Below are 68,427 nucleotides of genomic sequence, written 5' to 3' on the forward strand. Positions count from 1 at the left end.
ATAAACGGCTTATGACCTGGAGCAGCACAGCCTCGTGAAGATATAATGTGAGCCATGCAGGTAATTTAAAATTTTCTAGTAGTCACATTTAAAAAAAGTAAAAAGAGATGGGTAAAATGAATTTTAGTAAGGTTTTTTGTTTAACCCAATATATCCAAAGTATTATCATTTCAACACGTGACACCAGCCACATTTCAAGAGCTCTGTAGTCTGGAGACAGGGCAGGGAGCCTGGGGCACAGGTCAGGAGGGTCAGTCTTGGGGGAGGCTGGTACTACTTGGGGGACTCTGCATGGCCAGGGGAGGAAACGTGTCAAAAGCAAGCAATTTAGGGAAGAAGTGAAGGGTTGTGAGACCTGACTTTTATCCTGGCATGTGGAGGGCGAATTGTGTATTCCTGGGCGCCATTCCACTATGGGCCTCAGTTTCCTCAACCACAAAAATGAGATTGTATTATCTCAGAGCCATTCCGGCTCTGGTGTTCTCTAATTTCTGCGAGAGAGAAAGGCATGGAAAGCACATTTAGCCACTTCCTAAGTTTGAAGTGGGTGGAGATGGGGCTTGGAGAGAAAGTCTGGGCAACAGAGAAACCTGCTGGGCACCACGTTTTAAAGCATCTCATTGGAAAGTTCTGCCTGGACAGTTTAGAGAGACATACACGCCTCCCTAAGCCTCTCCAAGAATGGACAATATCCAGTCACTGCCATTAAGTTACATTTATTTAAAAGTATGTTTTGGGGATGCAGGGGGGCCTCCGTTAACTATTATTTTTAAAAAGTGACATGTTTTCATTGTCTTTAAATCCTGAAGCTGCCTGTTGTTCCTGGTCATCCCAGATGGCTGTGAATGGCAGCCATAAAAGAGGGGAGGGGCCCTGCAGGAAATATTAGAATAAAAAAGGAAATATTTCAGCTCTGTCATAAATGGGCACTTGGCCTGTCCAGAGAGGATGTGGGAAGAGAGAGGAAAAAAGCAGCAGGTGTGTTTGGAGGGCAGGGTGTGTCTGCAAATGTATTTTAAGCTCCTGAAGTCAGAGGCACTGGTTTCATTGCACTCTGGTGAGGAGGATTTGAGGTTTTTATCTCCCTGCCACAGACTTCTATGGGGGGAAGGAAACTCTCTCTCCTTTCTAAGGAGTGTTTCTTCTTTTTAAATTAGGTTGTCACTAAGTAACTAGCTGTGTCTACCTGGGGATCCCCTGTTCCCACACAGGAAAGGGCCTATGTGCTCTAACAGCTGGTCCAAACACTCCATTCACGGAGGAGGAAACTGAGGGTCAGAGAGGCCCCGCCACTCTCTGAGGTCCCCCAGGAAGGCAGGGAGGAGCCCAGGCCAGTGCCAGCGGCTGCCACGTGTCCTTTCAGCCACACAAGGGTGCCTCCTGGGTTTTTGCTTTCTGCGCAGTTAACAGATGACTCAACCAGGCTGCCCTGAATCATTTTTAAATGAGGATTTCTCTTTTATGTTTTCCTAAACTAGATTTTTTATTACTTTTCCACGCATTGTTTGCTTTGAATTTCTAATTTAATTTTTTTGAATAGGTCAATACTTACATGGTTTAAAATTCAAAAGGTACAAAAGGGTATCAAGTAAACTGGCTTTCTCTCACCTCATCTCTTAGCTCCCTTATCCCTAGGCAACCACTGCTCCTGGTCTCTTCAGTTTAAAGATACTGATGCACAAACTGGAAAATATGTATATGTGTGTGTGTGTATACATACATGTGCATGGGTATTTAAAAATTTTTTTACCCAAATGGAAGCATACCATACACATTACATTTCACTTTACATTTTCCACTGAACAGTAAGTCTTGACTATAAAGAACTTCTTTGTTCTTTTTTTGCTTGTTTGTTTTGACTGCGTAAATTCCATTGTATGGCTATACCTTGGCTTATTTAACCAGGCCCTTATAGATGGGTATTTTGGTTGTTTCCAGTCTTTTGCTTATCCAATACTCTTGGTTTTTACCCAATGATTTTTTTAAAGGGAACGCTATTTATTTATTTATTTATTTTGGCTGTGTTGGGTCTTCATTTCTGTGCATGGGCTTTCTCTAGTTGTGGCGAGCGGGGGCCACTCTTCATCACGGCGTGCGGGACTCTCACTATCGCGGCCTCTCTTGTTGCGGAGCACAAGCTCCAGACACGCAGACTCAGTAGTTGTGGCTCACGGGCCTAGTTGCTCCGCGGCATGTGGGATCCTCCCAGACCAGGGCTCGAACCCGTGTCCCATGCATTAGCAGGCAGATTCTCAACCACTGCGCCACCAGGGAAGCCATACCCAATGATTTTTTTTTTTTTTTTTTTTTAATGAAAGCAAACCTTGAGTTTTCTGAATACAAACTGATAGCCTTCTAAGCTTGCTGATTTATTGTTCACGAGGTGCTTCAAAGAATAAAATTGCTTAATTGTTTAAAGATTAAGAGCAGAATAAACAATTTTTTGCATTGAACTTCCTGGAAAACAAACCCTATGGTCAACATTATTAAACCAATGTTTCTTGAGTTCCTACTGTGTGCTGTGCCAGGCAATGGGTGCAGGTGGGGAAGCAAAGAAGAAGGAGGCTTATAGGTCAGCGCTCCTGTTCTCGGCCTGGAGTCGGGGGCGGGGGTGACTTTGATGGAGGAAGAGAACAGTTAAAGCAGCACTGGGGGCGGCCTAGATGAAGGGAAATAAAAGCCACAGAGGGGATGCTAGGGCCTTTGACTGGGGGTGGGGTGCAGGGTGTCAGGGAGGGGCTCTGGGCTGACTGGCTGGATGTGAGCAGTGAGGTTTCCTGCCCGCAGCTCATGGCACCATGTCCTTGGTCCCCCTCACCTGCCTCTCTCGGTCACTGTCCATCTGCAGAGTCCTCCATAGGGCTGGGTCTGGGGCCCCGGCTCAGCCAGGTAGACTCTGTGTCCTTGCTGTGCTCCTTCTGAGCTTGAGGGGCTTTGAAACCGCTCTTTATCCCAGGAAGACAGAGCTGTCTTCAGTCTGGAGAGCAAGGCTGTCCCTCAGGCCAATACCTTCTCAGCAAATGGGCAGTGATGGCAGTGCAGCCCCATGGACAGACAGGATTGGGGTCAGTGGAGAGAAATCAGTCCTACTATGTTGAAGGAGGCACCCTCAACCCGCTTGAACTGGAGTCGCCTGGGCCGTCCCTGTGTGTATGCAGCTCCATGTTCCCCTCCCGGATTGAGGGGCATCTCCTTTCAGGAACACTGGCCCCAGTCCTTTCAGCCTGCCCTCTTGGAGGCTCAGAAAGCTTTCCAGAAGCAGCCCACAGCCTGAGTGTAGGCCTTTATCAGTGGGGTTGAAGGCAACCAACTAGAGTAGCTGAAGAGTTCCAGACTGGCCCTAGAAACTGCCCATCACAAAGAATTTTTGCTTGCGTGTGGGGGGTGGGGGAGGGAAGCTGGGGTCCCACCGAGAATACAAGATGCATTGGAGCTCCCCCTGTGTCTCCAGCCTGGGCTAAGTTCTGCAGAGCATCAGAAGAAGCCCAAGACATGGTCTTGGCCTCAAGATCCGAAAACCTGGCTGGGAAAATGGTGATGTATATAAGCTATACATATACATAAGGATAAGATATACTTATACATATAAGATATACAAGCCTAATGCTGAAGAGCTAAATGATGCAGTATATCTTGTAAGAGCTGTAAGACTTTAAGGAAAAGAGAGGTTGTATGCCTGGGGTCGTCAGGGTGTGAGACTTCAGACGGACCTCAGAAAGGGAGTGTGGTAGGAGGATGGGCACTGACATCAATTTAGCGACTGCTACATGTCAGGCACTGCCCGGGTGTGATACGCCCATTCAATCCCACAGCAGCTTTTAGTTAGACGTTATTATTCCCATTTAACAGAGCTCAGATTTCAGAGCCCCACTGCACCTAAATTGACACTGAGGTTCCTAGAGATTATTCAGGGAGAGAGGAACAGCTTGTGCAAAGGAATGGCGGGATGAGTGTGCCCTGTGTCACGCTCCACCAAGAAGTCACCTCTTAGCAGAAAAGCGTGTGTAGGAAGTAGGAGGAAGTACATTTGATTAAGCGGGTCAGGCTTGGAGGATTAATTGCAGTAAATCTTTTATTTATTTTTGAATTTTACTTTATTTTTTTATACAGCAGGTTCTTACTAGTTATCCATTTTATACATATTAGTGTATATATGTCAATCCCAATCTCCCAATTCATCACATTCCACGCCCCCCGCCCTGTCACTTTCCCCCCTTGATGTCCATACGTTTATTCTCTACATGTGTGTCTCTATTTCTGCCCTGCAAACCAGTTCATCTATACCATTTTTCTAGGTTCCACATATGTGTGTTAATATATTTGTTTTTCTCTTTCTGACTTCACTCTGTATGACAGTCTCTAGATCCATCCACATCTCTACAAATGACCCAATTTCGTTCCTTTTTTATGGCTGAGTAATATTCCATTGTATATACGTACCATATCTTCTTTATCCATTCATCTGTTGACGGGCATTTAGGTTGCTTCCATGACCTGGCTATTGTAAATACTGCTGTAATGAACATTGGGGTGCATGTGTCTTTCTGAATTGTGGTTTTCCCTGGGTATATGCCCAGTAGTGGGATTGCTGGGTCATACATGGTAATTCTGTTTATAGTTTTTTAAAGAACCTCCATACTGTTCTCCATAGAGGCTGTATCAGTTTACATTCCCACCAACAGTGCAAAAGGATTCCCTTTTCTTCAAACCCTCTCTAGCATTTGTTTTTTGTAGATTTTCTGATGAAGCCCATTCTAACTGGTGTGAGGTGATACCTCATTGTAGTTTTGACTTGCATTTCTCTAATAATTAGTGATGTTGAGCATCCTTTCATGTGTTTGTTGGCAATCTCTATATCTTCTTTGGAGAAATATCTATTTAGGTCTTCTGCCCATTTTTGGATTGGGTTGTTTGTTTTTTTTGATATTGAGCTGCATGAGCTGCTTGTAAATTTTGAAGATTAGTTCTTTGTCAGTTGCTTCATTTGCAAATATTTTCGCCCATTCTTAGGGTTGTCTTTTCCTCTTGTTTGTAGTTTCCTTTGCTTTGCAAAAGGTAGGTCCCATTTGTTTGTTTTTGTTTTTATTTCCATTACTCTAGGAGGTGGATCAAAAAAGATCTTGCTGTGATTTATGTCAAAGAGTGTCCTTCCTATGTTTTCCTCTAAGAGTTTTATGTTGTCCAGTCTTACATTTAGTTCTCTAATCCATTTTGAGTTTATTTTTGTGTATGGTGTTAGGGAGTGTTCTAAGTTCATTCTTTTCCATGTAGCTGTCCAGTTTTCCCAGCACCACTCATTGAAGAGACTGTCTTTTCTCCATTCTATATCCTTGCCTCCTTTGTCAAAGATTAGTTGACCATAGGTGTGTGGGTTTATCTCTGGGCTTTCTATCCTGTTCCATTGATCTATATTTCTGTTTTTGTGCCAGTACCATATTGTCTTGATTACTGTAGCCTTGTAATATAGTCTGAAGTCAGGGAGTCTGATTCCTCCAGCTCCATTTTTTTTTCCCTCCAGACTACTTTGGCTGTTCGGGGTCTTTTGTGTCTCCATACAAATTTTAAGATTTTTTGCTCTGGTTCTGTAAAAAATGCCATTGGTAGTTTGATAGGGATTGCACTGAATCTGTAGATTGCTTTGGGTAGTATAGTCATTTTCACAATGTTGATTCTTCCAATCAAAGAACATGGTATATCTCTCCATCTGTTTCTATCATCATTCATCAGTGTCTTATAGTTTTCTGCATACAGGTCTTTTGTCTCCCTAGGTAGGTTTATTCCTAGTTATTTTATTCTTTTTGTTGCAATGGTAAATGGGAGTGTTTCCGTAATTCCTCTTTCAGATTTTTCATCATTAGTGTATAGGAATGCAAGAGATTTCTGTGCATTAATTTTGTATCCTGCAACTTTACCAAATTCATTGATTAGCTCTAGTAGTTTTCTGGTGGTATCTTTAGGATTCTCTATGTGTAGTATCATGCCATCTGAAAACAGTGACAGTTTTACTTCTTCTTTTCCAATTTATACTCTTTTTACTTCTTTTTCTTCTCTGATTGCCGAGGCTAGGACTTCCAAAGCTATGTTGAATAATAGCGATGAGAGTGGACATCCTTGTCTTGTTCCTGATGTTAGAGGAAATGCTTTCAGTTTTTCACCATTGAGAATGATGTTGGCTGTGGGTTTGTTGTATATGGCCTTTATTTTGTTGAGGTAGGTTCCCTCTGTGCCCACTTTCTGGAAAGTTTTTATCATAAATGGGTGTTGAATTTTATCAAAAGCTTTTCTGCATCTATTGAGATGATCATATGGTTTTTCTTCTTCAATTTGTTAATATGGTGTATCACGTTGATTGATTTGCATATATTGAAGAATCCTTGCATGCCTAGGATAAACCCCACTTGATCATGGTGTATATCCTTTTAATGTGTTGTTGGATTCTGTTTGCTAGTATTTTGTTGAGGATTTTTGCATCTATATTCATCAGTGATATTGGTTTGTAATTTTCTTTTTTTGTAGTATCTTTGTCTGGTTTTGGTATCAGGGTGATGGTGGCCTCATAGAATGAGTTTGGTAGTGTTCCTTCCTCAAATTGCAGTAAGTGTTAACTCCCAGGCTGTTTACCCCTCTGTCCAGTTCACTTCTGATTTTTACCTGGTTTAGCTCAAAACTTGTATGCTTCAGGGAATGCCATAATGTCGATTTTCGCATTACACCGTAAGAATTTAGGAAGATATAATCCACTTGATACCAAGTATTAAAACCATGCATTTCAGTCCAAAACCAAACCGGGGTAATTTTTATCCATTGACCAGTAACTCTTATGACATTTTGGAAAATTGTTTTTGGAGCTACTTAAGGCGCTGTTGTAAAAATGCAACTACCAGCACAAAGGAATATCAGGTCATTGGACTCAGGTGTTAAGACATCCCAGAGGTGTGTGTTTATCAGTGTTTTCTAATCCTGTAGATGGATGGTTCTATATTTCAACATCTATGAGAGCCACGTGACTTGTTAATGACCTTGTGGCTCACAGTCAAGGATGAGAATTCCTCATTCATTACACTCTCTCTGTGTGCTGTGGGCCAAGTAGTATGTGTTGTTAAGGGTGGTGAATGGACAGGAACAGAGGAAAGTATGGGAAGGCTAGTAAATCTGGGTAATGGTTAGGTTGTGAGATGTGCTGGAGAGATTCAACGATCCCATTCCAAATCCCAAGTTTGCATAAGTGTCCTCCAGTAGGTTTCTATCCATCTTTGTAATCTCAGGGTTCCTCCTACCTGGTACTAACTTACAAATAAATATAAACCACTTGAATGAAAAAAGCCTGCCTGCTGTTTTTCTGACTGCGTTTTTTTTTTTTTAACATCTTTATTGGAGTATAATTGCTTTACAATGGTGTGTTAGTTTCTGCTTTATAACAAAGTGAATCAGTTATACATATACATATGTTCCCATATCTCTTCCCTCTTGCGTCTCCCTCCCTCCCACCCTCCCTATCCCACCCCTCTAGGTGGTCACAAAGCACTGAGTTGATCTCCCTGTGCTATGCGGCTGCTTCCCACTAGCTATCTGTTTCACGTTTGGTAGTGTATATATGTCCATGCCACTCTCTCATTTTGTCACAGCTTACCCTTCCCCCCCCATATCCTCAAGTCCCTTTTCTAGTAGGTCTGTGTCTTTATTCCTGTCTTACCCCTAGGTTCTTCGTGACATTTTTTTTTCTCAGATTCCGTATATATGTGTTAGCATACGGTATTTGTCTTTCTCTTTCTGACTTACTTCACTCTGTATGACAGACTCTAGATCCATCCACCTCACTACAAATAACTCAATTTCGTTTCTTTTTATGGCTGAGTAATATTCCATTGTATATATGTGCCACATCTTGTTTATCCATTCATCCTATGATGGACACTTAGATTGTTTCCATCTCCTGGCTATTGTAAATAGAGCTGCAATGAACATTTTGGTACATGACTCTTTTTGAATTATGGTTTTCTCAGGGTATATGCCCAGTAGTGGGATTGCTGGGTCATATGGTAGTTCTATTTTCAGTTTTTTAAGGAACCTCCATATTGTTCTCCATAGTGGCTGTACCAATTCACATTCCCACCAGCAGTGCAAGAGGGTTCCCTTTTCTCCACACCCTCTCCAGCATTTATTGTTTCTAGATTTTTTGATGATGGCCATTCTGACTGGTGTGAGATGATATCGTATTGTAGTTTTGATTTGCATTTCTCTAATGATTAATGATGTTGAGCATTCTTTCATGTGTTTGTTGGCAATCTGTATATCTTCTTTGGAGAAATGTCTGTTTAGGTCTTCTGCCCATTTTTGGATTGGGTTGTTTGTTTTTTTTGTTATTGAGCTGCATGAGCTGCTTGTAAATTTTGGAGATTAATCCTTTGTCAGTTGCTTCATTTGCAAATATTTTCTCCCATTCTGAGGGCCGTCTTTTCATCTTGTTTATGGTTTCCTTTGCTGTGCAAAAGCTTTTAAGTTTCATTAGGTCCCATTTGTTTATTTTTGTTTTTATTTCCATTTCTCTAGGAGGTGGGTCAAAAAAGATCTTGCTGTGATTTATGTCATAGAGTGTTCTGCCTATGTTTTCCTCTAAGAGTTTGATAGTGTCTGGCCTTACATTTAGGTCTTTAATCCATTTTGAGCTTATTTTTGTGTATGGTGTTAGGAAGTGTTCTAATCTCATACTTTTAAATGTAGCTGTCCAGTTTTCCCAGCACCACTTATTGAAGAGGCTGTCCTTTCTCCACTGTACATTCCTGCCTCCTTTATCAAAGATAAGGTGACTATATGTGCATGGGTTTATCTCTGGGCTTTCTATCCTGTTCCATTGATCTATATTTCTGTTTTTGTGCCAGTACCATACTGTCTTGATTACTGTAGCTTTGTAGTATAGTCTGAAGTCAGGGAGCCTGATTCCTCCAACTCCGTTTTTCATTCTCAACATTGCTTTGGCTATTCGGGGTCTTCTGTGTTTCAATAGAAATTGTGAAATTTTTTGTTCTAGTTCTGTGAAAAATGCCAGTGGTAGTTTGATAGGGATTGCATTGAATCTGTAGATTGCTTTGGGTAGTAGAGTCATTTTCACAATGTTGATTCTTCCAATACAAGAACATGGTATATCTCTCCATCTATTTGTTTCATCTTTAATTTCTTTCATCAGTGTCTTATAATTTTCTGTATACAGGTCTTTTGTCTCCTTAGGTAGGTTTATTCCTATTTTATTCTTTGTGTTGCAATGGTAAATGGGAGTGTTTTCTTGATTTCACTTTCTGATTTTTCATCTTTAGTTTATAGGAATGCCAGAGATTTCTGTGCATTAATTTTGTATCCTGCTACTTTACCAAATTCATTGATTAGCTCTAGTAGTTTTCTGGTAGCATCTTTAGGATTCTCTATGTATAGTATCATGTCATCTGCAAACAGTGACAGCTTTACTTCTTCTTTTCCGATTTGGATTCCTTTTATTTCCTTTTCTTCTCTGATTGCTGCAGATAAAACTTCCAAAACTATGTTGAATAAGAGTAGTGAGTGTGGGCAACCTTGTCTTGTTCCGTATCTTAGTGGAAATGCTTTCAGTTTTTCACCATTGAGAACGATGTTGGCTGTGGTTTTGTCATATATGGCCTTTATTATGTTGAGGAAAGTTCCCTCTATGCCTACTTTCTGGAGGGTTTTTATCATAAATGGGTGTTGAATTTTGTTGAAAGCTTTCTATGCATCTGTTGAAATGGCCATATGATTTTTATCGTTCAGGTTGTTAATATGGTGTATCACATTGATTGATTTTTGTATATTGAAGAATCCTTGCATTCCTGGAATAAAACCCACTTGATCATGGTGTATGATCCTCTTAATGTGCTGTTGGATTCTGTTTGCTAGTATTTTGTTAAGGATTTTTGCATCTATGTTCATCAGTGATATTGGCCTGTAGTTTTCTTTCTTTGTGACATTTTTGTCTGGTTTTTGGTATCAGGGTGATGGTGGCCTCGTAGAATGAGCCTGGGCGTGTTCCTCCCTCTGCTATATTTTAGAAGAGTTTGAGAAGGATAGGTGTTAGCTCTTCTCTAAATGTTTGATAGAATTCGCCTGTGAAGCCATCTGGTCCTGGGCTTTTGTTTGTTGGAAGATTTTTAATCACAGTTTCAATTTCAGTGCTTGTGACTGGTCTGTTCATATTTTCTATTTCTTCCTGATTCAGTCTTGGCAGGTTGTGCATTTCTAAGAATTTGTCCATTTCTTCCAGGTTGTCCATTTTATTGGCATAGAGTTGCTTGTAGTAATCTCTCATGACTTTTGTATATCTGCAGTGTCAGTTGTTACTTCTCCTTTTTCATTTCTAATTCTATTGATTTGAGTCTTCTACCTTTTTTTCTTGATGAATCTGGCTAATGGTTTATCAATTTTGTTTATCTTCTCAAAGAACCAGCTTTTAGTTTTATTGATCTTTGCTGTCGCTTCCTTCATTTCTTTTTCATTTATTTCTGATCTGATCTTTATGATTTCTTTCCCTCTGCTAACTTTGGGGTTTTTTTGTTCTTCTTTCTCTAATTGCTTTAGGTACAAGTTTAGGTTGTTTATTCGAGATGTTTCCTGTTTCTTAAGGTAGGATTGTGTTGCTATAAACTCCCCTCTTAGAACTGCTTTTGCTGCATCCCATAGGTTTTGGGTCGTCGTGTCTCCATTGTTATTTATTTCTAGGTATTTTTTGATTTCCTCTTTGATTTCTTCAGTGATCACTTCGTTATTAAGTAGTGTATTGTTTAGCCTCCATGTGTTTGTACTTTTTACAGATCTTTTCCTGTAATTGACATCTAGTCTCATAGCGTTGTGGTCGGAAAAGATACTTGATACATTTTCAATTTCCTTAAATTTATCAAGGCTTGATTTGTGACCCAAGATATGATCTATCCTGGAGAATGTTTCATAAGCACTTGAGAAAAATGTGTATTCTGTTGTTTTTGGATGGAGTGTCCTATAAATATCAATTAAGTCCATCTTGTTTAATGTATCATTTAAAGCTTGTGTTTCCTTATTTATTTTCATTTTGGATGATCTGTCCATTGGTGAAAGTGGGGTGTTAAAGTCCCCTACTATGAATGTGTTACTGTCGATTTCCCCTTTTATGGCTGTTAGTATTTGCCTTATGTATTGAGGTGCTCCTATGTTGGGTGCATAAATATTTACAATTGTTATATCTTCTTCTTGGATCCATCCCTTGATCATTATGTAGTGTCCTTCTTTGTCTCTTCTAATAGTCTTTATTTTAAAGTCTATTTTATCTGATATGAGAATTGCTACTGCAGCTTTCTTTTGGTTTCCATTTGCATGGAATAGCTTTTTCCATCCCGTCACTTTCAGTCTGTATGTGTCTCTAGGTCTCAAGTGGGTCTCTTGTAGACAGCATATATATGGGTCTTGTTTTTGTATCCATTCAGCCAATCTGTGTCTTTTGGTGGGAGCATTTAATCCATTTACATTTAAGGTATTATCGATATGTATGTTCCTATTCCCATTTTGTTAATTGTTTTGGGTTTGTTATTGTAGGTCTTTTCCTTCTCTTGTGTTTCTTGCCTAGAGAAGATCCTTTAGCGTTTGTTGTAAAGCTGGTTTTGTGGTGCTGAACTCTCTCAGCTTTTGCTTGTCTGTAAAGGTTTTAATTTCTCCATCAAATCTGAATGAGATCCTTGCTGGGTAGAGTAACCTTGGTTGTAGGTTTTTCTCCTTCATCACTTTAAATATGTCCTGCCAGTCCCTTCTGGCTTGCAGAGTTTCTGCTGAAAGATCAGCTGTTAACCTTTTGGGGATTCCCTTGTGTGTTATTTTTCCCTTGCTGCTTTTAATATGTTTTCTTTGTATTTAACTTTTGACAGTTTGATTAATATGTGTCTTGGCGTGTTTCTCCTTGGATTTATCCTGTATGGGACTCTGTGCTTCCTGGTCTTGATTAACTATTTCCTTTCCCATGTTAGGGAGGTTTTCAACTGTAATCTCTTCAAATATTTTCTAAGTCCCTTTCTTTTTTTCTTCTTCTTCTGGAACCCTTATAATTTGAATGTTGGTGTGTTTAATGTTGTCCCAGAGGTCTCTGAGACTTTCCTCAGTTCTTTTCATTCCTTTTTCTTTATTCTGCTCTGCAGTAGTTATTTCCACTATTTTATCTTCCAGGTCACTTATCCGTTCTTCTGCCTCAGTTATTCTGCTATTGATCCCATCTAGAGTATTTTTAATTTCATTTATTGTGTTGTTCATCATTGCTTGTTTCATCTTTAGTTCTTCTAGGTCCTGTTAAATGTTTCTTGCATTGTCTCTATTCTATTTCCAAGATTTTGGATCATCTTAACTATCATTATTCTGAATTCTTTTTCAGGTAGACTGCCTATTTCCTCTTCATTTGTTAGGCGTGTTGGGTTTTTATCTTGCTCCTTCATCTGCTGTGTGTTTCTCTGTCTTCTCATTTTGCTTATCTTACTGTGTTTGGGGTCTCCTTTTTGCAGGCTGCAGGTTCGTAGTTCACGTTGTTTTTGGTGTCTGTCCCCAGTGGCTAAAGTTGGTTCAGTGGGTGTGTAGGCTTCCTGGTGGAGGGGACTAGTGCCTGTGTTCTGGTGGATGAGGCTGGATCTTGTCTTTCTGGTGGGCAGGTCCACGTCTGGTGGTGTGTTTTGGGGTGTCTGTGGACTTATTATGATTTTAGGCAGCCTCTCTGCTAATGGGTGGGGTTGTGTTCCTGTCTTGCTAGTTGTTTGGCATAGGGTGTCCAGCACTGTAGCTTGCTGGTCGTTGAGTGAAGCTGGGTGCTGGTGTTGAGATGGAGATCTCTGGGAGATATTCACCATTTGATATTATGTGGAGCTGGCAGGTCTCTTGTGGACCAGTGTCTTGAAGTTGGCTCTTCCACCTCAGAGGCACAGCATTGACTCCTGGCTGCAGCACCAAGAGCCTTTCATCCACACGGCTCAGAATAAAAGGGAGAAAAAGTAGAAAGAAAGAAAGAAAGAGAATAGAAGAAAATAAAATAAGATAAAATAAAAAGTTATTAAAATAAAATATAATTACTAAGAAAAAAATATTTTTAAAGTAAAAAACAACAAAAAAAAACGGACGGATAGCACCCTAGGACAAATGGTGAAAGCAGAGCTATACAGACAAAATCTCACACAGAAGCATACACATACACACTCACAAAAAGAGGAAAAGGGGAAAAAATAATAAATCTTGCTCTCAAAGTCCACCTCCTCAATTTGGGATGATTCGTTGTCTATTCAGGTATTCCACAGGTGCAGGTACATCAAGTTGATTGTGGAGATTTAATCCGCTGCTCCCGAGGCTGCTGGGAGAGATTTCCCTTTCTCTTCTTTGTTAGCACAGCTCCCAGGGGTTCACCTTTGGATTTGGCCCTGCCTCTGCGTGTAGGTCGCCGGAGGGCGTCTGTTCTTCGCTCAGACAGGACGGGGTTAAAGGAGCAGCTGATTCGGGGGCTCTGGCTCACTCAGGCTGGGGGGAGGGAGGGGTACGGAGTGCGGGGCGAGCCTGCGGTGGCAGAGGCCGGCGTGACGTTGCACCAGACTGAGGCGCGCCGTGCGTTCTCCTGGGGCAGTTGTCCCTGGATCCCGGGACCCTGGCAGTGGTGGGCTGCACAGGCTCCCCGGAAGGGGGGTGCGGAGAGTGACCTGTGTTCACACACAGGCTTCTTGGTGGCGGCAGCAGCAGCCTTAGCGTCTCATGCCCGTCTCTGGGGTCCGCACTTTTAGCCGCGGCTCGCGCCCGTCTCTGGAGCTCCTTTAAGCAGCGCTCTTAATCCCCGCTCCTCGCGCACCAGGAAACAAAGAGGGAAGAAAAAGTCTCTTGCCTCTTCGGCAGGTCCAGACATTTCCCGGACTCCCTCCCGGCTAGCCGTGGTGCACTAATGCCCTGCAGGCTGTGTTCATGCCGCCAACCCCGGTCCTCCCCCTGCTCTCCGACAGAAGCCCGAGCCTCAGCTCCCAGACCCACCTGCCCCGGCGGGTGAGCAGACGAGCCTCTCGGGCTGGTGAGTGCCGGTCGGCACCGATCATCTGTGCTGGAATCTCTCCGCTTTGCCCTCTGCACCCATGTTGCTAAGCTCTCCTCCATGGATCCAAAGCTCCCCCCTTCGCCACCCGCAGTCTCCGCCCGTGAGGGGCCTTCCTAGTGTGTGGAAACCTTTCCTCCTTTACAGCTCCCTCCCACTGGTGCAGGTCCCGTCCCTATTCTTTTGTCTCTGTTTATTCTTTTTTCTTTTGCCCTACCCAGGTACGTGGGGAGTTTCTTGCCTTTTGGGAGGTCTGAGGTCTTCTGCCAGCGTTCAGTAGGTGTTCTGTAGGAGATGTTCCACGCGTAGATGTATTTCTGATATATCTGTGGGGAGGAAGGTGATCTCCGCGTCTTACTCTTACGCCATCTTCCCCCTCTCTCTCCTGACTGCCTTTAGCATTGGGAATTAATGAAGTCTTAGTAGATCAGAACCTCACCTGAAGAGGTTATGGCCATCTTATTAGGCTTCTTGCCTTGATTCTTATAGAATGTAGAAAACTCCCCGAGGGTAGGAAAATGTTTCCTGTCTCTGGTTTAGCTCTGATGTTAGATGTGCTTGTGCAAATCATCTCCTAACTCAGATTTCAGCTAGTTTCTGAGAACCTGGAAATTGGGCTCACAAGCTGGGCAGTACTGATGAGAAAGCAGAGGGCAAGATCCCAGTCATTCTCCTTGCCAGCCATGGAAAAGCTGTTGAGTGTGTGCTTGCCTTTGTCTACCTGGAGCCCTGGGATGTTTTCCTAAGATGCTTTGGAGAGGAGAGTGGGGCTGGCGGGAAAGGTTGTAAAAGTGAATTATTTGATAAACTAATATCTCTGCTTACTTTCTGGAAAACTAAATTACGCTATGTTTTATCTCCATTGCTTTGCCAGAAATTCCTCATGACAGATTCTGACGCACCAGACTGAGCCATCTCGCTGAGCCGCACCTATTTGCAGAAGTCATTAGAAGCCATTGTTTAACCAGAGGCTTTTCTGTTCCTTCCTTGCAATTTTCAAGACCCTGCATTTGTACAGACCTGACTCGGCAACATTCTATTTTGGGAATTGGTTATCTCTTCTCAGATTCTGGACTGTGGTTCCCTAGTTTTCTGCTCTTTGTTCAGGAATGGCTATTGCATAGCTCTTGAGTCCAGGTCTGAAGTAGTCTTGCCACGTCTTTGTACCAGGACTCTGCCCAGCTCCTGGGTACGGGAGTGACTCCTCCTGCCTGCCTCATGGACAAACTAACGTTTTCACCATTGTAAATTGTTACATTCCCCGGGAAAGTAGCCATTTGCCACAGTGGTAAAGCATTTCCATAGAGCATACATGCCCCCATCTCTCTCTCTCTCTCTCCCCCTGCCCCCCTACCTCCCTCTCTCCTCCCCTCCTTCCCTCTCCCTTTCTCCTTCCCTTCTTAAATGGGATCCTAGATGGAAAGCACGCAGCATAGTGGCTGTCACAGAGCCCAGAACTCAATAAATATTATTGATTACTACTAATATTATAATTATCATGTTCAAAAGGAAACCGTAGCCCCCAGTCCCTTTGTGGTCATGCTTGAGAGTCAGAAAGCTCTCATAGCCTGGTGACCCATTCTGTTGTTTTTTAATACTCCATCCTTCATACACACACAGCATATTAAGAGTCTGTTCATTCTTGGGATGTGTGCGAAATTCCAATTCCTGTCAGGAGAATTTATGTGTGGTTTTAGAGGGGATAATCGACCAGTTAGTACGTGCGCACTGATTTTATACACATACGCGTCGGCGTTTACAGCACACGTTATAACATCTTCAGTCTCTGCCAAGAATGTGTATTTCTTAGCCCCGTGCATTTGCATATCATGGGTTCATAATTTCAAATAGCTGTAAAGATCTCTACAGGAAAATGTAGTCACTGTAGTCTGATGTTCTAAATCTCAATGTAGTAGTAGAACCGGGCTAATTTTTGCCCCTGCTAATGTACCAGCCCTGAAATTTTCACACACACACACACACTCACACACACACACACACACATACACACACACACACCCCTGTGACTTTACTTCTAAGCAAGGATTTAATAGCTGGGAGCTGACTTACGCTGCCTATTCCCTAGACTTCATTACCTTTCCAAAATATATCGTACACTTGGCACAATGTACTGTGGTCTTATTACAGATGATTAAAAAGAAAAGATTTGTCAGAATAAATGAACCCACTGTGTCTGATCTTCCCCTGGTTTGGGTCCCTCGCTTTCCACCCCTCACCCCACCATGCAGCTTTAGTCATCTGCCGTGCTTCTCGCTTAGCTGTGCTCCCTGACACGGCAGAGAGCTCTTCACAAATTGCCCTTTCAAGCTAACATCACCAGAGAATCCAGCCACCCACACCTCACCCTCTAATCAGTCATTAGAGAACCTGCCATTGGCAGCACTTGATTTGACCAAACAAAACAGAGCAGCGGGAACGAAAGAAACTTAGACGTTTTTAAGGTCTTGCAGGTACCAGACACCTGAATTTTAAAAACAGTCACGTGGAGATTTTCTTTTTGGAGTTCAGAAAAAAAAGGATGCCAAGTTGAAGTCTATTCTATCCCATTTCAGTGTAGGGAGAATTAAATAGCTGAGCCATAGGAGTCTTCCAATGTAGTGGTTGCAATGGAAATGCTGCAGAAGTTCACTGTCCCGGGGCTGACCTGGGCCACGGAATCGGCCAGGGCTGGGAAGGGGGTGCAGTGGCTTTCTTCACTGACTGGTCTGCTTTGCTCTTTTGTTGTTCAGTCATAAAGTAAATGCTGCCCTGAAGACTGGGAACTGCATGCCCTTTGGAGTATCTGGGAGGGTTCCGGCTTCCTTGAGGCAGTGGGACATCATTTTCCGGCTGCTGAAGTGGCAGCTGTCTGTGACTCAGATGCCGAGGTTGCTGACCTCAGGGTGCTTATGATTACCTTGCTGCCTCTTGGGTTGTGCCCCTTGTGGCTTATTTTTACTTAGGAACATTTGCTTTATTCCTGTGTGTGTGTGTGTGTGTGTACACGTGTGTTCATCTTGAAATGTCCTGATTGAAACTTCCTTTAGTTTTCATTCGGAGCTTAATTGCAGAAGAATCAAATGAAAACTTTACATTATAAAAATTCTCTTTTTAAAACATTTTTAACAGCTTTATTGAGGTATAATTTATATGTCATAGAATTCACTTTGTTTTAGATTTACCATGCAATGATTAATTTTTAATGACATAGCATACATATATATATATATGTATAGATATATATGTATGTCAGAGACTGCGGAAGGGGGAGTAAAAGAAGGAATCTTTTGTCCTCCACTTGCATTCTCTCCCTTCACCTTCCCTGCAGAAGGAGCCACGTGGGCAGGAAGTGTGGAGGGCAGAGGAGGCCCTCAGGGAGGGGAATACGCTCTGGGCAGGTGCCTCCTGCTTCTGCTTGGTCCCACCCAGGCAGTTGGGGCTCTTCAGTGCTTGGACAACAACTGCTCCTCCCTGGTCATTAGCAGTTTGCAAATGCCAAGGTATTGTCACATCAGATGCATATTCATTAGCACATTTGGCTAAAACCGTGTTCTGTCCTCACTCATAGACCGTGTTGCAGTGGATTTCAGGGTCGTCCAGGCCACTTCCGCTGTATACACACAGCCCGGTGTTGTCTCTGGGGCTCAAGTAAGTGGTCCAGGGACACTCACCGGTCAGCAGTAGAGCTGGGGCCAGATCCTGGTCTCCAAACTGTCCAGGACAGTGGCATGCCCTTCTCACTGCACTGCCCTGTCGGAATGGCCTAACGTGGGCATGGGAAGGTGGGCAGGAAGGCAACGTGGAAGTTACCAAAGACCCATTTATCTCCTCACAGGCATCTCGTGTCCCAGCTCCCTAGCCCTGCTCCAGAGCTATCTTTTGCTGCTTTAGAGCATCTCAGTAAGGACTCTGCGCTGTCCCAGTCTGATTTTTCAGCACTTCACATCATCTAACAACCCTGAAAGGAGCAGAGGTCAAGTGGAGAACCCTCTCCCTCAGACCTTTATTCCAGAAGCAGCAACCCTTTGATTATACCTGAGAAGTCCAAGCAAGAAATTAGGCAAAACAGAGAAACAGCAATAGCTTGTACTTGGACTTCTGTGTAGAAACCGCTGTTTTAAATCCTGGTTGCATTTTGTTGGCGTGTGTGTATTTGTGTGTGTGTGTGTGTGTTTTAAAAGAAAGTTCTGAGAAAATGATGTTTTGGGGGTAAAAAGTCATTTCATCTTGAAGAATTCAAAGCTGTGAACAAAAAGTGAGTGAAGAAACCAATTGTATGTAGATGCAGGTAGTTATTAGATAACCAATGTGTGGTGGAAAGGGAAGATCTTATGCTCTGGAAGGCGAACAGTCCTTCCCTCTGATTCAAGGCACCATCACAGGGAATTCGCCCTGCTGGGATGCTTACTTAGAAGGCTTTTCTCTTTCAGCTTTTGCCAGCTGGTGTGGAGCCGAAAGCCAACTAGTGGGGCAGAAAGCCAAGCTTTCCCTTGTGCTGAGAGCCAGAGGGGGAGAAGTAGGTAGACAGCAAACCCAAATAGAGGAGCAAAGTCATGACAGTTAAACAGTGGCAGTTATAGCCGGACAGTTCAATGCTTGAGCCTGTAGCAACTAGTTGAGCCAAGAAGACAGGAGTATCCTAGAGCAGTGATTCTCTAAAGGGGGTCCCCGGACCAGCAACAGCAGCATCTCCTGGGAGCTTGTGAGAAATGCAGATTATCAGTCCCCACCCCACTGAGACCAACTGAATCAGAAATTCTACACGTGAGCCCAGTGTTCTGTAGTTTAACCAGCTTTCCTGGAGGTTCTGATGACCTCTGCAGTTTGAGAACCACAGCTGTAGAAAGAGTGAGCCAAGTTAAGCCGTGATCGATCGATAGCCGCTGAGGGTCAGAGTACTGATTCTGCATTGTTTAGTGAAGGTCACAATTTGTTGTCATGTCTGGTTAATTTATCAATAATAAAGAGTTTTATTACCCTATAGAATATATAGTTGACTGAATTGCATGTCAAGAGTCCAGTGAATTGGACATTATACTTTGCCTTATAACATGTTAAGCCTAAAATTATTTCCAATAAAATTTTATTACAGGTGCTTCAAAAACAACCCCCAAATCCAATGAACTTCACTCAGAAAGAGCATAAAAGAGATCTTGAGAATGAGATCGACTGGCTTTAACTCTTGGTTCTGCCACTTACCGGTGATGGGAAGTAGAATGTTACTTAAGATTTCTGAGCCTCTTTTATCTTGTTGAGTCAAATCGGGGTGAAAATTACCTACTTTATGGAGTTCTTGAGAGTAAAGGAGGCTGAGAGACACCAAGTAGGCAGAGTCTAGCTCAGCGCCTCTGCCACACAGAGCACTTCATTTCCTGGGCAGGTGCATTTTGAAGGCATTGCCATCACTTGGTGGCAGTCACCCAGATGACCGTGGCTTTGCTTCTCAGGAATTGAGCACTAGTATTGGAAGGGATTTGGGTGATACAGTCCACTCACTTCTTTTTATAGTTGAGGAAATGGAAGCTTGGAGACTTTAAGCCACAAAGCTAGTTATTAGCAGAAGGAAGCCCGAAGCCCCTGTCTGCTGCAGCCCAGCTCAGTGGCGTTCTTGCCCAGGCCATTTGTCCTCACACGCTGACCCTGTATCACATGAAGGTGAGTGCAAGGGCCAGAGAAAGTGTCCTTGGTCAACTGCAAGGACCTCCGGGCTGAGGAGAAGGAGCCTGAGGGCTGCCAGCTCGCAGTTGGGTTGCTCCTCTTACTTGCCTCTCAATGCTTCGGTTTTCCTGGCGTGGAGAGCACAGTATGGATGCAGAGCCATGGCGGGTGAGGGCCTCCATGCCTTGGAGATGGTGGACTGTGGGTCTCGTTCTATTCCTGGAGAAGTGGAGGCCCAGAAAGGGCAGGTCTCGGGGTGGGCTTGGAACTTACTCTGACTATGAAGCTGTTGGAAGGTTTTAAGCAGGTGGGTGATATGCTGTGATTATAATTTTTAAACAAGCACCAGCAGTTATTGAAAATTGGCCTCTAAGTATTACTCTTGGATTGTGACTGGGCATGATAGTGGGAGGGGCTTTTACTTTGCATTTTATTTATTACTCTGGATTTTTTTGACCATGTCTTACTTTTATAATATGTGTATGCATTCAAAAAACTAACTTAAAAAATGAAGCTCTTTTCTAGACCAAGGGAAAATAAATTCTGTGGCAAATATGTAGTGCTTTGGAAAAAATGACTGAAATAAATTGCTTAGCCAAAAAAAAGGCACTATTTTTTGGTATGATTCCACTTTGACAAGAAAAATGTATTTATGTGTAGAAAAAGTCTGCAATAATGAATATTAAAATATTATTAAGATTAAAAATGTTTTTGTTTTAGCCTATCTGTGTTTCCTAATTTTTCTAGTATGAACATACATTACTTTTGTAGTTAGAAAAAATGATTGATTTTAATGAAAACACCAAAGAGTGCTGGTGTCTTTGGTCAACCCAGTGGACTTTCCTTTAGTAAGCATTCCCAGGGCAGCCCTGCCCTTCCTGTGGATGTCCATAGTTTCATGTGACGTCAGTGATGGGGTCTTTAAATACACCAGCAATGCTTTTCTGTTGGAAATCTTCTGACTCGAGCTCAGTAAGCGTAGGGCATCTTCCAATGTGGAGAAGGGATTCTAGAGAAACCTACATATAGAGAATTCAGAGAGCTTTCGCTCATTCATTTAGCGGTTCATTCAGAAATGCGTGTCAAGTGCCTTCTGTGCGTCAGGCCCTGGGCTGGGCTCTGCAGATTCAGTAGCGCATGAAGGAGCATGCTTACTTGCTTTCCGCCCAGCTCTCTCTTTTTCTGTATTGATCCAGTGCTTTGTTTTTTATCAGGAGAGCATCTCCCTGCACATGAATGCAGCTCCGACAGGCCTCTTCAGGCTGGGGTTTTGCCCTGGGTGGTCTGGATGACAGGCTGTGAGGCCACCTGGGGGAATACCTGGTGGGGGGGGCAGTCCTGACATCACTACCATTTATTAATGTTTTCTCTGTGCTAAATGCTCACACATATTTTCAATCTTTACAACAACCCTTTAGATGCAAGAAAACCAAGGGTCAGGGAAGTGAAGGGCCTGGAACTGCCTAATCAGGATTTGAATCCACACCTTTCCATCTGTCTCTTAGTCCCACTGTCTCCACCCTGCTCTTTTATGACCTAATCTGTAGCGGTGGTGCAGGCCCCCAGGCATTCACAAGGTCAACAGGCAGGCCCACCACACACACACACACACCACACACCACACACACACACACACACACACCACACACACACACACACAGCACTGAACATCACTCTGTGAATACGTAAATGACAAAATGTAGTTTTGCTACGTGCTAAGTTAACCTGCTACTTCTAGCCTTAAGCCTCCACATTAATTCAGATGGCAGGGCAATCATTTAGAAAGTGTGATGATTCAGACAGGGTTGGGCTGCAGTGTAACTTGGTCCAAATAAAGACTGGAGGCAGGCGAAGGCCAAATGAATCCTGTAAACAAGATGAGAGGGGACAGCATGTGAACTCTGGGAGAACATCATTTGTGAATACTGATGTGCTCTTCTAACAGTCCTTTTGTCCCTACTGGTTCTAGATCAGTTATACCAATTGCTTCCATGTGAGATGGGCCAAGTTGTCCAAATGTTTCTCTCTTCCAGCTCTGACTTCTACGATATTAGTATTTGTCAGTCTAAATGAAATAAGATATTTAAAAATCAGTTTGCTAAAGCCAGCTTCTCTCAAGGATTTCCCAGTATAGAAGAAGGTAATACAAGCACTGCTATATTTTACAGACACTTAAAAAAAACCAGTTACTCAGCAACAGTTTATTTGTTTTTTCTGTATCCTGACACACTGCTAGGTGGTGTGGGGAAGTCTGTGTGACAACATAAGACACAATACCTGATCTTAAGGAACACATTCCCTCAGCAGGGAGAAAACATGAATATCCATTGAAAGAAGATGAAAAAATACAGCACAGCATCAGAATTTGGTGGCAGACTATTTGGTACTGTAGACGGTCAGAGTGACAGCAGGGAGGGTGGGATAATGAGGGCAGCTTTGTGGTTGAGGTGAGTTTTGAAGTGTGGCTGGGATTTTGATTGGAAGGAGGAAAACAGTCTTATAAAACAAACATGCATAACTAATTAGACCAGTATTTACGGTGAAAACCAGGCTTTCTTTCTCTCTTTGTCAGTTGGTACTTGTGATATTACACTATTAGCTGGTTTGCCACTTCTGACAAGTTCCCTGCTTGTTTGTATCAAGGATATCGGGGCCCAGGTCCATATCCTCTTCTTGGCCCTCCCCCTCCGGCCCATCTCACTGTTTGTTTCTCTGGCTTGAGGGAGGATAGAGGCAGAGACATGAAGGTCAGAACCATCTGTTTTGCAACCTTCTGAAATTCAGGGAAGAGATTGACTGGAGGAGGCAGCTGGCCATAAAATGATGCTACAGTCGACCTGAGAGTTATCTGTGGATTTCAGGTGACCAAGTTTTCTGTAGTCTTCACTACAACTGCCTATGAGAAATAAAAACCCATTCATTTTGAGCATCCATTAAAATGGAGGCTGGCTTGGTGGGTGGATGAAATACGTTTCATATTGGTCTCCTTCACTCTAGCCCAGCCAATGGGTATTCCCAGAATGCTGTTTGGTACACCTTATCTTTCTACCTGAAGACCTCCAGTGAATCCAGATTTCTGACTTCCAAATCCACTCTTGACTAGGCTCCCAGTCTCATTGTCTCTATGTCTTTGTGTACACTGACCCCAGCTACTCTACTGTCCCTGACATGGCAGGGCGTTTCATGCCACCTCCTAGTTTTGCTCATTAGAGCCCCTCAACCTGGAATGTTCTTCACTTCTCCTCTATTAAAATCCAGCTCATCTTTTAAAATTTACCATACATGCCTCCCACTCCAAGAAGTCTTCCTGGATCATCCCATGGGAACTAACTGCTCCCACAGCACTGTGGGCTGAGAAAAGAGAAAGAGAATGGAGAAGCTGTGTGCCGGGCACCCAGGAGGGTTTGGAAGATTTGACAAGGAGATGCTCCAGAGAGGTGTGGGGGATTTGGGGAGGAGAGAAAGGGCACCTTGAGAAATGATTCTGTGGGTTATCACTTGGTGTCCGATGTCATTCTTTGAGCTGAAGCAAGACAAGACTGGAATCTCCATTCAGTTACTCTAGGTTGCTGGACTTTGCATCTTTGACTAGAGGCTGGGTGAGGTGGGGCCCCTGGATTTATTCAGGTTACCAGTTGCGTTCTCCCAGCACATCTATATACAAGCTGTATCTCACCATCCTACACTCGAGGTTCTTTTGTGTATTTCCTGCTGTTCTATGACCTGGGTTTTCCAGAAGAGCCCTGATTTGTGGTTTGGAAAATATGATGACTGTGGGTACACCCAGCCTCTTCAGCTTAGATTGCATTCCCCTCTTTGCCAGGCATCCATGCCCCTGTGTTTGCAGCACTGCACTGGCCAGGGTAAATACTTGTTGAATGGATGGGAGGAATAGGCTTTGAATCCAAGTTCACCTGGATGTTGGGTTGGTACATTTTCTTCCCCTGTGGACTCTCAGCATTTGCCCTCGGCCCTTCCCTCCATCTCTTCTTTCCACCTTTCAGTATCTAGCCTAGAAGATGCTTGCTATTGGTGGTGCTGGGGGCAGAGTTTCTTGATCAAGCACACCAGCCGTGATTGTCCTTGGGGTGAATGGCGAAGACCTTCCATCAGAGGTCAGCCTGCAATGTGTTCACCAGAGAGCGCAACCTCTGCTTAGGGGACACCCCTACCTGATTTCATTAGACAGGGGCTGGGATGGCAGGAAAAATGGGTGGAGAGTCAGAAAAAAGTGGGGGTTAAGAGCCCTGTCTTCTAGTTCAAGCATTCTATGGTTCTGTGACTCAACCATAAGGGGTTAAAGAGAATGTACTTGTGGGAGCTGGGGGTGGGGGGAGGGGAGAACCTCCTTCTCATGGAATCAGGGCAGCTGAAAGGCCACTCTGAGGGAGCTTTGTAGAGACACATGTGGCCGTGTGTCTGCCGCGCTGGCTGCCTGCAGCATAACCGTGTGGGCTGGAGAGGAGCGAGGAGCAAGCAGTGCTGTGCATGTTTGAAACCACAAATCACGACTCTGCAAATATCAAGGGTTTCCTGTGTATTTCTGAACTGCTAGCTGGAAGAGGTTAAAGGGACTTTTTGTATGCTTCAGTTGCTTCTAGATGTACATCCATCTCTGCCCTTCTACCTTCCACTCCCAATGGTGAGTGCTTTGTGGGCAGGGCTGCCTTTGTGTAGGGCGTATTTTACCCCCTTTACAATAAATAGCACATGCATTTAGAATTGGAATGAGGATGATTTTGTCTGGGGCCTTCCACCCCCTCTGGCTGTACCCCCAAGGTAGGCTCTGTTATTGCTGAGCTGTGCAAACCCAGTCAGCCAGGATAGGAACTGAAACCCTGACTTTAGCCCCTCATCATGATGTTCTAATCCAGTGACCCCCCATCGGCCTCAGAAGAGGTTATCAACTGCTTCCTAACTGCTGCACACAGCATTGTGAGAACTAGAAGGATCTACAAATGTCACAAAGACCTACAAAAATACTTGAGACCTGAAAAGAAAATGTCGATTGCAAGTTGAAAAGAGATCTGCCAACCCAAAAATAGTAAACATGGAATAAAATGTCTTCTAAATGTATATGAGGTCTGCTTCAACTCACCTCAACTGTGCGGTCATTATAGCAACCCCATTCAGCCAAGGATGTGCATGCATTTGATACGGTGGCTGGGATGAGGTTGTATCCGACACTGTGACTTATCATCCAATACTGCCTTCTGCCACATCTTCTCCAATTCCTTTCCCAGCTTCCTGACCACACCCTCCGGTTTCCAGCAGCTTCTCTTCTGGGGATGTGGTGACAGGATGCAGGGACGGTGCTCCTTTTCCTACTTTGTTAAAGACTCACCCAGTGGGTTTTCAACCCCCCTGTTCCCAGTGTGTGGGGGCTCCAGGGGCAGTCTGGCTGGTTCCAGGGCAGGTGATGTGTCTTTATTTTTTTTTAATAATTAAATTTATTTATTTATTTTTGGCTGCGTTGTGTCTTCGTTGCTGTGCGCGGGCTTTCTCTAGTGCGGCGAGTGGGGGCTACTCTTGGTTGTGGTGTGTGGGCTTCTCATTGCAGTGGCTTCTCTTGTTGCGGATCACGGACTCTAGGCACGTGGGCTCAGTAGTTGTGGCTCGTGGGCTCTAGAGCGCAGGCTCAGTAGCTGTGGCGCACGGGCTTAGTTGCTCCATGGCATGTGGGATCTTCCCGGACCAGGGCTTGAACCTGTGTCCCCTGCATTGGCAGGTGGATTCTTAACCACTGTGCCACCAGGGAAGCCCTCTCCTAAATTATCATACTTATGTCCATATTTCTAAATAACATGCATAAATGGCCACTTCTTGATTTTTCAGTTTTAGGCATTCTCTATTGGCTTCCTACTACTAGAAGGTGAAAATTTACCTCTTTTGCCACAGTTATCCTCCACCTGGTGCTACAATACGTAAATACATTCATCAATTGTATTATTGTTCCCAACTGAATTACTGCCTCCCTGTAAATGGATAGTATGTCTATTCACATTGTCATGTGACTATCATACCTGTGGAAGGAATAATACAATTGACATTGAGCTTGGCCGTATGATTAGCTTGGTCAATGGAATGTGAGTGGAAGTGATGTATTCCACTTCTGATCAGAAGTTTAAGAGACACTGCATGGTCTGCGTGAGTTACTTTTTTCCCTCTGCCAAGAAAATGGACATGTCCCCTTAAGGGGCTAATCCTTTAGCTTAGATCCTAGAATGAAGGAGACATATGGTATAGTCATAGCTGACCCACAGCTATGCTACAATGTTACCTGAGTGAGAACTTTTGTAAGCCATTGAGATTTATTTTATTACTGCAATATACCCTAGTAAAATCTGACACATCACCTCCCTATCTTACCAACATATTTATGTAGAAATATTGTGTTTACATTGTTATGACTGTGTACATGCTCTTTCCAGGTGAACCATCTAGTATCTCTGTGATGCTGTTCCTTTCTTGAATGACTCTTTGTTTTCCCTAAAGTTGATCATTGTATTATTTTTCATTTTCTTATGATTTCATGTTCTTATTACTAATTCAATCCCCTAATCCCTACCAATTGTTTAAATCTCTTCCCAAAATATTCAGATTTTATTTCATTCAGAAATCCCTCTTTGTATCTCTGAAGTGCTCCAATCTGGACTGATGGATCTCTATGCCTGGTTCATAGCTGTCATCTTCGGGTCACCTTGAGATTCCCTTTGACTTTCTCTTGTGTTGGATTTTCTCTTTCCCATATTCCATGGCTTCCTGTTTCTTGGTTTACACCCCCGTATTGGCAGATCACATCTTCTAGTAGCTCCCTAAGAAGAGGTATGTGGGATATAAATTATTTGAAACTTTGTATGGCTGCAAGTATATTTATTCTATCATCATGCTTAATTACAGTTTGGCTGGGTATAGAATTCTAGTTTGGAAACCATTTTCCTTCAGAATTTTGAAGGCATTTTCCAATTTTCTTTTAGATTTCACTGTTATTATTGAGAAGTCTGAAACTACTCTGATACCTGATCCTCTACATGCCCTGTTTTTTCTTTCTGGAAGGTTGTAGGGGTTTTTAAAAACAAACTTTTAATTTTAAAAGAGTTTTAGATTTACAGAATGACTGTGAAGATAGTACAGCCAATTCCTATATACTCCATACTTAGTTGTCCCTATTTTGAACATCTTATATTAGTATGGTACATTTTTCCCTATAAATTAACCAATATGGATATATTGTCAGTTACTAAATTCCATTCTTCATTCAGATTTCCTTAGTTTTCTCCTAAAGTCCCTTCCTGTTCCAGGATCCCATACATGATACCACACTGCATTTAGCTGTCGTATCTACTTAGTTGCATTTCTGACAGTTTCTCAGACTTTCCTTGTTTTTGCTGACCTTGAGAGTTTTGAGGAGCACTGGTCATATATTTTTGTAGAATGTCCCTTAATTGGGATACACCTGAAGTTTTTCTCATTATTAGGCTGGGGTAATATGTCTTGGGGAAGAAGATCACAGAGGTAAGTGCCACTGTCATCACATTAAATTAACGCTACATACTATCAACATGACTTATTGTTGCTATTAACTTTGGTCATCTGACTTGAGACAGTGTTTGTCAGGTTTCTACACTTTAAAGTAACTCTCGTTTTTTTCTTCCTTTCCATAATTTTCTCTTTGAAAGAAAGTCACTATGCACCTCCCACACTTAAGAAATGGGGAGTTACATTCATAAATTATTTGGAATTCTTCCACATAGGAGATTTGTCTGTTCTTTACCATTGATTTACTTAACCAATTATTTATTTATATTACTATGGACTCATTTTACACTTTGGGTTATGATCCAGTACTACTTTATTTATTTTGTTGCTTAAATTGTTCCAATTTTTGCCATTAGGAACTCTTTCTGTTGGCTTCTGTATTCTTCTGACATACCCCCATCACTGTCACTCTGTGTGTGTGTGTGTGTGTGTGTGTGTGTTTACTTTTTTTACTCTCTGGCACTACAAGATGCTCCAGGCTCATTTTGTGTATTTTCTGCCCCAGTCATAGAACCAGCCACTTCTCCAAGAAGACCTAACTCCTTTTATTGAAGAATGGTATTGGAAACCTAGATCTGGGCACTGGTGTGCTCATTGCTCCTGGGGTGTCATTGCTTCTAGTCCTTCTCAGATGACAGAGCAAGGAGATATATATATATATATATATATATATATATATATATATATACACTAAACTGAGTATATACACGTATCTGTAAATATTTCTATATTAGGTAAACATGAGTTCATACTCATGTCTCCAATACTAATCTATTATCACGTGGATTATTCTAGCCTTTGCTTATTTGTAACTGTCCATTCCAATAGTGAGAAACCTGGCTCCTGGGACTTCCTTGGTGGTCCAGTGGTTGGGACTTCACCTTCCAATGCAGGGGATGTGGGTTTGCTCCCTGGTTGGGGAGCTAGGATCCCACATGCCTCGTGGCCAAAAACCCAAAACATAAAACAGAAGCAATATTGTAACAAATTCAATAAAGACTTTAAGAAATGGTCCACTAAAAAATGGTCCATATCAAAAAAAAACTTAAAAAAACCCAGAAACCTGGCTCCCATCATATGTCATTCATTTAATATTTAGTTCCTTAATACATGTGTAATAATTTCATAGTTGTCAATCTATATTCTTGTGGGAAATGACTTTATAAACTAGAGTATAGTTCTTATGTATAGTTCCTTTTTCTTTTAGTCTTAGGTACTCTAAGGTTCTTTGGTCAGCACCTTATTCCCACCCCCTTCAGTGAACTTGTATATATAATACTTTTAGATTTTAGTGTCATATTCTGAATTCCATCCTGGGCTATCTCCACCTCCTAAATGATTAAAACATTTTCTCATGTGTTAAGTTTTCCTCTTTGTGCTGTAAAGTTCTATGAGTTTTGACAAATGCTTGATGTCTTGTATTCACCGTTACAGTATCGTACAGAAAAGTTTCACCATCCTAAATATCTCCTGTGTGTCATCTGTTTCCCTCACTCTCCCCTGACCCCTTGGTAACCACTGATCTTTTACTGTGTCTATAGTTTTTTCTTTTCCAGAATGTCCTATAATTGGAATCATACAATATGTAGCTTTTTCAAATTGGCTTCTTTCATTTAGCAATATACATTTAAGATTCATCCATATCTTCTTGAGGCTTGGTAGCTCATTTCTTATTGGTGCTGAATAATACCTCATTCTATGGATGTACTACAGCTTGTTTATCTGTTCACTTATTGAAAGACATCTTGGTTGTTTCCAGTTTTTGGCAATTTGAATAACGCTGCCATAAACATTCACATACAGGTTTTTTATGTGGGCAAAAGTTTTCAGATCAGTTGGGTATATACCTAGGAGCACTATGGTTTGATTGTATGGTAAGGCTATGTTTAGTTTTGTTAAAAATTTGCCAAAATGTCTTCCAAAGTGACTGTACTATCTTGTATTTTCTTCAGCAACGAATAAGAGTTCTTGTTGCTCCACACTCTTGACAGCAGTTGGTATTGTCAGTTTTGGGGTTTTAGCCATTCTGTATTATGTAGTGATATTTCATTGTTGTTTCAATTTGCAACTTCCTAATCACAAATGCTGTTGAGCATCTTTTCATAAACTTACTTGCCCTCTGTATATCTTCTTTGGTGAGGTATCTGTTCAGATCTTTTGTCCATTTTTTAACTGGCTTGTTTGTTTTCTTATTGTTCAGTTTTCAGAGTTTTTTGTATATTTTGGATACAAGTCCTTTCTCAGATATATGTTTTGCAGATACTTTCTCCCTTGTCTGAGGAGACAGTGGGAGAAAGACAAGCAATCTGGGGCTTTTCTTTCATAGATCAGAAGTTTCTAAATGGAATAAAGCCCAACTTAACAATTTTTCCTTTCAACTATCTGTGTTTTTCAAAACTTTTGCTATTGGTGTCATATTTTAAAACTCATCAGCAAATCCAAGTTCATGGAGATTTTTTACTATGTTTTCAACAAGAAGTTTTATAGTTTCACACTTCAAATTTAAGTCTATGATCAATTTTGATTTTTTATGTGAGGTGTAAAGTCTATGTGTAACGAATATATATATATACATATATATAATATATGTATACATATATACGTATATATATGTATACATATATGTGTGTGTATATATATGTGTATATATATATACATGTGTGTATATATATATATATATAGTTGTAATCCAATCATTATGGCATCATTTGTTGACAAGACTACCCATTCTCGATTCAGTTGCCTTTGACATTCACAGAAAGATAGACAAAATGAAAAGGCAGAGGACTATGTACCAGATGAAAGAACAAGATAAAACACCAGGAAAACAACTAAATGAAATGGAGATAGGCAACCTTCCAGAAAAAGAATTCAGAATAATGATAGTGAAGGTGATCCAGGACCTCGGAAAAAGAATGGAGGCGAAGATCGAGAAGATGCAAGAAATGTTTAACAAAGACCTAGAAGAATTAAAGAACAAACAAACAGAGATGAACAATACAATAACTGAAATGAAAAATACAGTAGAGGGAATCAATAGCAGAATACCTGAGGCAGAGGAATGGATAAGTGACCTGGAAGACAGGATGGTGGAAATCACTGCCACGGAACAGAATAAAGAAAAAAGAATGAAAAGAAATGAAGACAGCCTAAGAGACCTCTGGGACAACATTAAACACACCAACATTCACATTATAGGGGTCCCAGAAGGAGAAGAGAGAGAGAAAGGACCCGAGAAAATATTTGAAGAGATTATAGTCAAAAACTTCCCTAACATGGGAAAGGAAATAGCCACCCAAGTCCAGGAAGCACAGAGAGTCCCAGGCAGGATAAACCCAAGGGAAACATGCCAAGACACATAGTAATCAAATTGACAGAAATTAAAGACAAAGAAAAATTATTAAAAGCAACAAGGGAAAAATGACAAATAACATACAAGGGAACTCCCATAAGGTTAACAGCTAATTTCTCAGCAGAAACTCTGTAAGCCAGAAGGGAGTGGCATGATATATTTAAAGTGATGAAAGGGAAGAACCTACAACCAAGATTACTCTACCTGGCAAAGATCTCATTCAGATTTGATGGAGAAATCAAAACCTTTACAGACAAGCAAAAGCTAAGGGAATTCAGAACCACCAGATCAGCTCTACAACAAATGCTAAAGGAACTTCTCTAAGTGGAAAACACAAGAGAAGAAAAGGACCTACAAAAATAAACCCAAAACAATTAAGAAAATGGTAATAGGAACATACATATCAGTAATTTACCTTAAATGTAAATGGATTAAATGCTCCAACCAAAAGACATAGACTGGCTGAATGGATACAAAAACAAGACCCATATATATGCTGTCTACAAGAGACCCACTTCAGACCTAGGGACACATTCAGACTGAAAGTGAGGGGATGGAAAAAGATATTCCATGCAAATGGAAATCAAAAGAAAGCTGGAGTAGCAATACTCATATCAGATAAAATAGACTTTAAAATAAAGACTGTTACAAGGGACAAGGAAGGACACTACATAATGATCAAGGGATCAATCCCAGAAGAAGATATAACAGCTATAAATATATATGCACCCAACATAGGAGCCCCTCAATACATAAGGCAAATGCTAACATCTATAAAAGAGGAAATCGACAGTAACACAATCATAGTGGGGGACTTTAACACTTTACTGACACCAGTGGACATATCATCCAGACAGAAAATTAATAAGGAAACACAAGCTTTAAATGACACAGTAGATTTAATTGATATTTATAGGACATTCCATCCGAAAACAGCAGATTACCCTTTCTTCTCAAGTGCACATGGAACATTCTCCAGGGTAGATCACATCTTGGGTCACAAATCAAGCCTCAGTAAATTTAAGAAAATTGAAATCATATCAAGCATCTTTTCTGACCACAACGCTATGAGATTAGAAAGCAATTACAGGGAAAAAAACGTAAAAAACACAAACACCTGGAGGCTAAACAATACGTTGCTAAATAACCAAGAGATCACTGAAGAAATCAAAGAGGAAATAAAAAAATACCTAGAGACAAAAGACAGTGAAAACACGATGATCCAACACTTATGGGATGCAGCAAAAGCAGTTCTAAGAGGGAAGTTTATAACAATACATTCCTACCTCAAGAAACAAGAAAAATCTCAAATAAACAATCTAACCTCACACCTAAAGGAACTAGAGAAAGAAGAACAAACAAAACCCAAAGTTAGTAGAAGGAAAGAAATCATAAAGATCAGAACAGAAATAAATGAAATAGAAACAAAGGAAACAATAGCAAAGATCAATAAAACTAAAACCTCATTCTTTGGGAAGATAAATAAAATTGATAAACCTTTAATAAGTTGCCTTTTTTCCTTTGTCAAAGATCATTTAACTACATTTGTGTGGGCCTTTTTCTGGGCTGTCTATTCTGTTTTATTCACCTATGTGTCTATTCTTTCACTATTCTTTTCACATCCTGTCTTGATTACTGTAACCTTATAGTAAATTTGGAAATTTACTATATTTTTGTGAGTCTTTCAATTTTGTTGGTATTGTGAGTCTTTCAATTTTGTGAGCCTTTCAATTTTGTTCTTCTTCTGTATTGTGGTGGTTACACTAGGTCTTTTGCTTTTCTATATAAACTTTAGAATCAGTTCGTCAAGATCTACAAAATAGCTTTCTGGAATTTTTATTGAGATTGTGTTGAGTCTATAAAGTCGGGAAGGACTAACATTTTAACATTGAGTCTTCTGACCCAGGAACATGTTTTGTTCTTGTTTTTGTTTTTTGCCTCCGTATTCTGAGATGTCATAATGATGTGTTTTGCCTTACAGTGGATCTATTTTTATCATTGCGCCCATATTTTTATCTAAGGGCCCACTTGGCTGGCCTTTTCAACCTATAACCTCTGGGGCCTTTAGTTCCAGGACATTTTCTTGATTTTGTAGATGATTTACTTTTCTTTTTTATGCCTTCCCCCCACACCCAGTTCCCTCTTTCTAAGCCTCTCATTTGGAGAGTAGACCTTCTGGACTGGATCTGTAGTTCTCTTAACTTTTCTCTTCTCTATTCTATCTCTTTGTCTTTTTGCTTTACTTTCTGGGAGGTTTTCTTAAGTTTACCTTCCAGCCCTCTATTGATATTTCATTTGTTATATTTTTAATAAGAATTTTTTTGTTGTTATTCCCTTTTTATAGCATCCTGTTCTATGACTGCAATATTGTCTCCCTGAAGAAATTATGATCTATTTTTTTCAAGTTTTTTTCTTCCTGCACAGTCTCTGTTTCTTCCAAGTTGTTTGTTTTGGTGTCTATTATTCAATTTTGGATCTTTCTTCAGTTATCTGGTTATTTTTGTTTATCTGCACCTATTTAAGAGTAACAGTGCAAGTGGGATTTGATGACCGTGGGCTTCACTGGAAGATAATCTGTCTGGGCCTTTCTCTTGTGCAGTCTTAAATGTTATGAAGTCTTTATTTTTATTTTTTTAATTGCAGTATAGTTGACATAAAATGTCATATTAATTTCAGTGTACCACATAGTGATTCATATGATACATTATGAATACATTAGGAATCGATCACTACGATAAGTCTAGTCACCACACAAAATGTCTGTCACCACACAAAATGATTGCAATATTATTGGCTATATTCCCTATGTGGTACATTACATTCCCGTGACTTATTATTTTATAACTGGAAGTCTGTACCTCTTAATCATCTTCACCTGTTTCACCCAACCCTCACCCCCCCCTCTCTTCTGGTGACCACCAGTTTGTTCTCTGTATCTATGGGTCTATTTCTGTTTTGTTTGTTTTGCTTTTTTAGATTCCACATATAAGTGAGATCATATGCTATTTTTCTCTGTTTGACTTATTTCACTTAGCATGATACCCTTTATGTCCATCCATTTTGTCACAAATGGGAACATTTCATTCTATTTTATGGATGCGTCATATTCCATTGTGTGTGTGTGTGTGTGTGTGTGTGTGTGTGTGTGTGTGTGTGTGTAATCATATCTTCTTTATCCATTTATCTATTGATGGACTCTTAGGTTGTTCCCTATCTTGGCTGTTGTAAATAATGCTGCAGTGAGCATTGGGGTGCATGTATCTTTTTGAATTCGTGTTTTCATTTTCCTCAGATAAATACCCAGATGTGAAATTGCAGGATCATACAGTAGTTCTATTTTTAATTTTTTGAGGAACCTCCATGCTATTTTGTATAGTGGCTGTACCAATTGATATTCCCACCAACATTACACAAGGGTTCTCTTTTCTCCACATCCTTGGCAGCACTTGTTGTCTTTTTGACGATAGCCATTCTGACAGGTGTGAGGTGGTATCTCATTGTGGTTTTGTTTTGCATTTCCCTGATGATTAGTGATGTTGAGCATCTTTTCATGTGTCTGTTGGCCATCTCTATGTCTTTGGAGAAATGTCTATTCAGGTCCTCTGCCCATTTCTTAATCAGATTGTTTGATTTTTTGATATTGAGTTGTGTGAGATGAAGTCTTTCTTAAATCATGAAGTCTTTCTTCACAGTCAAGTTGGGGTCCTCAGAGAAGGCTCATCTTGTCTCTTGCCTGGAGAGTAACATCCTGAGGTTGGTGCTCTGAGTACCCAGTGGAAGAGGAGCCTCGCCTCAGTAACCAGAATTCAGCTAGATGATCTTTAATTCCCCTGTTTTCAGCAAGGTAGGTCTCTCCTCAATTCCTCCTGGTGTCTCCCAGTCCAGAAAGCCTCTATTTATTTAACAGAATAAACCTCCCTCTTCTGCTGTGCTGGGCAAGGGGCCATTACTAGTCAGGGAAAGAACCTGGGACTCTAACTGCTTCCTAAACAGGTTGCCCACCAACCTTCCTTGTTTTATCCCTCCCTTCTTCTCTCTTGCTTTCAAGAGGGATTGGTACCACCAATTTCTGAGCTGTTAAGGGCTTTTGCAGTATAAATCGCGTTGGTTCTCAACTTCCCCCGCCGCTGGCTTAGAATTCAGCGTCTAGGGATTCCTGGGCCATTCACCACTTGTCCATCTGATTTCTAGCTTCAGAAATTCTGTTACTTTTATCTCCTCTCTGGTTCTTCCCATTTTTGTCTATTTATACTTACTTTTTAAAAAGCTGTCATTCCAGTAGGGTTTGGGGAGGAAGCAGAAGTAGACGCATATGTCTAGCTAGCCATATTTACCTGGTAAGGCTGACATTCAAGCCCAGCATCTGTTTTGATTTGGCTGGGATTGGGCCTTAGCATTTGTTAAAGATTTTGAATATTACCCCTGTTCAGACATGGTTTCTCCTATTCATCCTTTAGGATGAGTTCAGGTGTTACCCTTGTGCACTGCTTTATTGTGTTCTTCCCTCCCCCCATCTCCCTCCCCCCACAAGAAGACTTGGCCATCTCTCCCCTTGAGATCACATAGACTTTGCATTCACCACTCTCACTGCATGTACTGATGATAATTTGTACAATTGCCTCGCCCTCTTAGACCAGAAGCTTTGGCGGTGGGTGGCGGGCGCCTCTTGTTTGTCTTTAGATCTCCACCACCGACCCAATGCTCAGACATTCGTAGACTTACTAAATGTTTGCTGCATGAATAAAAGCAAAACCAGGTGCTTTGTGCGATGATGCTTTGGGGGTAGGCTCGCCAGGAGGCCTTTCCCTCCATCCCCTGTGACCTGCATGCTGGGCTGGAGTGGGAACCCAGGTTGGGTCCCTGAGGGCTTGATCTCAGCCTTCTTTCAGCCCCTGGATTCTTTCTAGGAGCCTTTTTTCTCAGCACTGACCTTTTTCCTGAAGACTTTGTCTATGTGCCTAAGTTTGCGATTAGAAGTATTGAGAACGCAGTGGGGATGGGAGGTGTCGGTACGTAACGATCTCTACCCTCTTCAGTGTTCCTGTGCGCCAAAGACAGGGCCGTGCTGGGTGGGGGACTGGTGCAAAGCCACGGGGGAGGTGCCATCATTCTGTAATTGACACGCAGGGCAGCTCTCTTCCCTGAGGCAGGCCCAGAGCATTAGCAGAATGACAGCAGCATTTACAGAGCCCAGCCACCCTGCTGGACAGGTCTTACAGTGACACAAAGGCAGGGAGTGAAGCTGAGAGGGGTTCTACACCCCAGACTGCACATGTACAGAGCGACAGCCTCTGGGGCTGCAGGCCCTTGGCTCTATCCTCCTCCCCAGGCCCCAGGCTGTTCTTCTGGCCCTAACAGGGCTGGGGGGATCCAGAATGTCACAGCTGACTGACAGCCCTGCTTCTAGCGATGGGGCCTGGCCTTGGGCTGATTTCAGGCAACGAGGGGCCTTTCCTCGGCCTCAGACATCGTGCCCCCAAATGGCAATTAACCAAGTGCAGCTGACTCACTTGGGACGCCAGAGCTTTGCAAATGAAATGACTTTTCAGTCACACCTGTGTCGTGTGACTGGCGAGGCCTGGGAAGCCCTTCCCTCCAAATCATCTGGTCATGTACCCTGGGGGTCTTTTGATGCCTAACTTAGAAGTGGGGAACCAAAAGATGATTTCTTTGGGTCAAGACATTATCCTCTTTAAAATACAAGTAGCCTTAAGAAGAGCACATTGAACCAGTATTCATCACTGAAAACTTAATATGGATTAATTTAACGTACTCATTAAACTGCTAGAAGTACAAAGAGTTCTTATACTGCCTCTACTTCAGGGCTTCTCAAAGTGTGGTTCTTGGACCAGCAACATCAACACCACCAGAGAACTCGTTAGAAATGCAGAGTGTCCAGTCCCACCCCAGAACTGCAGAATCAGAAACTCTGGGGATAGGGCCCAGTCATCTGTGTTTTACAAACCCTCCAAGTGATTCTGATGCACACCTCAGTCAGAGAAACACTGCTCTTCAAGATTAGGAAACTTTAAGAAAAGTCCAAGAAGGTGAGGGACTTGCCTGGGGTCACAAAGCTAGTTGATGGCAGAGCTGTCATTTTCAAAGGACAACTGGTTGCCGGGATCTGGGGAGGAATTATTAACATTTATGGAAGCCTCTCTCCGTGCAAGTCTCATAGCAGGAGTGTTATCTCACTAAATCCTCGCCAGGATCCTGAAAACCGTCCCCAGTTTGTAGGGAAAGAAGTCGCGGCTCACTGTAGTTGAATAACATGCCCGGATAGGGACACGATTTCAATCCTGATGTCTCTCTCTTTTATTCTTTTGTCTTCTTTGGCAACTACATTTGTTGTGTGTGTGCATGTGCTCCCGAGTAGACCGTGGAGAGTTGCTATTCAGACCCTGCTGGTAGGGGCGGGGCACTCTAAGGGGTCATGTTGGCATTCTGAGGGCACTCCTCTCTTGGGGGGTGCTTTCCCACTTACTTTCTTCCCAGCTTTGTTTCTGGTTGGGTCCTGACTCCAGTCTGGAGGGACAGAATGAGAGACACCCCCGCTGCCCCTGGCCTTTCTGCCCACCGTATTTCCAGCTTGGCCTGGGAATTGGATTTCCTAGTTGATCTCATGCTTCTAAGTGTCCTTGCTGTTCAAGGAAAGCCAGAGCCTTACTGACTGTGGCCAGCACACCAGTCAGGAGCGACTTGGGGTGGGGGAAGGAGTTCCCTCACATCTGGGATGGGAAGCAGGGCTCCTTGGGAGCCCGAGGGCACAAAAGACTCTGAGTCGGGGGGTGGGAGGGGGAGCACAGGCAAAGCCAAACAGAAGAGGAAATTAAAGAGGCTCGAGTCTCCCGCCAGCTTCCTTTGCTGCATTTTTGGCAGGGATCGGCAAAGCTGGCCCGTCTGTAACTTTCCAGTCTGTCTGCTCATTGTCTCACTCAGAAATGCCAGATAAAAGAGACCATGGAATGAGGAGTGAGGAGCTCGGGTCCCACCCTCAGGATATTCCACCAACATTAACTCTCTTTCAGGCCAGCACCGTCTGTGCCATCTGCCGGGGTCTAGCCGTTTTCACAGCTCTCGCCTCTGTGATGTGATGGGTGGGTTGGGAGGGGGTGCAGGGAAGACGTGTCTCCAGAGAACTCCTCACCACTGGCCGGATATCTGTAGCGTTGCCTGTCTCGTGCCTGAAGTCCCTCCGCGAGCACCATTCCATTGAGTTTCCTGTGGTCTCATATTAAAGTAGAATGCCAGAGGAAGGATAACACCTAATACCTTGCTGGTGAATGACTCACCAGGTTCTAGTTAAATGGGTAGGGGGTTCAGGGGAAATGGGCCCGTTGCTCTGAGTGGAGGCTTCTGGGAAAGAGCGGGACTACAGCAAGAGCAGATAGGATGGCAGAGACAGCTTTGCCATACCCAGAACCACATAAGCTTGTGCTGGAAGGGACCCCAGAGATGCCAGAGAAGGGACTGCCTTGCCCAGCGACACTGAGCCAGTGGGGGACAGAGGCAGACAGACCTGGCCTGTTAGAACTCTTTCAAGAGCCCAGTGTAATTATGGGTCATCTTATCCCTCACCTCAAGCCTCCTCTTTTCGTGAAGAGGTCCTGCAACTTGGTTGAATCTCTCCTTCAAGAAGAGGTGACTTTCTGCAGAAAGTTTAAAGGGGGCTCTATTTGTGTGGTCCTTAAACATCTTCTGAAGGTCTCCTGGGCACAGATGCTAAGGCAGGCTCTGGGAAGACAAGGATGGGGAGAACACTCTCCTTTTTCTTGTGGAGCTCACAGTCGAGGGGGCAACGCACAAGGTAAAGCACAAAAACTAAGATACAGTGTGAGCAAGGGCTCTCTGGGGGCTGGAGAGGGAGATGCCACTGGTCAGGAAGAAGCTGCCCCCAGCTCTTCTAGGGAAAGTCAGGGTTGGGGATGCTTGAGCTGGGAACTGAAGAATGAGTTTGCTAAGCATATCGAGGAGGTGGGAGTGGGGGGAGGTATGGGCATTCCACATAGAGGAGACGTCTCAGGTGGGAGGGGGCGTAGCCCTTCCAGAACCTGTAAATATGGTTGAATCACGATTATTGAAAGAGTGTGTTTAGGGGAGGGCCAAGAGACAGTCCAGAATGGGGGGGCTGGGCCAGGCCATAAAAGCCATTGAGTATGGCTACACTAAAGGGTTTGGACTTACCTCCTGAGGGCAGTGGGGAGCCACTGAAAAGTTTTATTAGTCAATCAATGCTACCTGTCCAATAAGCAACCCCTAACATGTTAATGGCTTAACCTCAAAGGTTCAATTCTACTCCAGTGAAGTCTGGTGAGACCTCCAGAGTCTGCAGCAGTAGGGGAGAGAAAGACAGAGAAAGCATACCAGCTCTTAGCGCCCTCAGCCTGGAAGTGGCACATATAGTTCTATTCGTAGTCTGTCGGCCAGAAACAGCCACATGGCCCCAGCCTACTTGCAAAGGAGGCTGGGAAGTGTCGGGAAGCACAGGCGTGCCTGGAGGGCACGAACACCTGCCACAGGAGACTTTAGTCAGGAGAGTGCTACGGTCTGATGTGTGATTTGGGATGTTCACTCTGGCAGCGGACTGAGGAGGGGGTTAAAGGGCTGCAAGCGTGGAGACGGAGGCCGGACAGGAGGCTCTTCCAATTGTCTGGTGACAGAGCTCTCCCTGCTCCCCAGCTCTCTGCAGACTGCAGCGGGGTGAGCCTTCAGGGAAGGAAGGTGGGTGGAGACTGCCATGAGGGAGGCAGACGGCTCAGGGGCGATGGGAGGTCAGTGACGGGCCTGTTGACGGGTATACTGGGCAGCCCCACACGTAGGGCTGCAGGGCTCGCAGTGGGCCTGACTGAGCTGGGGGTGTTATTGACCTCTTCAGAGTTCAGGGCCTCCCTGAGCGTGAGCTGTGCTGAGGCGGGCCTCCTGCCTTTTACCCCGTGTTCTCGGTGCTCCGGAGGTCCTCACTTACCATTTGGAGTGAGTGAACACGCGGTAAATGAAACCATGGGTGGAGTGAAGGGGCTTGGAGGAAGGCGGGAGCTGGATGGAAGCATCCCTGGGAAAGAGGAGCCTTGAATGGCCGGTCTTCCAAGGTAATAGCACTTCTCTAGTGTTCCTAAGCTTCATTGCCAACTGCTTGTAGCTCTGCGGAGTAATGCAGGCTGCCACTTCAGAAGGACTGTCAGGTACTTTCAGAGGAAGCATTTGCTCATGAACTTCTGCATAGCTGTGCTCATTTTAACCCAGTGACTGGCTGTGTCCCCACTGCCATCTTCCACAGGTAATACCGTGGGGACGGCAGGCCTCCTGCCCAGCCTTCGCTCTCCTGGTTGCCCTGTCTGATGTCAGGCTCTCACGCCAACCTAAGGAACAGATGTCCCAAAGCTGGCAGCGGGGGGGAAGAGACCTGAGTTCTGGTTTAAACTAGGCTGCTAACTTTCTGGATGGTCTTACAAAGTCATCCTGTATTTCTGGGCTTGAGTCTCCTCTGTTGGGTGGGAGTGGGGATTTTAAATGAGAGATCTTCAAGCTCTGACATTTCTAGCTCCACAGGATGGACACTGAATATCCTAAGGGCCCAGCAATTTTCAGAACACTGCTTTTTCAACTAGAGGCAGGAATACCGGCAGGCATATTGGGAGTTTCCAGAGGTGGTCTGGGCGTGGCAGAGCTCACCGGTTTTTCCTGGGGCTGCAGAAAATGGAGGGTGTGGGTCTCAAGTGTGGGCCTCTTCCTTCTCTTGCCTTTGGGAAATGAACCCCTTTGAGAAATGGGTGACAGCCACAGACCATCTCTCCAAAAAAGCATGTGGCATGCACAGAACCATGTACCAGATGCACACCCTCTTTTACATTTAATTTCAGGGGCCCATGGCCTCCCTAAAATGCAGCTGGGCTATCTGCCTGCTTTTCTCTCCCTAGTGGGTTCTGGGTTCCTCTTACAAATCCAGTGCTTGCTCCTGAGCCAAGTTGTGGAAGAGCTTCAGGAGCCAAAGGAAAGTCCTCAGAGGTGTTTGCTTTGACCTCACAAGGGATTGGATGAGACCTCTCTAAAGAGAGGCAGAAAATCAGTGCAAATTTATATGGCGACAGCTGAAGGCACTTGATAGGTGGGGTGTGTGTGTGTGCTTGTCTGAGAGAGAAAGTTGGGGGGCAATGTGAGTGTATTGGCACTCTTACCTTGATAACATGTCTTCTGGGAGGGATTCTCTACTTTTTTGTAATTAAGCTTTTTATTTTGAGATCATTAGAGATTCGCATGCAGTTATAAAAAATAATACAGAGGAATCCCTTGTACCCTTAACCTAGTTTTCCCCTTTGGCAATATCTTGCAAAATTATAATACAGTATCACAGTTAGGATACTGATATTGGTACTGTCAAGATGCAGAATATTTCCAACACTGCATGGATCTCTCCTGTAGCCCTTCTGTAGCCACGGCCACTTCCCTTCTCTGCTCTCATTCTCTACTTAACCTCTGAAAACTAATAATCTGTTCTTCATTTCCATACTTTTATCATTCAAGACTGTTATATAAATGCAATAATACAGTATATGTGTAACTTTCTGGGATTGGCTTTTTTCACTCAGTGTAATTCCCTGGAGATTCATCCAGGTTGATACATTTACCAGTAGTTTGTTCCCTTTTATTGCTGAGTAGCGTGCCACAGTATGGATGGACCACAGTTAGTTGAACCATTTATGCATTCAGGGGCATCTGGATTCCTCTTTGACTCATTGATTATTTAGAAGTATGTTGATTTGTTTCCGAGCGTTTAGAGGTTTTCCTGTTATCTTGCTGTTATTGATTTCTAGTTTGATTCCTTTGAGGTCAGAGAACACACTCTATATGAAATAGAGAATGAATTCTGTATGAAAATTCAATTCTTTTGAATTCACTGAGATTTGTTTTATGGCCCAGTCTATCTTGGCATATGTTCTGTGGGCACTTGAGAAGAATGTACATTCTGCTGTTGTTGGGTGGAGTGTTTTATAAATGTTGATTAGATTCTGTTGGCTGATGGTGTTGTTGAGTTATTCTGTATCCTTGCTGATTGCCTAGTTATTTTATTAATTTTGAGAGAGGAGTGTTGAAGTCTGAAAATATAATTGTGAATTTATGTATTTTTCTTTTCAGTTCTATCAGGTTTCGCTTCACATATTTTGTATCTCTGTTGTTTGGTGCATGTGAATTTAGGATTTCTTGGTGGATTAATCCTTCATCATTATATAATATTCCTCTCTGTGCTCACTTCAGTGGCACATATACTAAAATTGGAACAATACAGAGAAGATTAGCATGGCCCCTGTGCAAGGACGACACACAAATTCATGAAGCATTCCGTATTTTTGTTAAAATGGTTGTGGTCATTGTATCTATCTCAAATAGTGTCAACAATAAAAATAAAATTAAAAAAATATTCCTCTCTGACTGGTAATTTTTTCCCCCTGAAGTCTAATTTATCTCATATTGATATAACCATTTTTGCTTTCTTGTGATTAATGTTTACATGATATATATATTTTCATCTTTTACATTCCACCTGCCTATATCATTTTACTGGAAATGAATTTCTTATTAACAGAATAGTGGGTCATGTTTCTAAATGATATTTTTATTTGTTTATTTATTTTTAGATAAATAACAAGGATTTACTGTATAGTACAGAGAACTATATTCAATATCCGGTAATAATCTATAATGGAAAAGAATCTGAAAAAAAATATATGTTTAACTGAACCATGTTGCTGTACACCTGAAACTAAGACAATATTGTAAATCAACTGTACTTCAATTTAAAAAAAAATAAAGAAAGAGAAAATCATCACCAAAACCCAGAAAGTCATTCTTAATTATGTGCATTTATGTGGACTGACCAGATCAAAGATAATTTAGAATATCAATGGCCATTACAGGGAACATTTGAAATCCCCAAACTTAATTTCCTTAAAACTGAATTGGGCTACAATAGCTCAAAAACTTCCAGAAAAGAGTTCAATACTTATTTCTATTGGTAGTTTGAGGCTTCCCTATGTTATCAGGAGTCTAAAATTACCTCACTGAAAAATAAGATTTTAAGATTAATGGGGCAAACAAATTATTAAAGAAAGATAAAATGGCTCCCAAAGCCTTAGGCTCTTCTTCTTGGCTTCTTTGTCTCAGATTCCTCTTTGGCACCACCTTGTCTCTCTCTTTGGCTCCTCATGTCCAGACTCCACCTCCACCACCATCATCCTTATTCCCTTCTACACTTCCTATGCCTCTTCTATACCCTCAATTCTCCCATATTAGCTTTCTCGCCGAACTTCCCCTTTTCTCTAAAACCCTCCCCACTCTTTTCCTCTGAACTTGTCAGAAGCTTTCCTTTACAAAATTGAGCCTTCTGAGGGTCCAGAGGATAAACTTTTAATTCCTTGGACCAAAGGTGAACAGTGAGCCATTGTTAAAGATTTTTTCAAAGTAACTAAAGTTTCTTACAAATTTGCTGAGGAATTCAAACTTATCAACCTGGTTTCTCTGACTTATATCAGCTAGTTCATATGCTTGTCAGGGAATGCCAGGCCCAGCATTGGGTGAAAAACACAAATTGGGAAAATACTGAAAGGTCTCTAGCATTGTAAAGGGGAGACCAACCTGCTAATTTATCATATGATCAGGCTTGGGCAATAGCCAAGTGACTTCATCAAGCATAAATTGATATTTTTAGATTATTCACATTTAATGTAATTATTGATATTTAAGGACCTCAGTATGCAATTTTATTTTTATATTTTCTGTTTGTTGTCTCTTTCATTTCTGTTTTCTTTTTCCTGCTTTCTTGTGTGCCACCTAAACATTTTAAAGAATTCCACTTTGACTTATCTATGGTATTTTTCGTATATTTTTTTAGTGTTGTGTACATTATGTGTACACGACTTAACACAGTCTACTGGTGTCATCATTTTACCAATTCAGGTGGAATATAGAAACCTTACCTCCTTTTATGTCTTTTTACCCTTTATAATTTACATTATAATGTAATTGTCTTAAATATTTCCTCTACATTTAAAACCACATCAGACAGTGTTATAATTTTTGCTTCAACTGTCAAATATCACTTAGAAATTTAAAAGGAGAAATAAGTCAGTTGTATTTACCTACACTTTTGCTTAAGTGTATTTCTTCCTTCCTGATGTTCCAAGGTTTCTTCAGTTGTTTCTTTTCTTTTCTTTTTTTTCCTGAAGAACTTCTTTTAGCCACTCTTGGGGGTAGGTCTGTTGGCAACAAATTCTCTTAGTTTTCCTTCATCTGAGAATGACTTGATTTCCCCTTCATCCCTGAAGGATATTTTCACTGGATACAGTATAAGATTCTCGGTTGATAGTTCTTTTCACACGTGAAAAATGTTGTGCTACATCTTTTTGGTCTCCATGGTTTCTGATGAGAAATCTGCTGTCGTTCTAATTGTTTTTCCCATATCGGTAGGTGTCGTTTCTCTAGAACTGTTTTCAAGATTTTTTTCTATGTCTTTAGTTCTCAGAAGTTTGACTATGATGTGTCTTGTGGATTTCTTTCAGTTTATTTTGTTTAAGATTCTCTCATCTTGAATCTGTAGGTTTGTGTCTTTTTCCAAATTTGAGAGGTTTTCAACTATTGAGCACTTTTTCAGTCCACCCTTTTTCTCCTCTCCCTTGAGACTCCAGTGACAAGAATGTGAGACTTTTTGTTGTATTACTATAGGTCCCTGAGGCTTTGTTTGTTTCAGTCTATTTTCTCTCTTTCTCAGTTTGGATAATTTTTCTTGCTCTGTATTGCAGTTCACTGATTCTTTCCTCTGTTCTCTCCATTCTGCTGTTGAACCCATCCATTGAATTTGGTATTTCAGTTAATATATTTTTCATTTCTAAAGTTTCCATTGGTTCTTCTTTATATCTTATATTTCCGTTTTAGACTTTGCATTGGTTTCAAACATGTTCATAGTTGCTTGTTGAAACACTTTTATGATGGTTGCTTTAATATCTAACATCTCTGTCATCTTGGAGTTGGCATTTACTGACTATTTTTTTTCATTCAGTTTAAGGTTTTCCTGGTTCTTTAAGATAAGTGATTTTTTATTGAAATGTGGACATTTTGGGTAATATGTTTTGAGACTCTAGATCTTACTTAAAACTTCCACTTTGCCTGGCTTTTTTTTTTCAACATGCTCCAGAGGGGAGTTTGGGGGCACTGCTTTATTACTGCCAGGTGGGGTTGAAGTCCAGTTGTCCCATTCGGCCTCTACAAATTCCTTTCTGGTTAGGAGGGGTTGGAATGCCTAGTTACTGGTCCCCTTGTGGCCTCCACTGACACCACAGGGGTTGAGGGTGGCCTCTTTACTGCTGAGCAGTAGTAAAAACCCTGACTCCCCACTAGGCCTCCTCTAACACCACTCTAGTGGGGAGGGGTTAGGGTGACTCATTACTGCTGGGTGGGAGTGGGAGTCAAGGCTGCATTGGGCCTTTGCTAGCATGGATGGGAGTGGGACCACAGTTTTTTTTTGGCAGTGTTTGACTGGATTAGAGCAGTCATTGTATAGAAGTTTGTCTTTCTAGGCTTCCCCTCTCCTAGTCTTTTGGCTAGAAAGAACAGGCTTTTGTTGGGGAATTTTTTGTCTGTGCCTATTGATATTTTCAGGTTGCCATCTTCTTCAGCTCCAAGTCTGGGATATATGAGGCCAAAAGAAAACCCACCATCCAGAAACTTCACCATCTTATCTTCCTCAGGTCCCAAGGTCCCTAGCTAGTTGCTTTTCTTTACCTTTCAGATTCACGTGATGTTTGTTTTATGTATAATATCCAGGGTTTTTAGTTGTACTTAGGGGGAGGCATAGGGCAAAGTGTGTCTATTCCATCTTCCCAGAAGTGGAAATCCTCTCTACTTCTTTTTCTTTACTACTTTTTAGCAATATTGAGAATGTAGTACATGTATTTGGGAAAGTTTTAAACAGTACAGAAGAGATACATGAAAATTTCCCTTTCAAGTCCTGTGTTCTGGAGTGGCCACGTGGTTCTTCTACCAGTGGCAGTCACTGTTACCAGTGCTTGTGTGTCCTTTTCAAGAGAGTCTGTGTGTGTGTGTGTGTGTGTGTGTGTGTGTGAGACTTTCTATACTTGGTAGTGGCACCAACTTACACTCCATTAACCATGGATGAGAGCAGTTATACACACTCTGGTTCAGCAGCACTGTGTATATTTAAGCATATTTGCCAACCTAATATATGAAAAACTGGATTGCATTATAGTTTTAATTTGCATTTCCTGCCATGTGTGAGGATGAGCATCATTTCTGATGTATAAAATACATTTGTGTTTCCTGCTTTGTGGTCTGACAATTTAATTTCTTCTTTATTGTACATTTCTCTATTGGGTTGTTGGCATTTCTTATAGACTTGCACAGGTTTGCACATGCACATTATTTATGTAGCAAGGAAATGTGCCCTATGCCTGTCATATATGTTGCCAATATTTTGTTCCTATTTTTTCCATTTTCTTTTGACTATTGTATTTTATGGTTATCGATATTTAAAAAATTTTGAACTCAGATGTAGCCTTTTTAAAAGTGACATCTGAATTTGGGTCATGTTTTGAAAGTTCTTCCTAGTTCAAGATTATTACAAACATTCTCCCACATTTTGCTTCTAGATCTTTTCATAGTTGCATCTTTTGTTTAGGTCTTTGGTACATGTGATCCAAAATTTTTTTAGATCATTCCTGAACTGACTCAACACAATTACTTGAAAGGTCTATCTTGTCCCCAGTGGTTTGAAATGCCACCTTGATTTATTGTGGGTCTTCTCTGTGTAGGTGCTTATCTGCTTTGTCAGCAAATTACCAATGGCAGCTGGTGGCCTGGGGAGGCTGTGCTGAGGTGATCTCGGAGCCATCTGCAAGGAAAGAGGCACTTTTGGAGAGGGATAAGGAGCAAGGGTGGCTGATTCTCCCCACCTTGGACTGCTCTGTTTTGGTCTCATGAAAATGGGCTGAGCCTGTTTCAGGGACGTTTTCCAACCATCTTGCCCCCTGACGGTAAGGGGCCCCTCTGTCTGCTCCTCTTGTAAATCACAGGTCCTGCTCTTTTCTTAAATATCTCCTACATCCACCCCTCATCCCTATTCCCCTCTTCTGTCCTTGACACCTCTTCACTTCAGGCCTTTACTATTATGGCCTAGTTTTTGAGTACCCTCCTAAATGTTTGTTTTAGTTATCTCTTGCTACCAAGCAAATCAACACAAATTTAGTTGCTTGAAACAACACACCTTTATTATCTCATAGACTTATTATTGCTGTGGACCATGAGTCCTGGCACATCTTAGCTAAGTCCTGGCCTTCAGGGCTCTCATGAAGCTGCAATCAAGCTGTCATCCAGGGCTGGGTTCTCATCAGGAGGCTCAATTGGGGAAGGATCCATTTCCTTTTTCATGTGGTTGTTGTGGCTGTGGGATTCATGGAAGCTTGCTTCATCAAAGGCAGAAAGGGAGAAAGAGTGCCTCTAGTGCCCAGCTACTAGCAAAATGGAGCAAAATAATGTAACGTGATTGCAAGAATGACATCCCATCATCTTTGCCATATTGTACTGGTTAGAAGTCATACCACATTCAAAGGTATGATCACCTGGAGGCAGGTCTCGTGGGATGCCCTTGGAATCTATCCTCCACATGGGTTGTTTTCTACTCTAGTCCACACTTCACTGTGGAGCCAGATTAATTTTCTTAAAGCACATCCCTGACCTTACTAGTCTTCTACTCAAAAGTCTGCATTAGTTAAATTTCATATAAAATGTTCTTATATTAGCATTTAAGGCTTTCTCCAGGAGCTGCCTGGCAGTTATCTGTCAAAATTGCCAGTGCACAAAGCCTTAGACCCAGACTGTATCCCGGATCTCGACTCCCACATGAGTGAAATAATGAATGCACAAATGTAAGCACTGCAGAGTCGTTTGAAATAACCGAAGATTGGAAACAACCCAGATGGGAGGGGCTGGTTGAATACATTACTGTACATCCAGTCGGTGGAATCCTACACAACCACAAGATGGACGGGGCAGCTCTTTATAAATTCATGTAGAGTGATCTACACCAGTGATTCTCAGAGTGTGGTTCCTTGACCAGCAGTATCACCTGAGAACTTGTTGGAAAGAAACAAAGAAGAACTACAAAAACAACCCCCAAATAATTTACAAAATGTCAATAAGCATATACATGTCAACAGTTACTTTAAATGTAAATTGAGTAAATGCCCCAATCAAAAAACAGAGTGGCTGAATGGATACAAAAACAAGACCCCGGGGTTCCCTTCCCTGGTGGCACAGTGGTTGAGAGGTCGCCTGCCGATGCAGGGGACACGGGTTTGTGCCCCGGTCCGGGAAGATCCCACATGCCACGGAGCGGCTGGGCACGTGAGCCATGGCTGCTGAGCCTGTGCGTCTGGAACCTGTGCTCCGCAATGGGAGAGGCCACAACGGTGAGAGGCCCGCGTACCGCAAAAAAAAACAACAAAAAAAACCAAGACCCCTAGATATGCTGGGAAAGTGACTTTTCACTGTATATCCTTTTGTACCTTTTGAATTTGAACCATTTAATGTATTACTTATGTAAAATATTAAAATACAAAAGCCCCATCCGCCAGACCTCATTAGCTTTCTGTCTCATCTCTCACGTGGCCTGTTCACACCAGTCAGACTTGCCTCTTCACTATCCCTTGGGTTAGGGTCGCATTTCCTGGCCATGGGCCATTGCTTACGTCCATGCCCCCAACTGGAATTCCCTTTACTCTTCTCTGTATAATTAAAGCCAACTCAAAGGTCAGGCCCAGATGCCTCCTCCTTTGGGGATTTGCCTGACCCCGCTCTGCAGGCAGAATTAACTGGAACTTCTCAGCTTCTCCAGCCTGTGCCTTTCTTCTGCCCACTGCCTGGCTGTCTTTAATAGATTGGCGGCTCTCTGCAGGCAGGGACTCAGCCTCACACATCATTGTGACCTCAGCACCCAGCATAGCCTGCAAGTTGATACCTACGAAGCTTTTAGTGAATAACTGAGTGAGCAAGTGAATGATGGACACAGAGATGGGGACATAGGGACACAGGGTGGGCTGGACAGTGAACAGACCTAAGAGTGGGAATTGTCAGAGAGGAGAAGAATGAATCTGGGCAGGAAAGTTGGGGAGAGGTTGCGGGGAGAATCTGCTGGTGGCTGGGCTTTCTACCGGCTTAGGTTGGGGGCTGAGCCATCATCAGTGCCCTGGGGGGTGGGGTGGGGAGGGCACCTTGACCTGGGGGCCCATGGGATTCATTTCATTTCATTGGAGGGGGGAGTTCTTTTAAAAATGCAGATGAGCTTTGGAGGGGCAGTGATTGAAGGGTAGAATGTGTGCCTTAAAAAGACCTCACACAGACTGGCAGAAGGGCAGGCTGCCCTCCCAAGGGGGTTATTTTGATTACAGCCAAGTCGAGGTGAAGTTATTTTTTAATATTAAAAGAATATGCCCCCCCATGGCCACTCTGTCCCTAACCTCCCTCCATCTCGAGAAAGCATCTGACATTTCCTGCACATTTTAACTTTCTAACCAAATAATGAAATAATCATATTGGCTCCTCAGTCACAGGATTCATTTTCTCTCATTCCTGGGCTTCAAAATTCATCTCATATTTTAATCTGTTTTGAGCTCTTTTCAATTGCCTTGGAGATAGAGCCAAAGGTTCCCTGAACTCCTATTGCCTGCCGTTGTTTGGTTTTGCTTCCTGTAGGGTATTCTCTTTAATAACACGGTCTGTCCTGCAGCAGCGGCAGGAATTCTAGGGGGGTCGGGGCTGGGCCTCATACTTTGTGGCTCCCTGACAGTATATTAATGCCCACATTCCAACCCTGGGCATTCTCATTTGCTGCCTTCCTCTTGAATGGTACCCTCCCTTCTCAATTGTATTAATGTTTAAAAGCCCAGCCTCCCGTAGAAATTCTCTCCCAACTACTCTAGGCCACATGATCCTTCCCTCCTCTGAGCATCAAGTAAACACACAAAACACAACGGCAATAACGACCAGCATTTCGGAGCCTAAATATCTTTCAGGCACATTCTGAGCACTGTTATGGATTAATTCATTTGATTCCACACTCTCCTCTAAGGTAGTATTAGTTTTACTGTCCCCATTATTTTGATGAGTAGACTGAGGTAAAGAGAGAGTCCATAACTTGTCCAAGCGCTGCAACACACCTAAGGTCAGTTTCATCCAGTTGAACTCTTGGTTTTCCTGTTTCATGTGTGCACGTCATAGCTTCCCAGCCAGACAGCAGGCCCTCAGGGTGGGCGCTGCACCCTTCTAGGTGCTATGCGAGGTGGTGTCATTGTAAATACTTGTTGGCTGGTTGAGCTCCTTGTCTCATGAAAGGCCAGAGAGGGCGCTGGTTTGGAGCAGGAGGCAGGGGGCCGTCTGTACATTTCTTAGAGCCATTTGGGGTGGTGGGTGGAGTTGCTTGAGAACTTACCCATGCTTCTTGTTTGGGGCAGGGAGTGGCAAAAGGACGTGGCGTGGTGCAGGTGACAAGGCTTCTCCTTGGGGGCATGAAACCATGTGTGCTGTAGGATTGTTGGAGAGAGTGGGGTGCCCATCAAGGAGCACCCTGTGACTCTAGGGAGAGATGAGCTCACTGCCAAGGGTCCCCCTTATGAAAATGAGAAGGGCCCCTATGTGGGAAGTCCTTGACAGTGGGGAGGGACCAGAGTCAGCTCTCTGGCACTGGGGTCTGGTCCTTCAGTTGGGTTGTCTTTGTTCCATAAAGATGACAACCCAGGCAGGCATTTCACCCCTTCAAGTCTCAATTATCTCATCTGTAGAAGGGGGAGAAATACCCAAACCTGCCTTCCTTGTGGCAGAGCATTGGGAAGGGCAATGGAGAGTGTACACATCAGGAACAAAAGCTTCATGGCAGGTAGGACTGGAATTACATCATCGGAGAAAATTTCTCTCTGGGTCTCTCTTCCTGACATACTGTCTGATGGACCTGTATGTTTGTCCAGACTTGTTAAATCTGTGTAGCTTTGGCTTCTCCCTTTCTGTCCCTGGCACCTCACATGAGCCCTTCTGGGGCTGTCTTTTCCTCCACATCAGGGTTCTGAGTCCTCTCTGTGCAGTTGAATCCCCTGGATGCTTCTGATGCCCGAGCCTTACCCCCAGAGGTTCTGACCCCATGGTCTTGGGTGCGTCCTGGGCTTGGTATTTCTTAAAGGCTTCCCAAAGATTCCAGTGTGCCCCTGCATTGAGACCTATGCTCCACAGCATGCTGAGACACAGGGCATGAATGGAGAGAAGAGAGAGGAGAGAGAGTCCATCAGAATCTCACATTAAATTTTTATATTTAGCAAAAGACTGTACAGGTGAGTTAGCATGAATCCCCTCTGGGATCTGAGGGTTGAGACTCTGGAGGAGCTGGGAAGCAGGGGGCAGCAGCAGACCTGGAGCCGGGAAGCCTGGTTACCAAGGCTGACTCCATCACTCACTTGCGAATATTCACACCTATCTCACAGAGTCATTGTGAGGGGCAATGAGATCATTCATGAAAACTTTTTGAGAAACCAAGATTTCTGTAGAAATAAAAGTATTGCATAAAAGCAGTTGTGTTCTGTATTCTGTCGACTGTGACTCTCTGGACATCATTCCTTAGGAGTTCTGCCTGACACGGGGAGACCAGATGTCCCAAATTCCTGGTCTCCCGTGCAGGTTTACTCCACCATGTGCATTCCAGACCTCATCCACTCCTGGCACCACTGGCCAGCCCTTCCCCTCCCCAGCTCCCGTCTTCAAATTCCATCGCCCTCCACTGGCTTCTTCCCCTCAGGACAGAAACATATCCCTCTCTCCCACAGTAAAAAGAAAATACACCTGTGACCCTTGGGCCCCCTCTTCCTTCCACCTTTGCCTTACAACTAGGTTTCTGGGACATGTAACTCATGTGGAGACTCCCCTTTCCTCACTCCCTTCTCCTTCTGTTCTGGCAGAGGCCCCCCATTTCCCATGGCTGCCAGCTGCTCCATCCTTGTCTACCTGAGGTCTCTGCCGTAGGTGCCCTGTGGACCACTCCCTTCATGACACACTCCCCTTCCTCTGGCTCCCTCACATCCTCCCTTCCCCTCTCACCCTCACTCTCAACTTTGCCTGATCACCTAATCTTAGGGATTCCATTTCCTAAATATTTCTCATACCTGTAGACTCCCTTCAGTGCCCACCACCACTACCTTGGTTCAGCCCCTCTCTCACCTGGACTACCTCTCACCTGGCCTATTGGTCCAGCCTCTTAAGGTGTCCTGACCTCCCTCCCCGGCTGCCTCTGCCCTCCAGGGTCAAGTTAAATACAAAGCCCTTTGTGCTGTGGACCTTGCCTACATCTCCAGATGCATCTCTTCTAACTCTTCCTTTCACATTTGCATTCATTCCCCAAATCTGTCCTGGTGCGTCATGGCTCTGGGGTTTTACATGTTTTGTAACATCCCCATAAAACTTTCCCTGCCCACCACTACCCGAACCTCATCCTGGAAAAATGTTCATCTTATAAATCCCAGCTCAACTGTCAGATCCCTCAAGGAGCCTCCCCTGGTTCCTCTGTTCCATCCCCCAGTGGGCTTAGTCTCACCTTGCCTTGCTCTGGCCCCCCCCCTGCTGCTCAGTCATGCTGCTTTCAGAGCTCTCCTCACGCTGCATTATGCACATAGCAAGTGCTTCCCCAGACCTGGAAGCTCCTTGAGAGAAGGGTTCATGGCTGGCGCTCTCTCTTTCAAGTTCTCGCTCTCAGATATGCAGAGCCCGGTGCAGAGTTAGCACTCAACAAATGTTTGTAGGATTGAATTGAGTTGATTGATCTGCAAAGAGCAACTCGGAGCATCTCGACAGGTCATAATGACTTCTGAACACCCAGGAAATGCCATTGTCCCTGTGTCCCAATGCCTGGGACAGTGCTTATCCTCACGTGGGATCGATTGCTGATTCACAGTTAGCGAGGATCTTGGCTTTTCGACCCTCCGCCATGTTCTGATCTCTTCAGACAGCAGGGAGCTTCCTCCACGAAGGCCCCATTCACAAACAATTCTAGGTACACGCACGTCGTAGGATGCTGTGACTGGGCCTGTGGAAGCAGACAGAGCACTCGAGCTCTGAGCCAGGGAGAAACGTCCTGTATGTTTTTCTGGATTTTTTTTTCCTGCAACTACATCCCCCTGATGATAAGCCCCTCCAGAAGGGCAGTGGTCACTCCCTCTGCCCCACTCCCACCATCCGCCTCAACACAGATGTTTTCTTGCTTCTGTTTTGTACCACCCATGGCTTCCTTTCCAAGGTCTCTCCCACCCTTCCCTCTTGGGGAAAAAGGGAAAGCATGGTTTGTTAAAGTCACAAAGCATCCTTGCAGAACTGATGTCACCAGCTTTTGATGGGTTTCAAGGGGCTGTACTTGCAGGGCACGCCTTCTCTGGCCTCCTTTTATATCCTTGAACTGTTGTTAAACTCATTCTTGAAATTTTCCTTTGTACATTCTGCCTCGCTCACTCTCACAGTGGTATCTAGTGTCCCATCATGTTGCCATCACTATAAAACCTTTAACTGCCTGTTATACCTAAAAATGTGTTATGTTATATAGTGGAATGTTGTTATATATATTGTAAGATTGTAATATTATATGTTGTAACAATGTCTGTCCCCTGTCATTTTCTTTGAAATTCACGTTTTGATCGTCTTCATAGTTTCCTCTTTCTAAACCTGCTCTGAAAGCTTTCCTTTATCCTGGAGTGAAAATGACAGATACCAGGAGAAAGCTTGGCTTCTCACAGTGGAGGGAAAGGGATGAAGCTTGGGTGCAGGAATATCAGGCACCAGCCCTGGGGAGCTGTGGGTGTGCGTCTGCAGGTGGGTTGGTCATCAGCTTTCTGTCTTCTGACCCTGAGCAGCATTGTCCTTCCCGTACCCTTTGTTGTGGGGCAGGGTCACGAGACGAGGTCTGGCCAGCAGGGCGTGGATGGCGTGTGATGGGTTTCGCCTCCAGGTTGGAGCATTTAGTTACCTGCGCAGGGCCCTCCAGAGAGCTGGCAGGACAGTCGGCCACTTTCGAGACCGTGGCTCCTGCAGCAGCCTGGAACCCCGAGTGACTGCAGCAAGCCCAGTCTGCGGTGGCTGCTTGTTGTAACCACAGCATGACCTGGCCTGGCCGGGAAATTGGTTCTATGCCTAGAACAGTTGTGCTTTGTGACAACAATGTAAACTGTGTGCCATTTGCTTGGGGCACATATGAAAGTGAAAAGAGCGGAGTGTAGATGCTCACGAACCATGAGCCTGAGATACACTTCCGCTGTCTCAGGCCACAGAGAGGTTGTCTGTACTGCTGGCGTCTCTGACTGATGCGGGCAGGTGGAGAGGGCCAGAGCAGGATTGGGTGGGGCAACATGTGAGTACCAGTGAGACCTGCCTGGAGCCCCGCCAGCTCTGATCTTGGCAGGCAGTCACCTCTGTGCCGTGGGGGAAGGCCAGTCCTGTGTCCCGCACTCCTGGGGTCACCCATGGGGATTCCCTGGACCCTGTGACCCAGAGACCGAGCAGGCTTGTTTTCTCCTTGGAGCTCTTCTTTGTCTCTGTTTCATTGCCACCTTTTCTCTGTGACAGCGTCAGGGCTCTGGAGAGGCAGAGGCGAGAACGTGTGAGCTCTGTGTCCCGTTTCCCAGCTGCGGGGTGTTGGCTCTGAGCAGAATCCACAAGACAGTGAAGTTTGTCCCTCTGATCCCACTGCCCCAGCCGCTACCCCTCGTCGCTCTGACCTGCTCTCCGGGCAGCTCTCTACCTGTTCTGCAGGTGGCTGTTTGCTTCCCCTAAGAATGTGTATTCTCTAGCCCTCCTGGGACAGGTCTGCCAGTGTGTTTCAAGGTGACATTCTGGTGATCTGGTAGATTAATCTCAGTGCATCTGCTAAGGAGGAGTGCAGGCTGCCTGGGGGGTCGTTCACTCCTCAAATGGTTATTGAAGCTCCCCTGTGCCCAGCTCTGGGCACAGTCCTAAGGGGTGGGGGTGGGCAGGGAAAGTGGGGAGAGGGAGACTCATGACTGCGGCTGGGCCCTGCCTCTAGACCCTTGCAGTTCAACGGGGGAGGACAGGGCTAAGCCGGTGGAGGGTTTAGAAGTGTGGTGCAGGGTAATGTGTGTTAGGAGCTCTGGCTGGGATCCAGGCCATGAGTAGGGACCAAGGGGATGGCGAGAGTGCTCTGTGGTCTGGGATAGTCAGGGAATGGCAAGTCACTGTCCTGGGGCCTCAGTTTCTCCATCTGTCAAGTAAGGAGGGTGGGTGTGTGCATTGCTCTTTAGATTGCCCGATGATAAGAATTTCCAGGGGAGCCTGTTCAGCTGCAGGACTCCCAGGCCCCTCCTAGAGATTCAGAGTCTGTGGGTCTGGAGTCGGGCTGGGAACGCGGCTCTTTATTTCTTGTCTGACCTCCCCTCCCAGCCCCAGTTCTGCCCCAGGAGCTGGGATGTTGGGGGCTTAGGGGGCAGGCTGTGAATGGTGCGGGGGACTTTGAGGGGGCCTTCGAGATGCCTAGCTCCATGTTGGAAAAGCACTTACCACAGCTGGGGCAGGTCACTCGGTAGGGAGATGAGGACACTGTTCAAGTCTAGTTGGTTGCTGAATAATTAGTGGAACCGGGGAGGGTTTGTTGACCAGGATGCCTTTTGAGGAGAGCTGGAGGCAGCCTGAGTGCTCGGCGCTGTTTGCGTTTGACGTGATAATGCTTCAGGCTGCTGGGAAGGCTTTCTGAGCGAGTTGACTCTGTGATTCTTTAGGCCAAACGTGGGAGTTGGGTCCCCACAGGAGACCAATGAAATGGGCGGCCCTGATTGGGCCAGCTCCTGTCCTAGGTGGAAAACGCTGCTAATAATTCAGCAAACCCAGCAGGGTGCACTGAGGACCCTGTACCTCGGTGGTTCTCAAACTTCCTGTGCCTCAGAATTGCCTGGCGGGCTTGCTAAATAGGGTGCTGAGCCCCACCTCCAGTGTCTGATTGCGGGGAGGGGAGGGCAGAGAATCTGCATTTCTAACATGTTGCCAGGTGCTGGCTGCTGCTCCCGGGACCACCCTTTGAAAGCCAATGCCAAATTCTCAACCTACTAGCGTAGGGGTGGGGGTGATATCTACAGACTCAGGACCCAGTCACTCCCCCCAGGCCACTTACACTCCAACTGGGGACCTATTTGCAGCCACCCAGATCAAGGGAATACGAGGTAGTGATGTCAGAGTACTGGAGGGATCCCAAGATGATGGGCACCAGGGAGGGGTGCAGTCGAGGGAGAGGCCTGCAGGAGGAGAGGCCTCCTGCAGCCGAGAGGCCCTGAGGGTGGGCAGACCTGGAGCACCGTGCTGCGCACCGCACACATACGACCTAGGAAGGGGGTGGCGGCCTCTGGAGCTGTGCGGTGCGGTTGCTCTAGCCGGCAAGAGGGTCCTTGCAGCTGGGCCAGTGTGTAGGGGCACAGACTGGGAAGGCCGGAGTGGGCCTGGGGCCCAGTACAGAAGCCAGGGGCCGAGTGGATTCCTACCAGGGGCAGGAAGAAGAGAAGGCTTTATAGGAGCCGGCCCGTGGAAGGTCTGAAATGCTCGGGTGAGGAGTTCAGACTTTTATTCCATGGTGAACTGGGAACAAATCAACAGTAGTTGGGCTCCCCAAAGCAGACATCTGGAAATTGACTCTTACATTTTGAAAAACAGATTTTCAGTAGTAGCTCATGGCCGATCCGTGTGACATGATTTCAAGGCTGAATCTCAGAGCTTTCTCTGTCATCTCCTCCCCCCCACCAACCCCGCATGCTGTTTCTTCCTCACAGTCCTTGAAATTTCACCGTTAGAGATTATATCCCTTTGTTCAAAATATCACCCTCTCGAAGAGGCTCGTGTCATAAACCAGGAATGCCCAAGAAGGAAAGTAGCTAACATTAGCATGCTATGCTAGGTCACCTTAGAGGAAGATGACATGGCAGTCTTCTCCTCCAGGAGCCAATGGCAGGGGACATAGGACAGATGAGCTTTGACAAATGTGGAAGCAGAGGTAGAGTACAAAGGCCAGGTGCAGTCAGAGAGGAGGCATGAGACACAGGGGATTTAGGGAAAGCGTTCGGAGGCTTTCCCTAGAGAATGTCAACAAGAATGATCTCTGGGTGCTGTGAGGTGGGGGGGCCTGGATGCTGTTAGCATAGGAAGGTATCAGTGTGCTTGGTAGGCTCACAGTAGCTCAGTCCAATTTCTTTGGTCTCCCATCTCCACTCCTTTATGTGGAACATTGAGGGGAGTGTACAGCTATCAATACATTTCAGACCCAACCCTGACGCAGCAGCCTTCTCCTCTCCTGTTTAACTAGCCAGAATGGCTGACATTGGTTCTCGATTTGCAGTCAGGAAGCAGGAAATAGCTATGTTTCTCAAGGCATGTTCCCAAGTCCACTAGATACCTATGCTCTGAAAACCGGGTGGGAAGAGAAACTTTACTCATTGTATTTGGGGATGATGAGCTGATAAGGAGATCTCAGGTGAGTCCTTTTGCCAGGTGGTTAATTACCTCCTTATTTTCCTGTTCTAAAGTCAAGTTTTTCCATATAAGATGGTCTGTAAGTGGAAACAGTGTATACAGTACATACAAAGCTCCAACAAGAACCTGTCATGAACAAAGTCATTAATTGTGTTCATGTTGAGATTGATTATGGCAGCCTAACACGACTGTTTGTAGAAAGTTAACATTTTTGCCAACAGGTGTGAATTACGCAGGTGTATTCCTAGGCAACCCCACCCTCAGACACTGCTTTTATAGAATGCCTATATCTGAGAAACTGAGTCTGATTTCTGTTACCATTATTGAGTTGTTCCACACAATCCACTGAGGGAAGGAAATTGGAAGGCCCAGGAGGTGGCTTGGAGTGCAGACGAAGCCTTTTTTGGGGGGAGGGAGGGGAACACAAGAGGCTAGCACTGTGCCCTCATCTCGTATCTCTCCCACCCATGCTGTGATGGAAAGTGCAGGGATGGCCTTTGGGCCCGACCACTTCCAGGCTGCGTGATGACTGTGGGCAGGTCATGCAACCATTCTGCTCCTCGTTGATACTAATGTTGACCTGAAGTCATCATGAGATAACTGAGAAGATGTACACGGCGTGCCCAGGACCTGGTAGGTGCCCTCTCTGTGCAGCCAGCTCTGTCCTGCTCCCTGTGTTGTCATAAAGGCCCATGGCCCAGCCCTTCGAGAAAGGCCCTGAGTGCATTTCCTGGAAGCGCCTAGATTAGAGTCGTTAAGTGATTTTAACATCAAAGATATACAGAATTGGAGGAAATTGGGGGACAGGGACTCTTCTACAGCCCCGCAGAGGCTCAGAGGCTGAGCCCAGCCTGCAGCCTGCCTACCTCCCCAACACTGCTGGTTACAACGAGCCTGGGGAAGCACATTTATCAGTCAACAAAGCTGGGGAAAGTGACAGGATTAAAGAAGGAGGAGGGTTTCTGCACAGCTAGAGGCTGTGGTTTTAGGCAATGCTGGGTGCATCTGTGGTAAACAGAACACTATTTGGAGTTAGAGCACCTGGACACCACTGTCAGCTCAGCCCCTTGTAGTCTCTGTGGTTGTGGGCTTGAGCTCTCTGCACCTCAGTTTTCACATCTGTATACTGGGTATGACTGTCCTTTCCTATGTCCCAGGGTTGCTTTGAGGATCAGGAGGCACTGGGTAGGAAGCTCCGTGTAGACTACAAGACACAGCAAAAGCAAAGGATTATTGTTATAACAGTTTCTATTTCTGTACTGCTTATAGACTTCCAGAGAACTTTCTCATCTTTCCTTACTTAATGTACAACAGCTGTGTGAGGTAGGCAGGGCCGATGGTAGGACTCTCACATACAGATGTCTAAGGCCGGTTGATGGCTTGTCCGAGACCAACCCTGAGAGCTGGGAGTGAGGAAAGCCTGGACCCCAGTCCTCTCAACACAGAGATCACAGCTTTCTAGCTCACCCTTGATCTTTTTTTTTAAACAATTCTTTTAAACAATTTATTTATTTATTTTGGCTGCGCTGGGTCTTAGTTGCAGCACGTGGGATATTCGTTGCGGCGTATGGACTTCTTAGTTGTGACATGCATGTGGGATCTAGTTCCCCGACCAGGGATTGAACCCAGGCCCCCTGCATTGGGTACGTGGAGTCTTACCCACTGGACCACCAGGGATGTCCATCACCTTTGATCTTTTTTTTTTTTTTAACAACTTTATTGGAGTCTAATTGCTTTACAATGGTGTGTTAGTTTCTGCTTTATAACAAAGTGAATCAGTTATACATATACATACGTTCCCATATCTCTTACCCCTTGCATCTCCCTCCCTCCCACACTCCCTATCCCACCCCTCTGGGTGGTCACAAAGCACTGAGCTGATCTCCCTGTGCTATGTAGCTGCTTCCCAATAGCTATCTGTTTTACTTTTGGTAGTGTATATATGTCCATGCCACTCTCTCACTTTGTCACAGCTTACCCTTCCCCCTCCCCATATCCTCAAGTCCATTTTCTAGTAAGTCTCTGTCTTTATTCCCGTCTTACCCCAAGGTTCTTCATGACCACTTTTTTTTCTTAGATTCCACATATATGTGTTAGCATACGGTATTTGTTTTTCTCTTTCTGACTTACTTCACTCTGTATGACAGACTCTAGGTCCATCCATCTCACTACAAATAACTCAATTTCGTTTCTTTTTATGGCTGAGTAATATTCCATTGTATATATGTGCCACATCTTCTTTATCCATTCATCTGTTGATGGACACTTAAGTTGCTTCCATGTCCTGGCTATTGTAAATAGAGCTGCAATGAACATTTTGGTACATGACTCTTTTTGAATTATGGTTTTCTCAGGGTATATGCCCAGTAGTGGGATTGCTGGGTCATATGGTAGTTCTATTTTTAGTTTTTTAAGGAACCTCCACACTGTTCTCCATAGTGACTGTATCAGTTTACATTCCCAAAAACAGTGCAAGAGGGTTCCCTTTTCTCCACACCCTCTCCAGCATTTATTGTTTGTAGATTTTTTGATGATGGCCATTCTGACCCATGTGAGATGATATCTCACTGTAGTTTTGATTTGCATTTCTCTAATGATTAATGATGTTGAGCATTCTTTCATGTGTTTGTTGGCAATCTGTATATCTTCTTTGGAGAAATGTCTATTTAGGACTTCTGCCCACTTTTGGATTGGGTTGTTTGTTTTTTTGATATTGAGCTGCATGAGCTGCTTGTAAATTTTGGAGATTAATCCTTTGTCAGTTGCTTCATTTGCAAATATTTTCTCCCATTCTGAGGGTTGTCTTTTCATCTTGCTTATGGTTTCCTTTGCCATGCAAAAGCTTTTTTTTTTTTGCTATGCAAAAGCTTTTAAGTTTCATTAGGTCCCATTTGTTTATTTTTGTTTTTATTTCCATTACTCTAGGAGGTGGGTCAAAAAGGATCTTGCTGTGATTTATGTCATAGAGTGTTCTTCCTACGTTTTGCTCTAAGAGTTTGATGGTGTCTGGCCTTACATTTAGGTCTTTAATCCATTTTGAGTTTATTTTTGTGTATGGTGTTAGGGAGTGTTCTAATTTCATACTTTTACATGTACCTGTCCAGTTTTCCCAGCACCACTTATTGAAGAGGCTGTCTTTTCTCCACTGTATATTCTTGCCTCCTTTATCAAAGATATGGTGACCATATGTGCATGGGTTTTTCTCTGGGCTTTCTACCCTGTTCCATTGATCTATATTTCTGTTTTTGTGCCAGTACCATATTGTCTTGATTACTGTAGCTTTGTAGTATAGTCTGAAGTCAGGGAGCCTGATTCCTCCAGCTCCGTTTTTCATTCTCAAGATTGCTTTGGCTATTCGGGGTCTTCTGTGTTTCCATACAAATTGTGAAATTTTTTGTTTTAGTTCTGTGAAAAATGCCAGTGGTAGTTTGATAGGGATTGCATAGAATCTGTAGATTGCTTTGAGTAGTGAGTCATTTTCACAATGTTGATTCTTCCAATCCAAGAACATGGTATATCTCTCCATCTATTTGTGTCATCTTTAATTTCTTTCATCAGTGTCTTATAATTTTCTGCATACAGGTCTTTTGTCTCCTTAGGTAGGTTTATTAATAGATATTTTATTCTTTTTGTTGCAGTGGTAAATGGGAGTGTTTTCTTGATTTCACTTTCAGATTTTTCATCATTAGTGTATAGGAATGCCAGAGATTACTGTGCATTAATTTAGTATCCTACTACTTACCAAGTTCATTGATTAGCTCTACTGGTTTTCTGGTAGCATCTTTAGGATTCTCTATGTATAGTATCATGTCATCTGCAAGCAGTGACAGCTTTACTTCTTCTTTTCCGATTTGGATTCCTTTTATTTCTTTTTCTTCTCTGATTGCTGTGGTTAAAACCTCCAAAACTATGTTGAATAATAGTGGTGAGAGTGGGCAACCTTGTCTTGTTCCTGATCTTAGTGGAAATGGTTTCAGTTTTTCACCATTGAGGACGATGTTGGCTGTGGTTTTGTCATATATGACCTTTATAACATTGAGGAAAGTTCCCTCTATGCCTACTTTCTGGAGGGTTTTTATCATAAATGGGTGTTGAATTTTGTCGAAAGCTTTTTCTGCATCTATTGAGAAGATCATATGGCTTTTCTCCTTCAATTTGTTAACGTGGTGTATCACATTGATTGATTTGCGTATATTGAAGAATCCTTGTATTCCTGGGATAAACCCCACTTGATCATGGTGTATGATCCTTTTAATGTGCTGTTGGATTCTGTTTGCTAGTATTTTTGCATCTATGTTCATCAGTGATATTGGCCTGTAGTTTTCTTTCTTTGTGACATCTCTGTCTGGTTTTGGTATCACAGTGATGGTGGCCTCGTACAATGAGTTTGGGAGTGTTCCTCCCTCTGCTGTATTTTGGAAGAGTTTGAGAAGGATAGGTGTTAGCTCTTCTCTAAATGTTTGGTAGAATTCGCCTGTGAAGCCATCTGGTCCTGGGCTTTTGTTTGTTGGAAGATTTTTAATCACAGTTTCAATTTCAGTGCTTGTGATTGGTCTGTTCATATTTTCTGTTTCTTCCAGGTTCAGTCTCAGATGGTTGTGCATTTCTAAGAATTCACCTTTGATCTTGACATCACTTTGCTCACTTGCTTACACATCACTTCTTAACTTTGGTCACTTCCTCTCTTCTCTGAAGTTCAGCTCTTAGCATTACACCCTCTGAGGCATATTTTTACCTCCTGGCATGCTGCAGAGATGCCTACCAAGTCCTGGCCTGTCACTTCCTAGTGGAGGGACCCTTAAGCTGAACCTAGCAGGCCAAGTCAAGGTCAAATAGAGGTTAGGGAGGGGGCTAGGCAGAGGGCGGGCACCTCTAGCCCCTGACCTTCTGGCCTGCCAGGGCCCTTCAGGCTTACTGCAGGGGCTCAGTTCTCTGTTCTCTCCCTTGCAGCCTCGTCTGTGCTCTGCCAGACAGAAACCTGCCAGCGGGTAGGATCCTGGCTCCTGTGCCCCAGCCTGAGCTTGTCCTGGTACAGAGGTGGGGCCTGGCTGGGCTGGTGGGAGGAATAGGAACATTTGGGGCTCCCCAGGCCCAGCACTTACTGCTGTGAAATCTTAATTGCGCCAATCAAAGTTTCCATTTAACCTATCTTCTTTTAGATCAAAATTGACTTAGCACATAACGGGCCATTTGGTTTAAAGCAACATCTCTACCAGGAATGGATGAAGAGCAGGAAAATAATGCCTTTCAGGGTGCAGCTGGGACTTTGGAAACCCCAGAACGCTTGTAATGTCCCCTTAGAGCACATCCCTGCCGAGAGTCCCTCCTTAAGCCGTGCTAAGATGCTCCCCGCACTGGGGAAGCCCACTGGCTCCCAACCTGGTGGGATGTCCGTGCGAGAGGAGCAGTTTGGTTGGTGGAGATGCACAAAGCCACTTCTTTAAATCCAAGGAGCTGCGTCCCTCCTGTGCTGGCTGCTGGCTTCATCCTCCTCTCTAGTCTCTGCCCGCATCACCAGCAAGAGCCTAAGGGCTTGTGAGCAGTAGTGACCCCCAAGGGCTTCCTGAGTCCATACCCGGAGTGAGCACCGTGGGGGACGTGAAGGAAATGTGACCCATGGCTTCTGTGCCAAATGCGCTTACATCTCATGCCCGTATATGACCGGAGGTGGTCCATGTATATTTACATGTAAATTGGTTCAACTCTATGGAGGCAATATTAACAGGGAGAAGAACTAGACTATGAATGATAGGGATGGGAGGAAAACTCTTCATTCTATAGCCTTTTGTGTCATTTGAATTGTGAACAATATGAAGGTATTTCTATTTGTGGTGGGTGGAATACTGGTCCCCTGTAGATGTCCACGCCCCAATCCCCGGAACCTGTACATATGTCACTTTACGTGGCACAAGGGTCTTTGCAGATGCGATTAAGGTTATGACCTTGAAATGGAGAGAGGATGCTGGATTATCCAGGTGGGCCCGATCAAGTCACATGAATCCCTAAACAGCAAGGAACCTTGCTTGGCTGTGGTCAGAGAGGGAGATGTGACTACAGAAGAACAGTCAGAGAGATGCCACACTGCTGGCTTCGAAGATGGAGGGAGGGACCCATGTACCAAGGAATGCGGGCAGCCTCACAGAGCTTGCAAAGGCAAGGGAATGGATTTTCCCTTATAGCCTCCAGGAAGGAACACAGCACAGCCAGCACCTTGGTTTTAGCCCCATGAGACCCACGTCAAGTTTCTGACCTTCAACCTGTAAGATAATACATTTGTGTTGTTTAAGTCACAGAGTTTGTGATCATTTGTTACACTGTTCATAGAAAGTTAATCTACTACTAAAACCAATTAATAAAATAGTTTTGGAAAGAAGCTCACAGTCTAATAGTTAGAGTGGACAAGCACGGAGGAAACAGACACCAACTTTCAGTGGTGTGCTGGGTGGTGCAGACTAAATGTGGAACCCAGCTCACTTGGACTGTGGGGCAGGCACTGTGCTACGTGCAGGAACCACAAAATGAAAAAGACATGGTTGCTGCCCTGGGCGTGCTTCATGGCGTGTTTTGCAATATTCCTACTCTCCACCCCCTTAAAAATGGCCTCCAGGATGAGTGCACTGTGTGTCCACCCCCACCCCATGGCCTGCCGGGCAGGGCATTTCTAGGTGCTTTGTCATCTTGGGCCCCGATTGACTGGACTGTCCCTCCTTCCCCTGCTTGCAGCCAGTCGTCCTGCCTTGAAAACCTCCAGGGTGGGAGAACCCACCACCTCGAGACTTGGCTCTGCCGTGGGCTTTCCTCCTAAAGCACTCAGCGTAGGCACTGTTTATTTCAGCATGACTCAAGGACCGGGTGACTGGGGTTTCTGCTTTGGGAGGTGGGTATCTCGCCTTCCCTCACGAGACCATGCACGTCCTCGTGCGTCTGTAGTAGTGTTAATTTGTTGCCCACCCATCATCTTGACGGGGCCAAATACATAATAGTGACTCACTACAAACCTGTTGTATGAAGCAGCTATGCAGCTGCTATCGTGTGTGTCGGGTGGTGCCAGGTAGGCGTTGGGAAGGATGCAAGAAACAAAAAAGGATGGAGACTTGGTCTTTGAGCAGAGTTATAAAGAGAAGATGTATCATTGTCCTCTTCTGCTGGTTCCTTTGTTCATGCCCATTTTATATAGGAAATGAAGGGAAAACTGATTTCCTCCTTTAGTCCTCCCTCCCCTGTCACGTATTGCCAGAACGCTGTTCATCCTTGATTCGAGGAAGCCGCCAAGCTGCTGTTAGGTGCTTTTCAAGTCCTGCCAGCCACCACACTCAGGGCTGCCTCCAAAACCCCCCAGACCCAGCTGCCCTCTCCTTGCTTACTTCTGCTCCCTCCCCTCCCCTCCCCCAGCGTCCTGTGTCCTAGAATCCGTTTCCCTCTTTGCCTTTCAAGGCTTCCTCTCCTGGCCAAGGCCAACGTCTATGAGTGTTTGAGCAGAGGTGGCAATGTGCACAGCTAGGTGATGCGCGGTAACTCTTGGAAACCGGCCCTCCCTGAGGGAGCAATCCTGCCTCACCATCTCAGCCTCTGCAGGAGACTTAGAGCAGTGTGTTCGTTCTGGAAATGCAGTGGTTTCATGTAGGGAGACAGCAGGGTCCCCTAGAGCAAAGCCCACCGGGAGCCACTGTTCTTGCACCCCTGAGGAACCGTGGGTCAGCAGGGAAGTGTGGCGCTTGAGGGGAGCAGGTTTGGGAATCAGGCAGGTGAGGATTTGAATCCAGACTCCTTGGTTGCTTACTTTTTATAAGCCTCAGTTTACTCCTCTGTAGAAGTGGGAGCTGGACTCAGACATGGGATGACACAGGTATGTACAGAGTTGGGATTCAATTCTGAACCTGAGCTTGCCTTCTGATGTGGCCCCGGTGGTAATGTTGGCTCCGACAGTGTACAAACCCCCTCTGGGAAGACCAGACACCAAAGCAGACATAGATGCCAGCTCAGGGGTGCGGGTCACTGATGAGAACGGACTTGACTTTCCATGGGAAATGCCTGGCTCTCGGGGGTGGTTATTATTTTGTAAGGTTCATGCTGTTTTACTGTCTTGGCTCGTTTCCTTGCCGCCATGCTGCTCCCCGGGCCAGACCCAGCAGGAATGCGGGTCTGCAGGGGCCCCTTCCCAACACCCCCCGGGCGGCACCTTGGGTCCGGTTTATTTGTCAAGCAGGGCTGGAATATCCGCCACGGCACTAACACGCCCTCGCAGCCTCTTCAACTCCTCCATCTCTTCCTGGGTTATCCATCACCTCACCTTTTTTCCTAGTACCCTTCCACACCCACCTCCAGGCCCCTTCCGCCCCCGTTTCCTGCCCTTTTTCTTACCGACCTCAGCGTTTTGCAAACCATCTCCCACCTTGGTCTCAAAGTGGCTTTAGTGGTTTTTCTTCTAGAAGCTTCCCCCTCCTGCAGCCTGGCTTTTCCATAAAGGCACCCTTTCAGAACTGCCCACTTCCAGGCTTGAAAACTCTGAAATTCCCTTTCCTAACCACAACCTGCAGGCTCTCTACGGTGTCCTCCCGAGAATGAGTGATGTGGTGGCCCGTCACACGCAGAACAGGAAGTGCACGTGTGCCAGGGGGCGTGGTAGGTTGGTGATAAATGTGGAGTTGACTGGCTCAGGTAGGAAGCTGGGTGTGCACAGGGGACAATAAGAGCTTGTTGGTGCAGCTGCTCCAACCTGGGATGGAGGGGCAAAGGCAGAGAGCATCGAGGTTTCGCTCTGCCTTGCCAGGGAGTGGAGGCGGGGGACAGGGATTGCTCTGCCAGATGCTTCTGGTCTAGGAATGAGCCTGCATCTGGCCTACTGCCTCTGGTGGCCTCCTCTGAAAAGAAAGCCTAATTTGGGGACTTGTAGCGTCGCTTATGGGAAGAAGCAAGGCAAGGGCATGTTGAAACTTGGGGATCAGTTTGGAAAAAAGAGTGACACCGGGGATGTATAGAGTTGGGGTTAAATTCTAAACCTGAGCTTGCCTTCTAGTCTGGCCTGTGTGGAAATGATAGCAACTCTGATGGTCTCTAAACACCCGCTCTGGGAAAACCAGCCAGCAAAGCAGAAATAAGTATTGGTTCAGGTGAGGGGGTCAAGATACTTCACTTATCCAGAGCTCAGCCTACTCTCACCTGTCCTGTCAGAACATGGATCTCAGAGCGAGGGATGCGTGCCTGTGATCAGCGAAATGGCTGAAGCCATGGCTCCTTATCCTAAGACCACCACTCCACCTGACCCTTGCTCAGAGCCCCACGGTCGCCCAGCCCAGGGGGCTGCACATTAGAAGTGGAGAAGCTTCTTTAGGCAGGCGTTCCTAACAGGTAGCATGACCTCTGGGAGCCTTACTGTGGGAAGGGGCAGATAGAAGAAGAGAGAAAATTGCAACAGTAGGGACAAATCTCCTGACACAGGAGAGCATCTCATAGACATGCCAGAGGGCCCTGAAGACAAGGTTACATTATTTTCAGCACCTTGGCCACTGCAAATGCTTTGTGGAACAGAACTGGGGAGAGGTGTACACAAACAAATGTTAGGTTTTATTCTTTGCCACAAAAGGAAGAGAAGCATATAAATGTTAAAACAAAACAAAACAAAACTTCCTGCAGTAGGGCTAAAATGAAACACATCTTGTTGCTTGAAGGGGCAATGTTTAGTTGTCTAGAAAAGCCTTGTATGTGAAATATCTCGTCTGTATTGCTAGATAAACAGTAAACCGTTATTCCTGTTGGCGTGATGGAGTGTTAGGACTGAAAGAGACCATGAGATTCTATAAACCCATTTTAAAATGTTTATAGGTTCAGAGATGTGAAGTGGTTTGCCCAAGGTCCCACAGCCAGATGGTGGCAGAACTGGGTCTTGAACTTGGTCCACTAGAGTGCAAAATGGATTCAGGGTTCTGGGGAGCAGGCCTGGGTTCAGACACTATACCTCTGGCAGGAGCAGCCAGGCCGGGGCTGGGACCTCCTCCCTACCTCCAACCTCACAGAGGTCAGAGTCAAGGCCTAGATGGGAGGCTGGGGGGCCTGAAACACCTGCCTAAGGACTAATTGAGGAAACACTGCACGGAATGGGTCGGGGGTCTGGGGGAATGGGTGGGAGTGCTGGTAAGCCAGGAGAGCTGGACAGAAGTCCACAGGGCAGGCTGGGGGCAGGGCATTGGAGTGGTGTAAACACGCCCAAAACATAAGTGAGCCTCTGGCGTCCCCCGGCTGGACAGTTTGCTTCCTATTCTAGAACAGCCTGACTCCAGGCACATCAAGAACTGGTTTGAAAGGCAGCTTACAGCCCGGAGACGGGAAACAAAGAAGAAAACGCCAAGCGCTCCTTTTAATCTTGCGGGAAACACAGCTCCTAGAGTCTGATTTTTGCTTTCGATTTCCTGTAAGAGAGGCCGAGAGGGCTCAGAACCCGGCCTGTCCAATGCAAACCTGCAGAAGCGTCTTGCTGCACATCTATCCATGGACTTCCTATTTTTACTCTTAATAACCGTAAGCTCGAGGTTACCAGGGTCTCCTTGTTGCTATAGTGAGAGGTGATAGCGCCAGCCTTCCAAAGCGCTGGACCCTTGGCTTAGGGGAAGAACAGAATCTGGGTTGCTTTATTTTTGGGCTTGACTGAGAAGGTTTAATGCACCATTTGCCAGCCCTCCCAGCAATAGCGTTTTGTGCCCAAAATACATGAAATCTCAATAACAGAAAAACTGACGATTTCAGGAAGTGGGTATCTGGGAGTAATGTAGAAGGAAAACTTTAAATTACAAAAATGATAAAACTTCATTAAGAACATCTAGAAAATGACAAAGAAATGAAAATACATGTAATTATAATACCATAACACAGCTTTCATGGTCCGGAGCTGTCATCCCACTACAGTCTATCAGTTTTCTTAAATGTGCATTTGGCAGAGTTGCAGATTTAGTGTTTGTATGTAGTGTGTGAGTAATGGGTAGTCTGCTTTTTCAGTTATTATGTCATAAGCATCTTTCTGTGCTGCTGCCTTGTCTCAAGAAACATTATTTTTATTGGTTGGGTAATGTCACATCGTTTCATATAACACTCTCCTACTTTTCATCTTTGGTGTCTCTTGAATTCACGCTTGGTCTCCATCATACCATCTCTTTCAAAATTCTACTCCTTCTCTAATTTGGATAACTGGCCTGCCTTGTCTCTGTCCCCATCCCCCTACACACACACACACACACACACACACACACACACACACACACACACA

The 68,427-nt window shown here is 44.3% G+C and overlaps 1 non-coding gene across 1 annotated transcript; it reads left to right on the plus strand.

Annotated features, from left to right (window-relative positions):
- Window positions 1-41,860: 41,860 nt before the first annotated feature.
- On the plus strand, window positions 41,861-41,967 carry LOC114902288. The gene has a single exon (XR_003795466.1). It is a non-coding gene; the product is annotated as a U6 spliceosomal RNA (small nuclear RNA).
- Window positions 41,968-68,427: the final 26,460 nt, after the last annotated feature.

The sequence above is a fragment of the Monodon monoceros genome, unplaced genomic scaffold (genome assembly GCF_005190385.1).
Source record: "Monodon monoceros isolate NGI ecotype Baffin Bay Population unplaced genomic scaffold, NGI_Narwhal_1 Super_Scaffold_1, whole genome shotgun sequence".
Lineage (NCBI taxonomy): Eukaryota > Metazoa > Chordata > Mammalia > Artiodactyla > Monodontidae > Monodon > Monodon monoceros.